The sequence below is a fragment of the Carettochelys insculpta genome, chromosome 3 (genome assembly GCF_033958435.1).
Source record: "Carettochelys insculpta isolate YL-2023 chromosome 3, ASM3395843v1, whole genome shotgun sequence".
In the NCBI taxonomy this organism is placed as follows: domain Eukaryota; kingdom Metazoa; phylum Chordata; order Testudines; family Carettochelyidae; genus Carettochelys; species Carettochelys insculpta.
Window position 1 is genome coordinate 200,573,938 of NC_134139.1, and position 58,734 is coordinate 200,632,671.

At 47.7% G+C, this 58,734-nt stretch overlaps 2 protein-coding genes across 2 annotated transcripts in view; both read right to left on the reverse strand.

Annotated features, from left to right (window-relative positions):
- The window catches only part of LOC142010617 (interleukin-17F-like), a 4,400-nt gene extending 2,645 nt beyond the window's left edge, over window positions 1–1,755 (reverse strand). The window contains exon 1 of the mRNA XM_074989014.1: window positions 1,729–1,755. Coding sequence (XP_074845115.1) covers window positions 1,729–1,755 — 27 coding nt within the window. The remainder of the gene's footprint in view (window positions 1–1,728) is intronic.
- A 27,046-nt stretch (window positions 1,756–28,801) lies between these two features.
- On the reverse strand, window positions 28,802–48,904 carry MCM3 (minichromosome maintenance complex component 3). The gene is made up of 17 exons (XM_074989015.1): window positions 48,640–48,904; window positions 46,585–46,697; window positions 43,844–44,052; window positions 42,854–42,984; window positions 41,731–41,969; window positions 41,154–41,262; window positions 40,668–40,821; window positions 40,438–40,569; window positions 39,515–39,723; window positions 37,975–38,149; window positions 36,031–36,157; window positions 35,364–35,514; window positions 34,542–34,682; window positions 33,797–33,894; window positions 33,191–33,285; window positions 32,242–32,317; window positions 28,802–30,719 (listed from the first exon to the last, which is right to left on the reverse strand). Exons 1-17 carry the CDS (start codon window positions 48,718–48,720, stop codon window positions 30,521–30,523), a joined length of 2,439 nt encoding a protein of 812 aa, XP_074845116.1. The 5' UTR covers window positions 48,721–48,904; the 3' UTR covers window positions 28,802–30,520.
- Window positions 48,905–58,734: the final 9,830 nt, after the last annotated feature.

Below are 58,734 nucleotides of genomic sequence, written 5' to 3' on the forward strand. Positions count from 1 at the left end.
TACAGTCATAAGTATGATGGAAAGTTTATTGCCTATAAGCAATTTCTTCCAACCAACCAGCAACAAGAAGACCTGTGGCACCTTATAGACTAACAGAGATGATTAAGTTGTTTAAACAAATGTGTTGCAATGGTAGAAAAAAAGATTGTGTGCCTGAAAATTGTAGGTACCAGCAATACTTTTATATATATCTATATATCTCTCTATATATACTTTAAAAGGAGGTACTTTATAAAAAAAGGTTGAGAAACACTGTGCTAGACATTCTGTTTTGCTTTGGCATGAAAGCTTAGACTGACACAGGCAGTATTGCATGAGTGCCACTGATAGTGCAAGCTGTGCAAGGAGAACACCCAAACATATTCCCATGGAAGACAGGCTACACCCCCCCACACACATATTCTTCAAAGTTACAGCCCACTAAGGGTGCACCACACCGTCATGGCAGGTGACAAGGATGAAACGTGCACATCAGCCCAATGGAGGGACAGTGCTTAACAGCTCTGTGTGAAGAGGTACCCGCCTCCCTGAAGCATCATGTAGCTAAATCAGGCTCCCACTGATGCCACAGGGTGTGCATCCCTTCTGAAAAATTAGTAGCTAAGAGCACTGAGCTGAGTGCCAGATCTCAGCTCTGACACTGACCTGCTTTGTGTCCTTGGAAAAATCACCACTTTCTTTCAGTGTCTCTTCTCCCCACCAGCATTTGTCTGCTTCGATTATAAACTGTTTGAGGCAGGGACTCAGAGACCTTGAGGTCAGTAGGGCGCATCCCAATCTAATCTGCACACTGCAAGCCATGGAATCTCACCCACCCATTGCTGGAACAGACCCCTAACCTCCAGCCGAGTTACTGAAGCTGTCAAACCATGGTTTAAAGGCTTCAAGTTACAGAGAATCCACCATTTACACTAGTTTAAACGTGTCAGTGACCCAAGCTCCATGATGCAAAGAAAGAGAAAAAAACATCCCTGGGTCTGTTCCAAAATTTCTTCATGGTTGCAAAGAGGGATCAATTAGACTCTCAGCATTCAAGCAAGAGCCCCCAGCCAGACACCAGGAAAAAATGAGAAGCCCTGTGACACTTCATAAACTAACAGATTTTTTGGAGCATAAGCTTTCGTGGGCAGAGACGTCAGCGGGTCTTTACCCACAAAAGCTTATTCTCCAAAAAATCTGTTAGCCTGTAAGGTGCCACAGGACTTCTCGTACCTTTTGTGGATACAGACTAACACAGCTACCTCTCTGATACCTGACACTGGGGAAAGAATTCTCTGCCGGAAGTCAGAGCCCTCCCCACGTAGTGTCCCAATACTGTTTCTGTCTATGTACTTGTACTGTGCCACTCCCAGTCAGGGGCAGGGGCATTACAACTAAATAACAAGGATGAACAGTCCAGTCCGCCTCAGAAGGGCTCCTCTCAGGCCAGGTTTGGGGTATTTTATTGAAACAGTGAAGAGCAGGTGCCTACCTGTGCTGTATTCCCTCTTTGGTGGTGAGTCCCCAGAGCTGCCACCCCAGCCTGTCTCACCAGCACTAGATCCACTTGTGAAAGCTTTAAAGAAAGCCCCAAACTCATACCATTGCTGATGGGCTTAATCCCCTTCCCTGTGAGTAGCTTCCCCTGCAGGCCAGAGGAGTTGTCCATATGCAGCTACAACATAAACAGGCCTTTGATTTCCAAGGGCGTGAAACACGGAGCAACTGCGGTTAAATGAAAATACTCACCAGCGAAGGGTGTCTTGCAAACGCCATGTCACGCTCTCTGCTGCCGCAGCGCTGGACTGTCTGACGCCGCCGGAGTGTGTCCTTCTCTAGCAGATCTTTCAACCCAAATATATCTATCAGACCAGCTACACCTCCTTCAGCCGCTGCCACCCTTTCCATTGCAGCAAAGAGGTGGCTTTCCTGTCCTCCCTTGTGCGGCTGGGTAAGGAGGAGCTGACATTTGACTTTTTCTATGCCACATCCTCAAGCTGCCACAAGGGGAGGAGGCAGAAAGGAAACTACATGTGAGGAACCACCACCCCAGCATCGGAACCCCAGATATAATCATGCAGATAAAGTGCTAGATAAGAGAGAAAATTACCCTACAGAGATCTGGAACTGTGCCATCCATTTTTGCCCTTGTGTTGTCAGCATTTTTCTGTCTTCGTATTACTCAGTTCTCCCTCTATGTGTAGGCACAAACACATATGTCGAGATACATAGATACCACATACAAAAATCTACATAAAAAAAATTAAGATGGCAAAGTCAAGCATTCGAAAGTTAGACTGTTAGTGTTGCTTTAATTCAGCACCCATGTATCTGTGCTTGCTGATATAGTGTTTAACTCTGTGAGTTAACAGTGTGCTTTTGTAGCCAAGGAGGCTAATGGCATATTGGAGTGCATTGGGAGGAACATTTCCAGCAGATCTAGAGAAGTTATTATCCTCCTCTGTTCGGCATTGGTCAGGCCACGTCTGGAGTATTGCGTCCAGTTCTGGGCTCCCCAGTATAGAAAGAACATGGATGCATGAGAGAGGGTCCAGCGGAGGGCAACCAAAATGATTAGGAGATTGTAGCACATGACCTACAAGGCGAGGCTGAGGGATCTAGCTTTATTTAGTTTGCAAAAGAGAAGAGCGAGTTGTGATTTGATAGAGGCCTTCAACTTCCTGAAGAGGGGTTCTAAAGAAAATAGAGAGAGCCTGTTCTCAGGAGTGATGGATGGCAGAACAAGGAGCAATGCTCTCAAGTTACGGTGCAGGAGGTCTAGGCTATATATTAGGAAAGACTATTTCACTAGGAGGGTGGTGAAGTGCTGGAATACATTACCTGCAGAGGTGGTGGCATCTCCATCCCTAGAGGTTTTTAAGTCCTGGCTGGGATGATTTAGTTAGAGTTGGTCCTGCTTGGTGACCTCCTGAGGTCTCTTCCAACCCTAGTATTCTATGATTCTATGATCACCTGCTGTTTCATTTACAGGTCCCTGGCCACGTTCTGTGGACAGTATGAACAGCAGGCTACAAGGAAAGAAAGGATGTTCTCTTATGGTTAAAGGCACCAGGGACTAGGTTCTATTACTGAGATTAGGGGAAAGTATTTTGTTTTGCCCAAAGTACAACATTCCTCTGAAAATCTCTAGGAGCCCTATATTTTGGATCCAGGCCTGAAAATTGGCAGGGGACAGTCTTTGTGTCAGAGGTGGGCCTTGTGGTGCTCCCAAGAGAATTCTCCTACATTTGCCTAAGTCTGAAAAACTCCAGTTCCCCAGGTACTCCATAGTGACTTCTCAGAGCAGAGCAGCTGAAGACACTGAAGAGAATGTTGGATTAGAGTACCTGGGAGTCTCTCTCTGCTCCTAGTAGTGCTGACCAGGGGCTGAACATGGTCCTTCCAGGTCACGGCTATGTGGGCCAAGCTGTACTTTGCCTGTAATGGCTGCTTCTGGCCAGGGGTCCCAGGCAGAACTGAGGGCAGGAAAATTGTGTCTCCTATGCTCTCTACCTCTGCTGGCACCAGGGCAGTGTGGAGGGGGACATCCCCCAGCCCAGTGCAGAGGGGACAATAGCTGGGCCTAGGAGGGGAATGTGTGTGAAGTAGATTGGGACAAGAAGCTGGGGTGGAAGAAATCTGGGACTGGTGGCTAATATGGGCGAGAGAAGGAGGCTGGGACTGGGAGTTGGGAGGACAATAGGACTGACCAGGCAAGAGACTGCGAATGGAAGCTGGAAATGGAAATGGGGGATACTGGGTGCTCGTGGGAAGAGGAGACTGAGCTTGGAGCACAAACCACTGCAGATGTTGGTACTGGGAACCAGTAGGGCGGGGAGAGAGAAGAGTGAGTAGGGACATCTGACAGTGAGAGAGAGTCCATAGGAAGACCCAGGACTGGCTGGGCAGAGCGACTGGGACAAGGTGCCAGAGGTACTGAGATTGGACAAGAAGCCTGAGTAGAGAGACTGGGAGTTGATGGGGAACATGGGTGGGGGGAGACTAGAGACCAAGGGGAAGAGATATTGGGAGAGCAAGGGATGGGGACTGGCTGGACAAGGGCACTGAATTGGGGAAAGAATGGAACTTGCTGGCCAAGGAACTTCTACAACCTTAATTCATCCCATTGGGCATAATTATGTTACAGTCTTTAGTTACATGGCCACATACTACTCTTTTCCCAGGACATCAGCCTCTTTTAGAGCCCAGGATGAACCTGCTCAGGAGATGAACCAAGACTGCTATTATTCTGAAACAATTGTAGTGTAGCCCTAGCCTTAGAGTGCTTTAATCAAGTCCCTATGCATGCAATATTTGTGGCTAATTTTGACCGTAATCTCTCATTTCAATTCCCCATCATCCCATGTGAAAAATATATTAATTTAGGTATGGGAAGCACTCCGACACTATTGTGAAAATCACCACAAAAAATCCCAGAAGGCTATTAGTAATTCTGTCTCCTGGGCATGGTTCACACTGGACAATGAGAAGAAATTGAAATACTGAAAGGCTCCTCATCCATCTGCACACTGAATGAGGCCGGAGTCTTTGGGGAAAAAATAGTATGTGATCACGTAATTAAAGTCTCTGTCATAACACACATGCACACCTGGACAATATTTAGCTAGCGCAAGCACCCTGAATTCTTGCATTTCCTAATTGATTTCTTGCTTAATTTGACAACCTTAAATAATACTGTTGTTGTGTTTTATCTTTGTATGTAATTTGTATCTATGAGATGCATGAATATTACCAAAAAAATTGTGTAATTGGCTCTACCCTGAACGGACCTCACATTCACTCCTAGCCAGCGCTCATTACTAAATGTGATCCTTAGTCTTTGAGATGATTACTCACAAGAGCTCCTCTTAGCATTGCTGTTCATGCTTTCCTTAGAACTGGCGTTGCTCAGGTCCGTAACTTAATTAAGTTGTTGGGGGCATATTTTGGGAGTAAAACATCCATGCTTCATTTACATGACTGTATTTCTCAAAAATAGTGTGAATTTTATGAAGTTAATTTTCATTTCAGATTCCTTTTAAAAAAGAAATTGTTAAAATTTGTCCATCTATTTTTAGTGACTTTTTAAATGGGGATTCCAGCAAGTGTATTTTTCTGTTCATCCCTATAAACACTTTTCATCTGAAAAAGTGGGTTTTACCCATGAAAGCTCATGACCTAATAAAGTTGTTAGTATCTAAAGTGCTCTGGACTACTTGTCTTTTCAGTCACTATATTTTAACAAAAAAGAGCTATAATCAGTTTGGTTTTCTGTAACATTTTCTTCAAGTTTTCAAACCTTAAGCATTGATTTAGCTGCCAAAAAGAGAATGACTCCAAATTGGTCTATTTTGTCTCTTTTCTGTAAAGTTTATTGAGAAGCAATCCTCTTCCAGGTTTGTCCTATTTTTCTGGCTAAGTTTGTTTCAGTCTCTTTCAACATTCACTCAGTTATGTCAATTCTGAGGACTCTTCTTGATTAGGTGATTTTTTTTTCAGAAAGAATGAATCTCCTCTTCAGCCTTAGGTGACAGCCAGCTGGCTTTTACCTCAAGCAGCAGAGGTCCCAAGTTCAGTTCTGCCTGTCAGCATTACACAAGCACCTCACCCTTTGGGCACAGGAACTCTCTAAACCTTTCTGTCTATCTAGATTGTGGTGTGCAAAGTAGGAGGATGTGAAATTTCCTAAGTGAGGCACAGTACGATTGGCTGCTGGGTCTCAGGGTTTGTCTACACATACAAGAAGATCAACCCTGACCTGGAGCTCAATTTCACGTGTCTGGTAAAGTCACACAAAATCGATCTCTCTTGGATCCACAGTCAACCCCTGTACTCCTGCTCTCGGGAACAGTAAGAGAGGTTGACGGGAGAAATACACCTGTTGACCTTCCTCACTGAGGACAGATCTTACAGTCGACTGCAGACACATTGATTCTAACTACGCAATTGCCGTAGCTAGCATTGCGTATCTGCAGTCAACTGTAAGGAATAGCGTAGACCAAGCCTCAGGATCATCCACGTAATTAAAAATGTTGAAATATGTTTCTGTTTTTATATATATGTATTCACATTTCTATACCAATTCATAAAGTTTTTACATTCTACAGACTTATTTTCTTACGCACCCCAAAAGGGGTTTGGTTTTTTTTTTCATGTGAACATAACCGAAATTTCAGTCGGTTTGGATTATATTAGACAGGTTGGGGGTCGGGAGGGGCTGCTAATTGCAGGGATGAAAAGTGGGGCCAGACATAAAAAGTTTGCTCACCCAATCTAGATGCTTATACAGCCTTCATTAACCACACATTTCATTATAGGCTTTCTCCTCACAATACCCCTGTGAAGTATTTGGGGGAATTAAGGTGCAGTAGAGACTAAGTCACTTACCCCAGGCTGTCTGTGTTGGAAATTGAATACACGTGGCCCATAGTGCATACCCCAGCCCTAACCACTCACTCATGCATCCTCATGCAGCTCATCAGGAGGCAGATTGGTAATAAGTGTCATCATGGGCTCAACACTGCGACCAGGGGGAGCATGGGGAGCCTCCCATGTTTGGGGCCATGTACAATGTTCCCTAGCAGAAATGCCCTGAACATGCTCTTTCACAATTGCTTTTCGTGGATTTTTCTGAGACAAGAAGACCAGGTTCTGCTTCACCCAACTGAAATGTCTAATCAAGAATTGCACAGATATTTTTCATAGAACTAGGACTGGGAAGCCAGTCATTGCACCCCATCCCCCTGCCCTCCCCATTAGGGGAAATACACCCTGATGGAAGGTGATCCTGAATTCTTGCTGACCTTCGTTCACCCTCGCTGAGACGTGAGTGACCATTTCTAGGAATGCAGGGAGAGTTCTCACTCTATGCCCATGCTGCCTTTGGCTTCTCTGATTCGATACCCAGGGTCAACTCAGCTCCATGATCTTTCACAGGACAAGATCTGTCCTCCAGGCTTTTTCACTTAGGCCAGATGCTGTAATGAGGCAGAGTGGTTGCCAACAGATTGGGATGGGGAGGAACTCCTCCTTGAGCCCTGCCCCACCCTCCCAGCCCTCCAGAAGTCAGGGAGTGGCACAGGAAGTATAAAATGCAGGCCCAGGAGTTCAGCTGGAGCCCAGCTGCTGGAGGAGCCAGATGGCTTCCCTGAGCTCTTGAGGTGGAACGTTGCTACAGACCTCTAGGACACTGAGGACTGGCCACGACCATAGAGGGACTCCAACCCAGAGGAGTTGCAGGCCCTGGAGGTGACCCCATTCCCCAATGATCCAGAAGATCTGCTACTAAATATGCCCAGAGGGGGACTTAGGAAGCAGCCCAGGAGCAGCTGACCCTGGTCTGGATGAAATAATGCCTGTAAATGAGTCAGCATGTTGTGGTCAAGATTCACACTGAGCCAGTGGCAACCTAAGCTATGTCTACAAGTGAAGCCTACTTCAAAGTAGCCTATTTCGACATAGCGACATCAAAATAGGCTATTTCGATGAATAACATCTACACGTCCTCCACGGCTGGCAACGTCGATGTTCAACATCGACGCTGCGCAGCACCACATGGAAATAGGCGCAGCGAGGGAACGTCTACACGCCAAAGTAGCACACATCGAAATAGGGATGCCAGGCACAGCTGCAGACAGGGTCACAGGGCGGACTAGCGCTTGCGGGGCAACAGCAAGCCGCTCCCTTAAAGGGCCCCTCCCAGACACACTCAGCCGGCACAGCACGCGGTCTGAGGAGCCACAGGCACACAGACCCCGGGCGACGCAGGCATGGACCCCCAGCAGCAGCAGCAGCAGCAGCAGCAGCAGCCAGAGGTCCACCCAGCCCTCCCTGCAGGAGCAGGGCTCGCCCTGATCCATGCCATGCGGGAGGCAGCTGAGCACCTCCTTGCCACACCGGAGGAGGAGCGGCCTGCAGGGGAGCTGGACTCAACCCCCAACCGTGCAGCACCCCGCCCGCCCCACCCCGGCCTCACACGCCGGCGCCTGTGGAGCTAACCCACCAGCACCGACTGGTGGGAGCGGCTGGTGCTTGAGGAGTGGGACGACGACCACTGGCTCAGGAACTTTAGGATGAGCCGGCAGACATTTATGGAGCTAAGCCAGTGGCTCACCCCCGCACTCAGGCAACAGGACACCGCCATGCGGCGTGCCCTCCCAGTGGAGAAATGGGTCGGCATCGCTGTCTGGAAGCTGGCCACTCCAGACAGCTACCGATCCGTGGGGCAGCAGTTGGGCGTCGGCAAGGCCACCGTCAGGGCTGTCCTCATGGAGGTAAGAGGACCCACGGCGGGGGGGAAGGGCGGGGGGCCCTGGCAGGGCAGGGCAGGGGAGGGCAGGGGGGCCCGGGCAGGGCAGGGCCACACACACCCTGCTCACCCCTCATTGGTGCTCTCCCATGTGCTTTCCCCACAGGTCGTGCGTGCCATCAACGCCCTGCTCCTCCACAGGCTTGTGAGGCTGGGGGACCCAGATGCCACCATCGCGGGCTTTGCCACGCTGGGCTTCCCCAATTGCTTTGGGGCTCTGGAAGGGACTCACATCCCCATCCGCGCCCCGCAACACAGTGGAGGATGCTACATAAATCGCAAGGGCTACCAATCAGTGGTCCTCCAGGCCTTGGTGGACAGCCAGGGCCATTTCCAGGATGTTTATGTGGGCTGGCCTGGCAGCACCCACGACACCCGGGTTTTCCAGAACTCGGGCCTGTGCCGCCAGCTGAAGGCAGGGACCTACATCCCCCAGCGGGAGATCCCTGTGGGGGACACCACCATGCCCCTATGCGTCATCGCAGATGCGGCATACCCCCTCCGGCCCTGGCTCATGCACCCTTACACGGGCCATCTCTCTGCCAGCCAGGAGCGCTTCAACCAGCGCCTGAACCACGCGTGCCAGGTGGTGGAGCGCTCATTTAGCCGCCTCAAAGGGCACTGGAGATGTCTCCTCACCCGCCTAGATGCGGGCCCCAACAACATACCCCTGATTGTGGGTGCCTGCTGCGCCCTACACAATCTGGTGGAGAGCAAGGGGGAGGCCTTTTTTCAGGGCTGGGCTGTGGAGGCCGGCAGGGCCGACGTGCAGCCACCCGCTGCCCCCAGTCGCCAGGTGGACCCCGAAGGGACCCGGGTCTGGGAGGCCCTGCGGGCCCACTTCGATGAGGCCACGGGGTGAACTCTGCCAGGCCCCCCCACTGCCCCCCTCTTCCTCCACAACACTCCCTGCCCCTACGCCCACACCACGGAGCACCCAACAGCACACCCCCCACACACACTTTTCCTGGACAAATAAAAGCACACACTTGTTGGTGAAATGAAACTGGTTTTCTTTGAACTGTTTTTTTAACTAATAACAACAAACTATATACAAGACCTTCTAACTAAACTATTATATAAGTGAATAATAAAAAAGTTTGCATATATTATATGTACAAAAAACAGAAAACCAGGGATTACAAGGAAGGGGAGAACTATTTACATGGGGCGGGGGGACGGGGCAAACGGGGGGCACAAATAAATAAGTCCCAAAACTATATACGGGGGGGGGGGCACGTCCTGGGCCCCACGCCCCTATAGTCCAGCACTGGGGGTGGGCGGCCGGGAGCCCCGCCTCGGCCGCAGCCCTGTCCGGGGCTGGCTGGGGGCCGGGCGGACCGGAAGATACGTCCGGCGAGTCTCAGCTGGCCCCAGGTGTCCCTCGGCTGTCCGGCCCTCGGTGGCGGGGCGACGGCGGACGGTGCGGCGACGAGCGGAGCAGCGGGTGGCACGGCGGGTGGAGCACTCAGGGTGGGAGCAGCGGCGGCCGGCGTGGCATGGGGGGCCAGGTAGTCCACGAGGCTGTTGAACATATCCATGTAGGCCCCCCATGCCTCTTGGCGCCAGGCCAGCACCCGCTCCTGGAGGTGGAGGCGGTGTTGCTCCACCAGCAGACGCTGCTCCGCGACCTCCAGCTGCCGACGATGGATGGCCAGCAGCTGGGGGTCCATCGCTGGCGTGTGGTGTTGCTGGGTCCTCCGTCTTGCCCGCCGTGGGGCTTGCCTGGAACGATGGCCCCGGAGGGGTTTCCGGGACCACTGACGCCTTGCTGGCGCTCTCCGGTCCTTCCGATGGTGCAGCTGCGGAACACAGGGGCGGGGAAGAAGAGTGGAGACAGGCGTTAGTGTGGGCCCCGAGCCGTGGCCCTTGTCCCCCCACCCCTGTGCTGCAGGTTCCCCATCCCCGTCCCCAGGAGATGCTGCTGTGATGGGGTTCACGGGTCCCCCTGCACTGCACCCCGTCCCCTGGCGGGAGTGACTCTCACTACACTCAGCAGGGTCTGACAGGAGAGGTTTCTTAGGCCACAGATGCCCAGTTTCTCCCAGGAGTGACAGTACAGCAGTCAGAGACAGTCCTTCCAACCCGTCCTGGGGAGAAAACCCCAAAGGGTGCCCGTCTGGGGTGTAGCTTTCCCCCTCCACAGGCTGGCTGCCTTCCAGCTCTCCCTTCCCCTAGCCTTTACCTGCGGGCCCCCCACCTCGCCCCATTCAAAGCCAGCTCAGCTCCTCCCTCCTCTTTGTTCAGAGCAGAGGTGTCACCTGCCAGCTGTAGCCCCAGGATCATCCTTTGCCCCTGGGAGCTATTCAGCTTGTTGCTCATATCTAGCCTGAGACTCGCATTTGCACTCCCCCCACTCCATCACATGCTGCTGCGGCTGCTGCTGCTGCTGCTGCTGCTGCTGCTGGGTGTCCCACCCCCTCCTCCCGGGGAACCCTAGAGGTTCCGCTCCCCCCAGCCCCGGGGATGGGGCATGGCACTGTCATGCTGGGGGTGGGGGGCAGGGGCTGATGCACTGCTGTGAGGGACATGGCCCTGCTGTCCTTGGGGCCATGGCCATCTGGGCATGTGGAGGGCCCTGGCCACATATCTATTACCCCCGCCCCTCAACCCTGGGGGTGTACACCAGGGGGGTACATACCTGTAGGTCCACTCCCACGGTCCGGGGACACCCGGGGGGCGGACGCCCGGCTGCTGCTCTGGGATGGGAGGAGGATGTGCAGCCCCGTCTCAGGAGAGGAGGAGTACCCCTCCTCCTCCTCCTCCTCCTGCTGCGATGCCCCGGGAGTGGGCTCCGGGGGGGGCCCCCGGGGTGCGGGGCTTACCTCCGGGGTGGACTCCGGCTCCGGGGCCTGCTGGGGCTCCTCAGCCGAGGTGTCAAGAGTGGCCGGAGGGGAGGAGGTGTGCTGGGGGGCCCAGGATGTCCCAGAGCTCCCTGTAAAAGGGGCAAGTGACGGGGGCGGCCCCAGATCGGCCGGCCGCATCCCGGGCCCAGACGTAACCCTGCCGCAGCTCTTTGACTTTACTCCGGACATGGTCCGGAGTGCGGGCAGGGTGACCCCGGGCAGCCAGGCCCTCGGCCAGCCGAGCAAACGCATCCGCGTTCCACCTCTTGCTCCCCATTACCTGGAGCACCTCCTCCTCGCTCCAGAGCCCCAGCAGGTCCCGCAGCTCGGCCTCCGTCCAGGAGGGACCCCGCTGCCGCTTGCCGGCCTGGCTGCCCTGGCTCCCCTTGGGTTGGGTCCCCTGGGGGCGCTGGGGGGGCTTCCGGGCGGCCATCGGTGCGCTGGGGGGTTCTTGGGGCTGCTAAAGAGCGTGCAGGCTGGCCGCGTGTTATTGCTGCTGCCTGCACGCTCTCTCAGCTTCCTGCACAGAAAGGGAGGGGGCGGGGACCTTTAAGGGGCCGCTCCACGCGGCCACCATTGAGCTGAGGGGCTGTAGAGAGCGTCTCTCAACCCCTCAGCTGATGGCCGCCATGGAGGACCCCACAATTTCGATGTTGCGGGACGCGCAACGACTACACGGTCCCTACTTCGATATTAAACGTCGAAGTAGGGCGCTATTCCTATCCCCTCATGGGGTTAGCGGCTTCGACGTCTCGCTGCCTAATGTCGATGTTAACATCGAAATAGCGCCCTACACGTGTAGCCGTGACGGGCACTCTTTCGAAGTTAGTGCCGCTACTTCGAAGTAGCGTGCACGTGTAGACACGGCTCTAGCGTGCGCCATTGTTAGGGCCCTGGGCAGGTGGAGCCTGGAGCAGGTGGAGCAGGTGGGTTCAAATCCCCCTGTGCCTCCACATTCCATGGGTGGCAGTTTTCCCCCTTCTCTAGGCAAATGCCTGCATTTGTTAGCTCTCCACCAGAGCTAGGAGACCCAACAGTTTGCTGCCCCACCCCGAGTTAGTCCTCTGCTTACTGACTGTTTGCTTGGCCTGATCATAGACCTGGGGGCAGCACTTGCAACAGCAGTCATAGGCTGATGCCCAGTGTGCTACACCCAAGTATGTAGTGAGAGCAGAGCAGCCGCCCACAGACCCAGAGGAAGTGGTGTCACACACGCCCAACCAAACTACAGACAGGTATTCAGATATTATTGTGTTGGGCCCATTATATGAGTGTAGAATATCTAATTCTTTTAGCAGGTACGTAACACTTCATATATCCAAAGCACTTTACTTCTATGTATTTAGTTTGTGGTAGCAACTAACGGATCCCAGCCCACTTTGCTGGCCACTAACCAAACACATAGCAAAGATGATCTCTGGCCTGAGGAGCTTACAATTTAAGTATTAGCAGAAAAACAAGAGGTGGATGAAACAAATAACTGGAGGAGCACCAAGTAACACTGAGACAATGACAAGTATCGCAGTACCACTCACAGATGAAACACTGCCCAGGTTATTGTAGAACACCACTGTGGGGGACAGGTAAGCATTATGGAAGTATTGTGCATGGGCAGAGCCAGGAAGCTGAACTGCCAGGTGTTGTGGATAGCTCCCTGTGTGGTTGCTCTACTCCAGAATAAAAGTCTCTTGATTCCAGAATAGTTGCTTTACTTGGCAGTGGCCTGATAATTCTGTAACAAAAGTGATTTTTACCTCGGAAGAGCATGTCCATGCCGAGCGCGATCCCAGAGTAGCTATTCTTGGCAATTTGCCTTCTAGGCAAGCCCTGAGACAGAGGGTGAAGTAGCTATCCCCAGTTCTGAAGCAGTGGATGAGAACATAGGACTTCCTCACTCAACATGGTGTTTACTCCTCCAGACCAAACTGCCTTTCTTGAAAGATCGGGAGCCAATTACAGAGTCGTATTTTTAAGGCCAGAATGACCCACTATGATCATCTAGTCTGACCTCCTGCAGAGCATCTAGTTGATCATCTTACAAATCCCTCCTTAAAACTCTCCTTTGTGGGCATGTGTAGTCCACTGCCCATCGTGTAGACCAATACTGTGTCAGCGTTTGATTGTGTCTCCATCTCTCGTCATATACAGATTTAACCTCTCTAATCCAGAACTCTCCTGTCTGGCCAGCTCCATAATCTAGCCAAGTTTCTCATGGTCCCATAAAGTTTTTTTTTTTTTTCACAGCCACCAGTCCTGGCTCACAGTGGTCTGTGCTGTTCTTTAGCTGTAATTTTCCCCTAAATGTCTTCTTAGATCCCCATTAGCAGTGGAAGTGTTGGTAATGAGCTAGAAAATATTGTCCTCCTGTTGTCTGGCAAATTCTCTCACCCGGCACCAGTCAGGTCCTGAAGGTGCCAAATGAGAGAGGTTCAACCTGTACTTAGATTGTCCGGTGTTGGGGGAAAGGGCTAACTTTTTTCTCTGTGCTTCTCCACTATTTAGCCTACTAGGGTCCCAGTTCCAGAGAACCTTACCCATCAACCCTTAGTGTCATTGCCATTTGTCATCATGATCTTTGGACCTGGAGACTTGTCTGCTAGGAATCGCGTTGAGACCAGCCACTCGTGTCTCATGGAGTTTTGATATTTGAGGTCACCTCAGCCACCAGCACACAGATTCTTCTTTTTGGATGATAGTAATTTGCTTGAATCATTTTCTCTTCTGACTGCTTCCTGTTTGCCAGTAATGGCCTCAACTGTCATCAGTCTCTACATCCACAGATGAACGTGACTACGAATGGAACGGGGAAGGCGACTGAGACAGACTTACTGATACACATTTACAGGTCAACAATTGACCTATTTTCTTTTATTTTTCCTAATTGACTGTTTGCGGTAAAGGGGACTTTGATGTATATGGGTTTAGCTTTTGCATATTTGTCACATTAAAAGGAAATAAGTATAGACAGCGCAACAGGGACATTTTTAAAGTTGCCTAACACTTTCCATTGTTGCCTCCTATTTTCGATTACATGGAACTTCGGCAAATATTAATTTCTCAAGCGGAAATGTTCCATGCTTGGTGTTAGCCGCAGGTTGATGTTTCATGACTTGCTAAGCAAAAAACGTTACACTCATTTTTGAGAAGGTGCACCAAAAAGAAGTGATTTTTTGATACTTAAAGCTCCAGCCACAGTTTGAAGAACTTTCATGTCGCAGGCTATAGGAACAGGAACTCCAGGTCTGGCTGGGATATAAGGCAGAGGTCAGAAAGGCGCCTTTTACTGCTATCTTGAGAATCAGCCCATATTTGACTGAGTTACAGCTAAGAAAAACCACCATTTACACAGTGGAATTCATTGCACCCTTTGGCTGAAGTTTTTATGGCTGTTTACAGAGTTAGATAAGCAAGACCCTTTGAATTTCCATTGGACTTGCATGTCAAACTCCCTTACTTGACTTGACTTAAACCCTTGCACTCCAGTTGGAGCATAGATCATCTACCAGTCTCCTCCACTTAACTCTGTCTCAGGACAAAACTTCTAGCTGACCCCAGGAGTACCCCAGTTGTTGTCGTTCAAGCTCAGAAGATCTTCTCCATGTTGTCCCAGGTCTTCCTCTTTTGTGTTTTCCTTGGAGGTTGCATTTGCAAGTTCCCTTAGATGGCTCTGAAAACTTCATCCTACCAGCTCATGGGCTCCACTGAGCCTCCTGTAGGGCTTTGAGACAACTGTATGCAATGACAGCTCTGAACAAGACATAGAGAGACCCTGGCTATTAAAATACCTTTTACTATAGAAGATACACTGGCCTAGGAGCTTGGACACTGAGAGTTGAAGACTTATCTAGTCCATTTACTGATCGTAATAATTTTCTGCTATTCACTACCTTTCATCCTGAGCAATGTAGGTACCATTTCCAGATGGGTAACTAAGAATGTCCAGTGAACAATTGAATTGCCGGCAGAGCTGAGAATAAAAACTAGGTATAGAATGTGGCAGACCCAAATTTCAGTCCCTCTTGGCCTATCTTTCAGAAGGACTATGCCAGGTATGTACTAGTCTCTGGGGACCGCTAACATGGACTAGCTCAACAGATTCACAAAGTATGCTGATCCCCACATGGTTAGATGAATGAGCATTAGTCATGCAAATCACAATAAAAAACAAACAGGACCAGGAGTTCTCAGTCCTTTGCTAAATATAACCTCCAAGAGCACATCTTCCTCCCAGAGCCAGGAGGCCTGAGGCTGTCCAGAAAAGAGTTTCATGTGACTGCATTTGTTTGTTTCTCCATTCTTCTTCAATTAAAAATACCTTGGAAAGTCCACTCAAAAAATCAGTTTCAAGCCCATCGAGGCTATAAAGCAGGCTGCTGACCCAAAATAAAAGCAGTCAGGGCCGCACACAAGGAATAAGCAAAAAGCAAAAACAACCCTCTCACTCACCTGCTCCCAAGTGAGAAGCAAAAAAAGTCCATCACTAAGGGCAGGTCTACACTAGACCTGAAAGTCGATCTTAGATACGTGATTCCAGCTATGAGAATTGTGTAGCTGGAATAGATATATTGAAAATCAATTTAACAGGCCATCCACACAGAGGGAGGTCAATGAGTGAAACTCTTTTGATGACCTCCCTTATTCCTTGCAAGAATGAGGAATACCAGGGTCGACTGTCGAGCCCTGATGGTTCGATTTAGAGTATCTCTTCTAGGCAAGCTAAATCAAACCTTGGAAGATCAACCCAGGATGATCTAGGGATGGTTTAGACAGTACTTGGTCCTGCCATGAGGGCAGGGGGCTGGACTCGATGGCCTCTCAAGGTCCCTTTCAGTCCTAGTAGTCTATGATTCTATGATCCCTGAATGAATTGATCTTCTGGTAAGTGTAGACATACCCTCAGACTCAAGTTGGGGTGGGAAGGCAACAAAGCTCAGGGCTTCTGGCCCATGGCACAAAGACTTGCTACAGGCTAGACCAAATTCAGCAGAGGGCCAGATCCCCACTCTTGCAATAAAGCAAATCACTCAAACCGACGAGATCCCAGCTTAAAGGCTGCCCATGCAACTTCCATTCTTCTGCATTGCGATATGGTCTTTAATCACCTGACCACACTCGATTTTCCCCCAGAAAGTGGCACTACAAAGCCAGGGATGTGCTGGCTATGGAAAAGCTTGTAGTCAGAAAGGGTGAGGAAAACAACCAATGTTTTGCACAAGGGCTGCCTGTTCCCAACACTATGGTCACAGGGCACCTGAAGATGCCTACCATAGTGGAGGACCTCTTTGACCAACACCACCTCCTGTAGCAAGGCTGAACAGCACTAGTCGAGGCAGTCCTATTTTCCTGCACGTGTGCTGCAGCAACGCTGAAGTATCAGCTGCTGGATGCCAGTGAAACTGGTAATTGGAAATCTCTCCAGGGTAGATACAGCCTTAGCTATCCATGTACCACAGTGACGGTCTTGTTTGGAAGTTATTTTGGCCTGAGAGTAGGGAAATTTGGGTTCAGTGCCTAGTTCTTACCCCAATACCTGATATGACTTTTAATCTCTCTGTACACTAGTTCCCCATCTATAAAATGGAGACAATAATACTTTCTTTGTCCTTCTTATCTATTTAGATCAGTGGTTCTCAGCCAGGGGTACGCACACCAGGAGGGTACACAGAGGTCTTCCGGGGGTACAGCAACGCAGCTAGCTATTTGTCGAGTTTTACAACAAGCTGCATAAAAAGCACGAGGGAAGTCACTACAAAGGTAAAGTTCCTACAGATAATGACTTGCTTATACAGCTCTATACTGTACACTGACGTGTGAGTGCACTGTTTATATTCCAATGGATTTCTAAGCATATGGTGCAAACGGGACAGTGGGCCATTGTTCGGGAATGCTGTGCTGTGGACCACGTTTGTATTTTCATATGTCATTTTGTAAGCGAGTAGCTTTTAAGTAGGGTGTGCACGGAGGCATCTGGTGTGGGGATTGCAGGGGGACACTGGCCATGTGCCCAGTGTTGACTGTAAGCTGCAGTTGCCCGGGAGAGATTCAGGTGCTGCCCAGCCGATTAGCAGGGTGCCCTCAGCCGTCCACAAATGTGCATCTATTGTTGGTGCACATCCACACATGCCTCGAGGCACATAACAAAATGTATTTCGTCCGTGGATGGAAAACATTAGAGGAAACACTTCATGTGCCCCTGCCCTGACTCCTGCTCACCCCTGCCACACCAGTCTCCCCGTCTCTGCCTATGCCCCTCTCCACCCCCCTGCTATGCTGTGCCCGCCTCTTGCTACAGAAGCGCTGCTTTCAGGGAGCGCAGGGGCACTCCCCACCTCTCAGCAGTGGCACAGCACCGATGGTGAGTGTGGGGTAAGGAGGCCCGCGCAGGGGAGTGCATATTGTCCTCTATGCACCTCTCATGCACTCCCTCTGGCTACATGAGACAAAAGAGCCTCCTGTAAGGGGTCTGGCGAGGGAGACTGACAGGGTACAGACTGGTAAGTTCTTTGGAACATGGAGTGGTTTATTTCCACCATGTGTGTGTACATACAGCATATAGCCCACTCAAGCACTTCTTTTACATATAGAAGCAATACTCCATATTATAGAACTGGAAGGGACCTGGAGGCACCATTGAGTCAAGCCCCCTGCCCTCACAGCAGGGCCTCTCACCTTTCTGATGGATTTTTATCCCCTTTAACCTGCCCTAGATCTTTAAAAGTCCCCACAAGGACTGAGCTCACAATGATCTGTTTACAATGCCAGTGCTCAAACCACCCAGCACTCAGAGCTATTTTCTTTTCCTTGATTCTGCTGCCCCACCTGTAACATACCTCACCCACAGACCAGGACTGCATCTACATCACTCCACCTGCCACTGCTTTTTCGTTGTTGCCTGAGACTGTTCAAAATAACAACATGAAGGGTTTGCTACAAGCTGTGCTAGTGAATAGACATGTGCACTCGCTTGACTGGCTTGCCATACTGAACAACGTGGAAAATCAGTTTAATCGAACTGCGAACCAATCAACAAAGGGTACATTCTGGCTAAGAAAGACATTGGCTAAGTAGTTTCAAACTTCTTCTTCTTGAACTTGCAAAGTTCCCACAGAAGCCTACAGCAAAACCTCTCCGTGGGCTCTTAAACATTCACTTCGTTGGTACAACAGTCAGGGATTCAGCCTCTGTGTCGTCAGAAGGAGCTATAGTAAAAGATGAGGTGGGATAGCTGGGTAGTGTGGCTAGAGCGCTCTCTAGGTTTGCAATGCAAACCACATCTTCGTGTATTATTGCTACAGGGTGGTTCCACACCCAGAGCTGCCATCAGATTCACACTTAGGGTAGAGGGAAGCACAGAGAGGTTAAGCTGAGGTCACATAGTGGCAGTCCCCATAACAGACCCAGGAATCCTGACTCCCCAGTCCCCTGCTCTAACCATGAGTGACAACACCTGACCAGCTCATTGGAAAATTCTCTTTTGGGGTGGAGGAGCCTCGAGATCCTGCTATGCAACCACAAGTCTTTTTTTAAAAAAATTAATGGTTCAAAACCAGAAGAACGTCACTCACCATTCAAAATGGTGTTGCCAGTTTTGACTGGTTACCCTAAGAACTGCAGGGCTGGCGTTTTCACAAATAAAAACACCTCCTTTTCAAAATGTTGCCATTTCAGAATTGTTCACAAGGCTTTTGGTAAAGCAGCAACACTATTCTTTTTAAATAAAAAATACATGAGTAACAAGTGTCATGATTAAAGTACATGTTGGGAGCAGTACAACAGCTATTTGGTACAGGCAGAGTTGCCTAGTGGACAAGCCTCTGGCCTGGGATTCAGAGATTTGGGTGTCTCTTCCCAGCTGCGCTGCTGAGTAGCATGGGTGAGTCAAACTGCTTGATTGTGCCTCAGTGTCCCAATCTGCAAAATGGGGGTGATGATACTGACTGCCTGCGTAAAGTGCTTTGAGATCTGTCAATGGACAGTGCTGTGCAAGAGCTAGGGGGCTATTGTTAATTGTCATCCTTATGCTCACTAAGTGCCTGGATCGATGGTGACTGTTCCTCCACTCCTAAAAACCTCAATGGAAGCGGTGGCTGCGTACGCTCCCCTCAGCACCTTGCAAAATCTAACCCACATGGAAGGGAGTTTTTCTCAGTCTGATTGTCATAGTCAGCATTACTGTCTGATTCCTTCCCTCTCGCACAGCTGCTAGCCAGACACCTTGGGGACAGTCCAGCCATGTCCTCACTGAATGGCTCTTTCTTGAAGGATGCAGCTCGGTTTTGCTCTCAGTGCACGAGCATATGGTGCTTTACTTTCAGACAAGGGCCTTCATACTATGGGGCCCTATGGAACTAAATCAACTTGCAGATCCTCTTTGCACCATGTTCAGCAGCAGAGGAGAGCTGGATTATGCAGTAGTATCTTGGTTCTTAGTATTTCTTAAAACACCCCAACAATTTCTAGTGCTCTGAATGCCTGTCCCCATCCACATCATTCGTGGGGCACTAGCTGGGGAGAAAAATTTTGGATTTTTCTGATCATTCTGGAATGTGCAAAACCATTGCAAAAACCGTGAAAGACACGTTCACCGGCTTTAGACCATGAAGATCTGCTCTTGTTGCTGCCAGCAGTGGCAAATCATTGGTGGAGCTGGATAGGTGAAAATCCTGAGTATGGACAGACAAGGCTACCGTAGGATCCAAAGAAATGCCCTCTAATTTCAAGCAAACGTAAACTTCATCAGTGGAAAATCACAGCTTTGCCTGTCCACCCTGTAGGTTTGCAGCGGCGCAGCTAACCTGGTGATTAAACCTCAAGGTAGATAAGGCCTTAGAAACTGTAAATGCTCTGACCAGAGCTCTAGGAGCCAGGCAGGGGTATGAGAGATGCAAGGCAGCATGGTGGTGAAAAGCCAAACCTTTCCTAGAGCCCCACCTGGTGTACTACCCTGGAACTGCATTATTACTCTTACTAGAACATATTAGCTGCGTCTACACGTGCACGCTACTTCGAAGTAGCGGCACTAACTTCGAAATAGCGCCCGTTGCGGCTACACGCGTCAGGCGCTATTTTGAAGTTAACTTCGACGTTAGGCGGCGAGACGTCGAAGTCGCTAACCTCATGAGGGCTACGTCTACACGTGCAGCCAACATCGAAATAGTTTATTTCGATGTTGCGACATCGAAATAGTCTATTTCGATGAATAACGTCTACACGTCCTCCAGGGCTGGCAACGTCGATGTTCAACTTCGACGTTGCTCAGCCCAACATCGAAATAGGCGCAGCGAGGGAACGTCTACACGTCAAAGTAGCACACATCGAAATAGGGATGCCAGGCACAGCTGCAGACAGGGTCACAGGGCAGACTCAACAGCCAGCCGCTCCCTTAAAGGGCCCCTCCCAGACACAGTTGCACTAAACAACACAAGATACACAGAGCTGACAACTGGTTGCAGACCCTGTGCCTGCAGCATAGATCCCCAGCTGCCGCAGAAGCAGCCAGAAGCCCTGGGCTAAGGGCTGCTGCCCACGGTGACCATAGAGCCCCGCAGGGGCTGGAGAGAGAGCATCTCTCAACCCCCCAGCTGATGGCCGCCATGGAAGACCCAGCAATTTCGACGTTTCACGACGCGGATCGTCTACACGGTCCCTACTTCGACGTTGAACGTCGAAGTAGGGCGCTATTCCTATCTCCTCATGAGGTTAGCGACTTCGACGTCTCGCCGCCTAACGTCGAAGTTAACTTTGAAATAGCGCCCGACGCATGTAGACGCGACGGGCGCTATTTCGAAGTTAGTGCCGCTACTTCGAAGTAGCGTGCACGTGTAGACGCAGCCGAGGGGATCGGAATAGCGCCCTACTTCGACGTTCAACATCGAAGTAGGGACCGTGTAGACGATCCGCGTCCCGCAACGTCGAAATTGCTGGGTCCTCCATGGCGGCCATCAGCTGGGGGGTTGAGAGATGCTCTCTCTCCAGCCCCTGCGGGGCTCTATGGTCACCGTGGGCAGCAGCCCTTAGCCCAGGGCTTCTGGCTGCTTCTGCGGCAGCTGGGGATCTATGCTGCAGGCACAGGGTCTGCAACCAGTTGTCAGCTCTGTGTATCTTGTGTTGTTTAGTGCAACTGTGTCTGGGAGGGGCCCTTTAAGGGAGCGGCTGGCTGTTGAGTCCGCCCTGTAACCCTGTCTGCAGCTGTGCCTGGCATCCCTATTTCGATGTGTGCTACTTTGACGTGTAGACGTTCCCTCGCTGCGCCTATTTCGATGTTGGGCTGAGCAACGTCGAAGTCGAACATCGACGTTGCCGGCCCTGGCGGACGTGTAGACGTTATTCATCGAAATAGACTCTTTCGATGTCGCAACATCAAAATAAGCTATTTCGATGTTGGCTGCACGTGTAGACGTATTAAGGGCTGAGACCATCTCAGCAGTAAGAACCAGGAAAACACAACAGGGGCAAGGGGGTAACGTTCCTACAAGAGGCGAGCCCTGAGGGGACAGGCCCACTGGTGGGAGGACAAAGGGGACAGTTGCCCCAGGGCGTGCCATCTCAGCGGGGCCCAGGGCTCTAGATGATGCTACTGTTATTTTAGCAATGGCCTGAGCTCCAGGCCCCTTTGGAGTGCTGCAGCAGTGCTGTCGCAATGCTCCACGTGACTTTGAAGGAAGCCGGGGCACAGAAGCACAATTTAAGTAGCGCTGAGTGCTAACTACCCTAGACCCTGGCCCTTCCGGGGCACAGATCCAGACCCCTCACGGACTCCTTGCCCAAGGGCCCACAGTGGCTGGCAGCACTCTGTGGGCAGGTGAAAGCTAGGTAGGAGCAGGAAGTCACTTAGGAAAAAGCTTCTGACAACAGGGTTATATGTTACTGCCACAGCTGTGTTCCGGGGAGGCGGGTAGACAAGAGTGAGGACACAAAGGCTGCTGTGTGAAAAGCCTTGGTCGATTCCGTAACAACCAGGCTAGCATTGTAGCTTAGTATATTTGAAGCCACTGGGCAAAAAACCCAATCCGATTCTGGGGCCGTGCCTCACTTTCCAGATGATGGGGGCTGGAAGCATTGCGCAAACAATTCTCTCTGGCCCCGGTAGTGCTCAGGTAGAAGTCGGCAACCAAAATATCAAGAAGAGCCATTTTTTTAAAAATTTGGTTAAAAACTCAGTACTTCAAGAGCCAGAATGCATGTGAATTATTCACGAGATGGTCCTCAATAAATAACATCAAAGCATACTTTTTGTAACTCCTCTTTTAAGAGCAGCACACACAGAATTATTTGTAATGCACTACATGCTCACTGCATGACATTCACTGTTTATCAAAAGTAATGTTTTTACTTTGCAATTATAGCATCAGGAGCCACAAAGAAGTCTTTCAAGAGCTGCATGCAGGTTGCAGACCCCTGTGCTAGGGCTACCAAATAGATCCAGCATTGAAATCACTTGTAGACATTCACTTTTCACAGCTTCAGGTGGGGATGGAATAGAGTTTTGATGCAGCACTTTTGTATTACAGTCCAACATAATCACATTGCCTCAGGATTCTGCCTCTTTAGCTTGGGCATGCTGCAGTGCCTAACCCAACTAGATCACAGCTCCACTTGTCCACATTCTAACCCTTGCTCTGACTCAGGTGTAGCATTCCCTATAAGCTGAGTGCTGTCCAGTTGATTAGCAAAGCACCCAGTCTCTTGCAGGGGGCAGCATATGTTTCTATTGCTGCTGCACATCACAAAATTTATTCCATCCACAGATTGGAAAAAAATTAGAGGGGACATTGCTCCATTGCATGGCTCAGAAAGGATCAAGGTAGGGTTGCCAATTTTCCCCACCATATGTGCTGGAGAACATTGCTGCAAATGGTTTCTGATCATAAGACAATGGCCCTATTACTATTGTTAAGTAAAGGAAAATTCCTTTCCCTGGGTGAGATCTCTAGTGGGGGAACTAGAAGGTTCCAGTCTCAGCTCTCTACCTGGGTGAGCATTGGTTTCATCTCCCCATCTGTTCTTGGCAAGCAGCCACCTCCCAGCAGTGGGAGGTGGCTGGTCAGAGTGGGAAGTGTGGGTGTGTTTGATGCTTTGGAAGCCCATTTGTATCAAAGCCTGGACAGAAAGTGAAGCTGTGTTGTTTCACATCCTTATCCACTGGGTCTGTCTGAAAAGATGAAGCTCACTTTGGGCCGAGACATTGGGTGGCTGGGTGCTGAGAACTGAACCCCACCTATAGCTGCAGTCAGAAACCCCAGGGCTAAATTACTTCAGATTAAAAGGTGTTTAATTGAATTGAGGGCATTCAGAAGTTGTCAGGATCCAGTCATGAGAGATGCGAGATGCCCCCATAAACAAATTGAGCATGAATAACTCAGAAACCTTATGAAAAATTAAATGTCAACATAATTACATTTTATTCCTGATGTTTTCATCAGGAACAACCAGCTACATAGGCATGTAGGACATCCGAGAATCAGCAAACCCGGGCTTTTGGTGCTATTGTACCCCACGTGCCTAGATATGGTTCACTGTCCCATGCAGTGGTACCTAGACCCCTTACACGGAGAAAAAATTAGACACCCCTCTAGCCTTAGCTGAGAGCCAGACAGCTTTTAGCTCAAACTGTAGAGGAACCTGCACTAAGTTCCAGAGCTCCCAGGCTTGAGCCTGCCTGTGGATGGTTACACATCTAGTTGGCTGTTATTTTCATTTGGTCCATCATTTGCAATCTTGGTTCCTGATGCAACTGACCTGCATTTCTGTCTGAGCAAGGGAAGGCATAGGGTTTGCCCTAAGAATACAGAGCAAGGCACTGCAAAGATGCAGCTGTAGTTTAAGCCTAAATGTAGGGCAGGGATGCTCCAATCCCAGCCCCAGTGGAAGAATGGCTTAAATTGCAAGAATCTTGGACTCAGATCTTTGACCCAAACTGGCAAAATGTTGCTGACTCAACCAAGTGTGCGCGCTTCTTGCGATAGGCATCAAAAACTTATTCAGCTTAATTAGGTTAAACTGTTTTCATGATAACACTGTATTTGCATATTACACAGCAGAGCTTCGGATTTTATCTGTAAACAGGCCCACTTTGAGCATGCTAGCCAAGAAAGTCAATGGAACTGTAAGCAGATTTGGGCAGCAAATGGATAATTACCACATGATAGGCCCTGGAATTAAAGGTTTCCAACTGGATGTCATCACAGCCATGCCGAAAAAAGGGACAAAGATGTTCCTGGACTGAATAGCAAGAATGACATCCCAGTGCTCAGGAACCATAGTGATGTTAAGATAGATTAGAGAAATGTATATATTTTTTGCTACTGTAAGCATTTGCATCTGGCAGAAACAGAGTGATGGGAGCTGGATAAGATTATTTGTTTGCAAAATCCTATCAGGGAGGCAAAAAAATTACTTTTTTTTTTTCTTTTTCAGAAACAAAATATTTCACAAAGCCACTAAGTTAGTTTTCTTTTGGCTATTAACTTTTCAAAAGTTTTTTCAAGTTAAAAAAGAAACACACAATCTAGCCTCTTAGGGTCTGAGTTTCATTTTTCATTATTAATTCTTATTTATATTGTTATTTGCACTACAGTAGCACCCCAGACACCAGCCATGAACTCTGAACCCACAGGGCTCGTAGGGATACAGTTATCCGGATATAAAAAGTGCTTTGGTGACATGACTTATTCTGTTTTGGTGTAAATTTGTTTGTGCTAGGGCTTTTACTATGTTGGTAAAAAATTATATCCCTGCCTAATATAGTGATCCTCATAGAACTTCTGTGCTGAGCAGCCCGAAATAACAAAGGAGTCAAATCCAGGGAAGGTGAAAATGGAAGTTAGCACTATCGCTAAGATTACAGTAAAGCTTTAGGTCTAGATTGTGCTGGAGTAATTATATCCACAAACCCACATTGTCTCACCAAAGCCAACAGGTCTACTTGTGTGAATAAATGCATCAAAGTGCATCAGGTGTCCATCACTATGCTGGTTTACATCTGGGATTGAGGCAAGAGATGATACATTCATTTAATACACCAGAAATAGCAATATGGGATCAAAGGCTATGGTTACACTACAGCGCTCTGTCAACAGAAGTCACTGTCAAAAGACTTCCTGTTAAAGCGTCCGGCCAACAGAGTGCAGCCACACACTAAAAACAGATTGAAAGAGCAATCCTCTCTGTCAATAGAGCAGCTGGACTGCCCGAGCCGTTCTCTCGACAAAACCAGCACCCAGAGCGTCCAAACTGCGTCTTTCGGGTGACAGAATGTGTTGACAGCAGCATTATGCCTCATGGCTGACACACAGAAGCAAAAGTGCTGAGTTTTGTCAACAAAACACATTCTGTGTGTATGCACCATGAGTTTGTTGGCAAAACTCTCTAGTGTAACCATAGCCAAAATGTTTTCCACCAGCGATGGCAAATATTTTTACAGCCAAGATCCAAAAGTTGCTTTATCACAGATTTCTGTCTAGAAAAGTGAAGCATTAGGCTAGTTCCACCATATTCCTCTTACCCTTCCAGGTTTTCTCTGTACGAGTTTCAAGTAGAATTGACTGAAAAACAAGTGTAATTTTTAGAAACTCCAGTCAGTTCAACAGCTGGCTGGAAAGCAGAGGGGGGGGAAACAGACAAGTTTTCATCACAGTAGTTTAACAATTCATCAGAAAAATCAACCTACGTAAAAGTTTTGGCCAACTCTCGCTGGATGTTGGGCATTTTTACTTTTGTAAGCTCAGTGCTTTGAAGCCTACTGGAGAAAAGACACATTTTAGTCAACTCTCTGCTGCCATCTGCTGGAGAACAAGGAGAATTGATTGAGTTAGGCTGTACCTAATTTAAATGCCAAATAGTAACAGAGAGAAAGCCAACAGTAACAGAGCGGAAGCCATACTAGTCTACACACTATCAAAACAAAAAGCAGTCAAGTAGCACTTTAAAGACTAGCCAAATAGTTTATTAGGTGAGCTTTCGTGGGACAGACCCACTTCTTCAGACCATAGCCAAACCAGAACAGACTCAATATTTAAGGCACAGAGAACCAAAAACAGCAAGCAAGGAGGACAAATCAGAAAAAGATAATCAAGCTGGGCAAACCAGAGAGTGGAGGGGTGGGGAGAGGTCAAGAATTAGATTTAAGCCAAGTATGCAGACGAACCCCCATAGTGACTCAGAAAGTTCCCGTCCTGGTTTAAACCATATGTTGATGTGCCGAATTTGAATATAAAAGCCAGCTCGGCTGCTTCCCTTTGAAGAACAGTGACGAAAATTCTTTTTCAGTAACACACATACCTTTAGGTCATTAACAGAATGCCCCATTCCATTAAAATGTTGACTAACTGGTTTGTGGATCTGGAGTGTTTTGGTGTCTGTTTTGTGCCCATTAACCCTTTGTCTAAGGGAGTTAGAAGTCTGTCCAATAGAAATAGAATAGAGAGAAAGCCGTGCTAGTCTATATATTCAAATTCGACACAGTAACACATGGTTTGAACTGGAATGGGAATTTTCTAGGTCACTATAGGGGCTCATTTGCATATTTGGCTGTCTAATTCTTGACTGCCCCCCACCCCCTTCTCCCCCTCTACTCTGATTTGCTCACCTTTTTCTGAGTTGTCCACCTTGATTACTATTTTTGGTTCTCTGTGCTTTAAATATTGAGTCTGTTCTGGTATGGCTATGGTCTGAAGAAGTGGGCTGTCCCACGAAAGCTAACCTAATCAATTACGTTGCTAGTCTTCAAAGTGCTACTTGACTGCTTTTTCTTTTTTTTTTTAAATACCAAAGGGTTGTCTGCTCTGCCTTATTTACATATCAACTAGTCTTTGCTGTCACCTGCTGGAGAGTGAACACAAACCAGTACCTCATTAATACCTCTGTCAAGTGTCTGTGTTAACATGAGGAAATATGGGTATTATGCTGTGCAATCTAGGAAGAAATTGGTTCCCTCCCAGATAGTTGCCTTCCCTCTTATTTGTTGACAATGAAACTGAACAAGGGTGTGACCAAAAAATCCACAGAAATCCCATTTAAACAGTAATCAGCAGGGGGCTGGAAATCCATAGCAAGGAAAGAACAGCATGAGGTCATCCTTACTTTGGGGACAAACTCATCATTTTGGGAAGAGATAAGGAGAGAAAAAGTCGTTTTGGCTTCATCTTTGAGCTAAAACTAGATCTCTAGAAAGCTGAGAAAGATGGGTCCTTCAACCAAAGATGGATTGAAGTCTCCGGAACAGAATACAAATGAAAAACCTACATAAGCAAGATCTTTCACCAGGAAAAGCAAGTGAAGCTTGCAGCTTGTTCTGTGCAAAATCCTAGCTGAGGGAAAGTCAGCCAGGGCTGGGAAGAAGGAAGATTGGTGAGAAAAATCTTGAACAAAGCCTGTAGTGTGCTAGTTTAAGTTAGATGAATTTTTACATGTTTGCAGCCATCCCTACTTTTATTTCTTTTAGATGGCATCACTTAAATTTATCCTGCAATAAGCTTGTTTTACAATAAATGAAGTCAGTGCTGTACTTACATACATCTTTACTCCAGATAAACTGATGGGCTTCTCTCTTTTCCAAAGAGCAAACTAACTCTAATCTCCCTGGAAGGTCCAGGAGTGGGCTGGGTATTGCAGAGAACGTGGTTTTGGAAAAGTTCAGGTTGGGGCATGTGTTGGGGGAGGTAACTGTGCCAACTGGTCAACCAAGGCTCTGCAACTTGTGGTATTACAGTCAGGCTCCTGGATCCAAAGCATCAGACCAAGACTTCCCAATACATAGAGGAAATGCATGCTGGTTGTTGACTGCAGGCATGCCAAATAGAAAGCCACAGCAGCAAAGTCTGAAGGCACTTAAGGGTTACAGGGTAAGAGGTGAGAACTCTTCACCAGTTAGAACTGGCTGCCAGAACACAGCAATACCCCTACTAGTCTCTCACTATCTGTGGGCCCAAATAGAACAGTAATTTGCAATTTAAATACAGTATTTGATCAGTTCCACTCCTGAGGTGAAATCCTGGCCTCACTGAAATTAATGGCAGGAGATCCCTGCAAATACTGGCTTTCCTTTCACCCAATGTTTGGTCTGATTTCATTTGTTATAGTTTAACAGTTTAATGCAGCTAGCTTGCTGTTATCTTACCCATATATTTGCTGTGTGTCAGAGCACCTAGGGTTTTACTTTAACCTATTGTTTTAAACTAGTTAAGGTACTAGTTCACATGAAGATGTTTGAATCTGGCCCATCGAGGATTGAACTACTATTCATATGAAACATAATAGTGCCATTCATGTATCAAATGCTAAATGAAATAGTGCTTCATTCATCAGTTTCCAAAAGTGATTGGACAGAGTAATATTTGAGGCCAAGAGGAGCCATCTCAATGATACCTGTCTCAACAGTTCATAGCAGTAAAGACACTAAAAATGCACCCATCCCAAAACATTTCATGGTTGCTGATCTCATTACTAGCAGTGCAAAAGCTTTCAAGCCCTGCTGCAAACACTTGCTTTGATACCCCATGCAGGCAACATTCTAAGCCATTGCTCCATACAAAGTGTTCCATCCAATGTGCCCAGAAGCTAAACACACTGGGTGCAGAGCTTCCCAACAGAGCCAAGTTACATGCCCTCTGCTGAGTAAAGTCCAGATCCAAGGAACATCTGCTGAAACATGAAGGCACCACACTGCAGACATGACTGACATTTTTATTACAAGCATAAGTAGTGCAGCATCCTCATCACTGAACGGAACTGCAACATCAGTTACACAAAGCAAAAACACATTAGCTGTACATAGAGAATGACTTTCCACAGCTGCTACTGCTCAGAGCCCTTTACAGAGAAACACTAGCATAATGCTGTTCATCTTTGCACCAACACCATGATGCAGGCAGGCACTGGTGCCACAAGAAAGTTACTCAAGACAGGTTCCATCGTACACAAGTTACCAGACACACTAGAACTTGGGGTTTGGCATCTTCTGGGACTAGATTGGTGTATAAGCCTGTTACACCATATAGTCCAGGTGCCCAAATTTTCAGTTTTACAGTTCACTGACCAAAAGGGAGTTTGTAGCACTTTGCATTCTTGTCAGTTTTCCCCTGGAGAGCAGTGACAGAATGGGTGCTACTTCAGCTGATATCTCTGGATAAAGTTTTCAGAAGTGCCTAAGTCCCATTAAGTCAAGTGGAACTTAGTGCTTGAATCCCTTTGAAAATTAATGGGACTTATGCTCAAAAACATCTAAACCAATTTAAGCAACCTTTGCTTTGTCCACCTATTAGACATGGCTTTCAACTTATGTATCTTGTTCTACTCATTCTACAGTGGAATGATCATTGATCGTGGGTGAGAACTCTGGACAGAGATCTGGAACTAAAGGTATTCCTTAAACTCTGCAGCCTTGAATTCCCAGGTGTGTAGAATCCTGATTTTTTGAAACTTATTGCCAACTCAGCAGTTCCTAAGCCTCACCAATCTGGCTTTGCAATTGATATGGGGCTGTGAAATTCGCTTGTCCTTGGCTTCTCCCTCCCACCATCCAACTCTAGTATTGCATGACAGGAAGACCCATTAAATCACATGTGCCAAGCCAAACCTACCTACTCCTGGGTGTGTCAATTGAGACAATTACAGAATCATTGTTGAAAATGCTCTATCATAGCTGAGGTTGAGTTTTCAGCATAAATACGCAGGGGGGAAAAGTAGTAGTTATCTTGACTCAAACTGAGCAAATACAGGTCTGGAATCACTAGAGATTATGCAACCCTATATCATTTTGACAGTTACCTTCCTGACTAAGAGCACATTAATATCCACTTAAAAGTTTTAGAAATATGAGGATTTATAAAAACAGTCACCAAATGGTGAATTTGTGCATGGCTATCGTAAAAAGTAAAAATTACTCTTTAGGCAGACATTTAAAAACTGAGGTGGGGTTTAAAAGGACCCCTTCCAAATCAGAAATCTGGGCTGTGTATAGCAAGAACTTAGATCCTGAGTACTCCTGACAGTTCTAAAAAATCCCCCATCAACCTTACCCATTGTGTCCTGAATGAAGATCTGTACAGGTTACATACAGTTGAGACAGACCAAAAGCACATTTAGAAAACAAGTAATTTATACTCAAGGGCTTTTTGCTACTCAAAAACAAAATGGCCCAATGGTTCTGAAATCAAACTAGCCATAACAGACTCGGGATCCCCAGGCGTTTAGGAACCAACTTCTTTATTCCTTCCTCAACTCCATCGGACAGTAAATAGAGCCACAGCTACTGAGTTTGGCAATTCTAGCTCAAGCTACAATTGGCAGAAAATTCGTTTCTGCCAAGTACAACATTCAGGATTGGTCTGGGGTCCCAACGGAGAAGAGTTTCCAATATAAATTCATAAGAATGCTCCCACCCTAAAGCTCAGATTAAAAAGATAATGTCATCAGACATCATGATCTGGTTGTCATCTTGCATGCGTGCCAATGCCACCTTGACTTCAGCTGTTGAAAAGGGGTCAGGTCTGTCCCGGTTGATGGACTCCATCAGGCTCTTCAGACCCACAGACTGTGCATGGGCAGCTCTGAACACCTCCAGGAGGCCAGTCTTGAATGCTTTCAATCTAATCAAACAAGAGGAAAGGCAATTAAAACCAGAGGCTAGACTCAAATAATTCTTCATTCCCAGCCACTAGCTCTTCCCTAAAGCTGCAGCTCCCATTACGAGACTGAAGATTGAGGACCCTAGCAACTGCAACCTACCTTGGGAACTTAAGGGTTTTAACCAGCTTGTCTGACTGTCACATAAGTCATGGTCAATGGTAACAGCTATCCGAGAGTGACTTACAAGCAGTAGGATTCCAAAGTGTTTTACAATGAACTAGATGGAATTGCTGTACCCAACCTGGAAATGTCATTGAGGACAAGTGGCAAAGCATACTACATCACATCTGCAGATGGTACTTAACCCAATTCAGAATCTGGTCAGCTAATGGGGGTTACAGTCACACCCACACATCTCTTATGACAGCTATTGCAACCCCACCCTCAGTACTAAATGGCTGGTGCAGGATTGCGTTCCACTCCCCGAGAGAAAATCCCCACACCTCCTCCATGAACTAAAAACAATGAAGGCAAGTCAAAGACTAAACTTCCCAGAGAAAAATCATCTTCAGGGTGGTTTGCATATATTGGTTCAAACTGGATTTGCCAGAGCAGAAGCAAGAAAGATTAATTCCACGTTCATTTAAACCATGTGGGTTTAAATAAACGCAAAGCTTCGGCAAAGACAGCTCTTTGCACAGGGTTGGAAAGGCAAGGAGCGAGGAAGCCCTAAAACCATCAATTAGAAAGAAGTGTGACTGATTGCAATTTTTTTTAATCATCCCTAGATTTAACCCAAAATGGGGCTATGGATGCACACTGTAGCAGTTAACTTCCAACTCAGGCAACTCTGGCACTCACAAAAACCTCTGCACTCTGGGTATATCTGAGCACAGGACACCACATGCATTTTGTTGGCACTTAGAACTGAAGGCTCAAGGGAGACTTGTAAGTTTGGAGCAGAGGTCTCCTTTTTCTCTTTATTCCAAGGACTAAAGTCTTCCAATATACAGGCTGCTCCCCCTGCTGGAGGCAAGTCCCACGAAGATGGAATACCCTATCCTAATTTCCATATGCAGTGTAAGCTGCTTTCTTCAGCACACACACTAAAAAGCCTCACTATAGTGTGAGCAGGGCAAAGAATCTTTTACTGTCAGGTGACTGGCTCAAATCCATCCCAGCTACCTACCATCAAGAATGCCAGGAATTGCTACCACGAAGGTGGCTATTCTTGAGTCAGGGGCTAGTTAAGTGTCAGCATCAAAGATAGCCTTTCTACATGCCCTTCAGCAAGTGGGAGGCTATATTATCCCTCACCCCCAGCAGGGAAAGAAACACAGAGTGGGCCAGGTCACACTATCCCCATTTTGCACAGTCTGCAGGGCTGTGGTACTGGCTCACTATTTTATTTAGAAGGAAGAGGGGCAAACCTCCCAGGATTTCCATAGCTGTTTCTGAGTAAGTTTATTTGATTCTAAGCCACAAAGATCCAACCACCACCCCATCATACCCCTCAAATGGCTTCTTCAGCCAGCCACTCACCTTGAGTCAGCCAACTCAGTCTTTTTGCTTCCTCCCGTCTCTGCAGGTTCAGGGGTCTTTGGGGTATGTGCCTGGACTGGAGTCAGAAAGCAAAGATGAAACAGTTGGAAACTAAAAGTTACATGTCATCCCTCCAAAGTCTGCCTGCACACAAGATACAATAGCACATGCAGCAACAACCAAGAGACTAGTCCCACCTTTTAGCCTCTGTCTGTACAGAATCCAGTAGAGTGTGGCTGCAACTAACTTGTTTCCCTCACAATGATATTAGTCTTACTGTTAATTCAGTTTTGAGTAGAAAAGAACCCTGACTGGACCCTGGGCTGCTACCATAATTAATATCCATTCTCTCACAAATGCTATGGAAGTGGGAATGTGACACTGATACAGCATTGTTCCCTATGCTACCCTGGTACTCAGTCTGGATTTAAGGAGTCACTAGCATTCACCATCATGGCCAAGAAACTGAAGATTTGATCTATGCACGCTCTTTGGGATAGGAGCAGGGCTTTCAATGGCTGGACAGTGCCAAAAGGTGCCTTGAAAATGGGCCCTTGTAAAGCACCATGTGAATTCAGAGAGCAATAGCGATGTGTAGCAAAAGTTTACCATGGTTGTTAATAGCAATAACTGCTCTATCCTGGACCTGTTTTCCAAGAGAAGTGGTGGGTACCCACTGTCTACAACACCTGGACAGACTCTAAGGACCAATCCCATACTGGAGCTTGGATGTCTTGCTCTCACCTTACAGGGTCTAAGAGACACTCAGTTCATTTGTTGACCAGAAAGCTGGGTCACCAGCCAGCTGTGAACACAGATGCCATCCAGGGAACTCTTCCACAGCATGCCCTAGTCCAGTGCCCTTCAACATCAGCATCCGGCAGGGACAGCCACATATAGCCCCTTGTGCACACGAGAGTCAGGAAGAGAGGGAAAGCAAGTCATTCACCTTCTGGCATTTCCTCTTCTGCGTCGCTGAAGTCATAAGGGTCATAGGACTCCCCATCCTTGGCTTCCTGGTCCCCAGGGCGAGCCTGCTTCCTCCTGCTGGGCAACAGAAGGTTACTGCCACCCGTCACCACTGCAGGCAACACATCTCCCATGCTCCAGAGCAGATACTGCATACCTCTAACCAGCAGGTGAGGGTACAGCTGAGCCACCTGCAGATTGCTGGGTGAACTCAGTGCTTCTCTTTAAACACTGAAAGGAGACACTTGGGTTGGTTCTGATAACAAACAAGGAGCAGCCCTGAGACTGGCCAAATCAAAGTGCTAAAAGAGATCATATTCCATCCCTGAAAAAAAACTTGGTCACATTTCCTAAAATGCTTTCATGAAGTTTTCCCCTCTGCCCCCAAGTCTCAGACACAATCCACGTATACAGACAGCTGGTGAAATGCCATCAAACCAACAGCCTCTGGAGGTTCAGCTTTAATAAACTTTGATCTCTCCAAGAAAAATCTATTCCTGACATTTTGTCTACACAGACATCCATTTCAGTCTCTTTCACCCAGTAAGGTTTGCCATTACCACAAATCCCTAGTTCCTCAACGCACCGTTTTTTCTTTCTCTCCACACCCTCTTGTTCCTCCTCCTCTTCAGTCTCTGAATCATCATCTGTCTGCTTCTTGCGTTTTTTCTTCTTTTCCAGCACCTGCAAAGGTAAGCAAACAACCCAACCCAGACAGGTTAATGGGAGAGTCAACAAATCAGGCATTTGATACATTTTCAGTTTCCACAAGAGAAGTCACAGCAGATGTTGCTTAAGTGTACGTCTTGGGTTGTTGAGTCTATCATCCTCATTTCAGGCAAGGAAACAGACACAGACCTTAAGTCATTTGCCCACAGTAGGCAGCAGGACTAGAAATAGAATCCAGGAGCCCTGACATCCAAATAACTATGATACTTTTTCCTAAGAAACCTCCTGCAGCCTCCAAGCCCCAGGACCCAGGATTAAGTGAACTTGTCAAAAAGCAAAATTCCCAAATTCTGCCCTTCCCAGATCATGACCACCACCAACCACCACAACTAAGTGGCTTGCTTCTTAGATCACACAGAGGAGCCCACTGCATCTCAGGCCTTGAAGATCATTCTGCGAGCTGAAGTCTGTACCCTGCTCTACAGCTGCCAAACCCCAGTGCTCAGCTTGTATTCCAGCAAGCCAGCTCTGCATGAGAGACATGCCAAGAAAAGTCACATCTTGTAAGTTCCAACATCGATTTGCTCCTTTAATTTAACCCTTTGCCACCCAGAACCCTGTGTGGTTTCTACTATCTACAGGTACCCCTGCTGTGCTCTCACCTTTTTGAAGTAGGCAAACTGCACCAGCTCGACAGCAGCTTCTGCATCCTGCAAGTCGATCGTTTTGTTCATCCTGGCCTTTGCGTGGGCTGTGGAAAGCCTGATCAGCGTCTCCAGTGTACGGGCTGTGACAGGAGAGGTCTGGGAAGGGAGAGCAGAAAACAGCCCACTGACTGGGGAATCAAATCATGACTCCATGTTGCAGCAAGGCCCACTTGTTATGGTCCGTGCTGGACAGCTGCAGTCAGAGTCCCACCACAGACCAAACAAGGAGACGCACTCAAGACATGCACCTACTGACATCAGGACGCAAATGAAGCCTGTGGAAGCCTCTTAAATTTGTGCAAGTGAAGCTTCTTAAATTTGAGGCACAGTGCCAGCCATGGAGCAGGAATAGTGTGTACATGGTATGCTACAGCCTCAGCAACCTAGCATAACTAGGCCAGAGTGAGCCTTCACCTGAGGCTCAGCATGTGCCTTTGGAGAAAGGCCCAAGTAAAACTAAGTGCATGTGATTTCCACCTCCATCACCCCATCTCAGCAGGGGATTAGCATGGGAAATGTGCTGCTACGGAATGCACTGCAGGGCCAGGAAAGAGATGCTACCCAAAGCCAACTTTGGGACATGGAAAATACGCTAACATTTTGGGCCTGAGAGACTGAGATTTTGGGTACCTCACAGAGGCCATCTCTGAGCCAGGTGTGTGACTCAGTTTCCTTGGCCCATGGGAGCTAGGGAAGGTAAAAAGATGGAGCTGACCTGTTCTGGTCTCTTTCGTGCTCTGATTCTGGCTCCCCCCAACCCCAGAAAGATTTGCTCACCCTAGCAACGTCAGAGCTCATCTGGTCTTGGCTGCGGAGGCGTGAGTACTCCTCTGCTATGTAATTTGCCGACTCTTGGGTCAACACTGGCTTGATGTTCTTGGCTACGTGGATGTATTTTCTCATGAACTCCATGCTAACTATCTTCTCTCTGGTGGAGACACAAACACATACACAAGTTATGTTATGGGGCCAGGAGACTCCATTTTTACCATACTGCCTTCTTCCAAAAGGAATTCTCCCCAGATAAGTACAACACACAAAGAACATGCACATTCAGACATGGGACATACAGGCTTGGGATGCAGCCACATACAATGTTCTCAGTGACCCTCTTACAGACTTGTATTATGGGCCAGGAACTGGGTGAAGTATGCCAAACCCCAAGCTGGGCACCTGTCAGCAGTAGGCTAGAGATCCTTCTGCATAAATGACTGCTACAAGTGACATTTCTCCCCTCCCCACACCTCCAACCCTGGCAAGACCGCAAAAGGCATTTAGTCATGCCAAAGCCCCAGAAGTTTACAAGTCGGTTGTACCATGAACCTCTCTGATGATAAAAGCCAGGATCATAGCAACTGGCGCCAGGCTCAGCCTTCTGCATTGTGAGCAACATGGCAGCCTGCTAGGACTGAACTGCTAAGGGGACAGATAAGGACACACTCACTTGTGCCTCTTTGGGCCATGGAGAAGGTTGTCATGCTTCTCATACACTTGTAGCTCCTGCTCCTCCTCCTGCACCACATTAGGATCATCCGTAGCCAGGATCTCTACTGCACTGCCCAAGGGCATGGCTGGGAAACACATTAAGAGAACAGCATTAACTCTCCCTCCAAGCCTGAGCCCTTGAGAGGCTAGCACCCAGCTTGGCTAAGGCAGATACCACCCCAAAAACCCCTTCAGCTGGTGAGCACCAAGGTGAGACAGCCAAGGATTAGCGTGGTAACAGGGCATGTATAATGAGGCAAAATGAGACATGACTGAACAAAGGGAATTCTAGGCCAGCTATAAGGGGAATCCATTCCCTGTGTACTCTGACTATCTTTTAGGGGACATGGGCGGGTGGTTGAGGGAGGTAGAAAGGCAATGTCCCTCTCCCTCTCCCTCTCTGACAAGTCAGATTAGTATGTCTCTAACAGGTCCCTCCACATTCTCAGTAGCCCAAGCCTGCTGTTTTGTCTGCTGCTGATTCTCATCCACCACCTACACCAGGACTGTGCAAATAACCAGGCATGTAACCAGCTATGAGAGGCAGAGAGCTAGATTGCGCAATGAATGGCCAATGCACTTCACTGAGAGAGATGAGAGTCAAGCCTCTCAGGGCACTGGAATTAAAAGAAGTGACCCCAGAAGACAAGTGAGTCTCATGTACTCTGCAGCCAGTATGAAGACAGGTGCAACATGAAGTCTAAAGGAATGGGAGTGGTAAATGGAGATCCTGAGGTCTTGGGTAAGGGAAAAGAAATACGGCGAGTGGCAGATGGACAAAGCGATAGGCTTTCACAGAAGCACAGCAATACTGGATTGGAACAAAGATACACCTAGCCCAATATTCCCTCTTCCAACACTGGCCAATGCCAGATGCTTCAGAGGAAATGAACAGAACAGGACAGTTAAAGTGATTAAGTGTTAAGTCCTGGTTTTGGAAGTCAAAGGGTTTGGGACACAAAGCACGAGGCTGCATCCTAGATCTTACTTTGATAGCAGCCAAAGATACACTTAGCCTCCACAAAGCTATCCAACTCTTATGGACCCAGTTATACTTTTGGTGCTCACAACATCCTCATACAATGGAGTTCCACAGGCTGAGTGCACAGTTTGTAAAGAAGTACTTTCTTGTATTTGTTTTAAACCTGTTGAGTGACCTCTGGCTCCTGTGTTATATGAAGCAGTAATTAACACTTCACTTGCTTTCTCCACAAACCATTATTATACACCCCTCTATCATGTCCCCCACTTTAGCTGCCTTCCCCCACCCCCACAACTAGAAAAGCTCAGCCTTTCTAACCACTGCTCCTACAGAAGCTTTTCATAACCTTTTTTGCTACCTGTCTCTGAACCTTTTTCAATGTCAATATTTCTTGATTAACTGGCGCAACCGTATTCAAGGCACAGGTGCAATGTGGATGTACACAGCAGCAGTATGATTTTCTGTCTTATCTACGCCAGGGCTTCCTAAATTTCACTGCACCGTGACCCTCATCTGACAAAAATTACTACATACCTTAGGAGTGGGGGACTGAAGCCAAAATACACCTCAGCCCTGCTGCACTGGTGGAGGAGCCAAAAATCTGAGCCCCACTACTCTTGGTGGGGAGGCCAAACTCCAAGGGTTTCAGCTCCAGGCACAGAACCTGTACCCTAAGCCTTGCTACCCAGGGCTGAAGCATTCAGACAAGGCAATGGGGCTTGTGCTTCAGTGTCAGTCTCCATCAAGTCTAAACGCCAACCCTAGAGACCCCATTAAAATAGGGTAGTGACCCTTAGTTTGAGAATCGCTGTGATTTGTAATACTGTTTGCTTTTTTGACTGCCAGTGCACACTCAGCAGAGGTCTTCACAAAAGATAGATACGGAGGTCAGGGTGAGGAGGAGGAGAAGATTGAACTCACCATCCCCATCCTGCTCTCCTGGTCCTCGGTACCGGTGCATTCGCAGGACATGGTCTGAGATCTCCCTGTCATGCTCTGGATCCATCTGATCCAAGACAATGAAGAGCAGATCAAATCGGGAGAGCAACGAGTCCTGAAGACCAATGTTCTCCATGGGAGTTTTGTACTGATCATACTGCAGAGGGTGAAAAGGTGAGTTACTAAGACCCAAAACTATCACAAGCACTTGGACGTTTTGGCTGTTCAAAAGACTGGGAGAACCCTCCAGGCACAAGCTTTGAGAACAAAGATTCTAACACACCATCCTGATCTGAATGCTGCCCCTTGAAACCAAACCCAGAAGCATCTACCAGCTCCACTGTGCACTGCTGCCCTGATTACAAAGGGTACTGGTACATATTACACACTGCCTCCCCCAGAGCTGACACCAAGCCAGACAATTTCAAGATGCAATCTGAAAACTAGATGCTGTTTTACTGCTCAGATGAACAGCTCTTAGGCTGAGCTCTAGAGCAGCATGTCACAAACAGATATGGTCACTGATCACTTCCAAGCTTGGAATATATTGATGGAACACACATGCTGATCTGGGGTAAGTGGGGTTTCATGCTAAAAAAAAGCCGCACGTAATGCTCAAAAGTTGATTTAAAAAAAAAGGTAGTTTTTTCAAATGTCTTACTTTATGAAGACCAATAAATAAGAGAAACATCATCTGAATGAACAACTAGTGTTCTTCTGATAATCCAAGGGTTGCTAACCATCTTAAGTATAAAAATTAAATGTTAAGTACAAATCCAAAACAAAGCATCAATATAACAGCTGAAAGGAGGACAGTTAGTGTTGTTCTTTCATACAAACATAGAAAGGACAATATGGTTTGAAAAAAAGACTGTCCTTGCTTAAAGCTTAGAAAATGTTTTTATGAAAAAGAAATGCAAAACAAATTAGGGATGGAAAAATATTTTTAAATTTTGTGATTTTATACATTTGTTATTTTTACAGAAAATAAAATTAACATTGACAGTAATGGGAAGAGTGTGTTTGCATCTGTTTTGGCACATCACATAACTATACTATTATGAATGCATTATAAATATTAATATACCTACAATCTAAGTACTATTGAAATATCTTAGTGGGTTTTTTTTCGCATCGAAATTTTTTCGCAGAACACCTATTCACATTGTGTGGAACTGTTTGGGAAATGTTACTCAAAAGAATGGGTTACAGGCCACCTTCAGTCTCCAGCTCACTAACCTCATCAGAGAGCCACAGGACAAGAAGGCAGAGTGTGTGACCAGCATGAACATTAGGATAGACTTTTGGCATGTGCACAAGAGCCTTCTCAGGACCCAGTTGTTTGGATCAAGGGTTTTTAATCACATAGGATTTCCATTGTGGCCTCTTGCTCACCCTGTCCCTCGGAAGACCAGAGGATCCTCTCCTGGCACATGGTTCTGGTTACCTCCAATTCACATTAACTACTAGGAGACAAGCTGATCCAGAGAACCCCTCAATTGCCAGGCTCACCCCCACTCACCCTGCCATAGACAGGATTGGCCGCAGCCAGCACACTGCAGCGTGCATTGAGCCTGGCGTGGATGCCTGCCTTGGCGATGGTCACACGACCCTGCTCCATCACCTCATGGATGGCTGTGCGGTCGATGTCTGACATCTTGTCAAACTCATCAATGCAGACCACACCCCGGTCAGCCAGAACCATGGCTCCCGCTTCCAAGCGGCGTTCACCTGGCAGTTAGAACAGGGAGGAGTCCAGGATTACATATGAGACAACATCCCCAGGCCCTCCCTTTTGTTTTGCAATTCAAAGATTCAACAGGTCCCCAGTCTCTGAAGCTCAACCCCAAACCCCAGTGGCTGAAGAGTATGTGAAAACCTAGCTTCAGTGATAGCTCTGCCTATTTCTCCCCGGTAGAAAAAAAGTGGTGGGGAAGACACAAGGAAGGTCAAGTGAGATGAAGCTTTGATATTAACAGGGATGGCAGGATCTTGGGGTGGGATGGGACCTTAGGTGGCAAATAACCATATCCCATTCAAAGAACTAGCTAGCATTAGTTCTCACACATTTCCAACAGCAGACAGGTCAAGAACATCTGTCCGGTGACTTAGAAACATGGCACAACCTGCTGCCTAGTGGGATCCCAGCACACCGGACCAGGGAGAACTGACAGCCATCTGCTTAGCTGCCTGGCCAGGCTCAGCCCAGAGTGCATGCAGCATAAGATGCAACCCAACAGATATCCACAAAACAATGCTTGGCATCAAAAAGGAGATTTCCCCATCACACAGAAGTTTCCAGCAAGAGCAACTAAAGGTTCTGTGATGGCAGAAAGACAAAGGCTGACATAGCATCACATCTTACAAAGCCATTCCCATTATTTCCTTCCTCCCTGCATCCTTTGCCAGCAGAGCATTCCAGCTATAACCCAGGCTGCTCCTTACCAGTGTCTTGGTCTGTGGTGACAGCAGCAGTCAGACCAACCCCAGAAGAGCCCCTGCCAGTGGTCGGGATGGCCCGGGGGGCTGTGGAGAGCACATACCGCAACAGCTGAGACTTGGCAACGGAAGGATCTCCTGAAAAGGATGAGTCCAAGTGATTATGGAGCACCCAATCACACAGCTTTGCCCTCCCATCACCACAGCATCCCCAATGCCACTCCCCTCCAACCCACCTATCAGCAGAATGTTGATGTCTCCTCGGATGCGACTGCCATTCTCCAGGACCTTCTCCACCCCTCCGAGCAGCATGCAGAGAATTGCCTTCTTGATATACTCATGTCCGTGGATGCTGGGGGCCAGAGACTTTGAGAGCTGGTCAAAGATATCCTAAGGCAAAGGAAACAAGGTGCAGCACATTTAAAAAAAATATCAGCCACATCTTAAAAGGGATGCAAATTAGATAGTTCAGGCTTTGATAGATTGAGTGAGCTTCAGATCAATGGAAAGAGGCGATTTCATTGGCAACAATTTCACATTGGAACATTCTCTGCAGGATAGAAGCAAAGGATACGTGAGGTACAGCTATGTAAAGGAGGGTAAAGTGCTGGAAAACATACAGAGCAAGCCTGCAGTGAACCCTGGAACTGGGCTAGGTGAACAGCATTTATGTCCTAATGAACAATTTTCCACAGGGTGCGTGTGAAAATAAAGCTTAATACCTTTGAGCGACTCTTGCTAAATCTTTTGATCTTGGCTACATCAGAGGCAGAGTACAGAGGTCGAACCTCTTTGCTCATCTGCTTCACATGGCAGGCGATCAGAATGGTTCTGAAAGGGAGAGGGAACTTGGTCAAGTCTAGAGTACAGAAACCCTGCACAACCATCCAAGGACCTCCAGGTTACAGCCATCATCCACAGCCTCCCTCCATAACAGTCAACTCCTTAAGTCTTAGAGACTGGACAGCTCAGAAAAAAAAAAAGAAAAAAAAAAAAGCACAAGCACTGATGTCTGCATATTTGCTTGATTAAGTGAGCAATAACCACCACATCCCTATCATTTCTTTGGTCACTGCCATCCACAGTCACTAGAAATGAGACCTTGCTCGAGATTCAGAGAGTTTGATGCAGTGTTCTGGTCTAATTATAACAGCATGCTGCTGTTCGACAACTATTACATCCCACCCCACAGGTGGCTGCATTTCAGTTGCAAGTGAACAGATCCTCTTGTAAAAGGTACAAAGCATTCAGGATGAAAACAGCAGTATGAACTTAAGGCAATTGCACTGTGCTCCTCACCTGAATGTCCCTGATGTGTAGCCCCCCTTCTTCCCAGGCAAACAGCGGTAAGTTCCAATGACCTGAATTCGATCCCCAGGCTTCACCCTATCCACCAAGTCATCATCAAGAACAATGTCCACAGAGCGAGGAAGCTGCCCAGCTGGGGCCTTCTCAGGCATCTCCTGGATGGTGATGGTTTGATGGTCTTTGTAGACGGAGAGGCCAAACTCTGTCTCCAGGGGATTGTTCTCTTCGTCCTGGATAAGTGACATAGTAATGAGACTGCTCATTCACAGGAGCATGGTAGGGGAGTCTATGGGTGCAGATGGGGTCCCCCAAACTGGACAGTGGGAAACGAGGCTGGAACTTCCCTTGCGGTACCAATGAGACAGGACTGTGCTGAAAGGGGCTTGTTTACTGAGGCTGCTGGGTACAGAGACCTTGTGGTTCACCCAGGCTCTCCCACTCACAGACTAATAGCCTGTACAGCCTAATGCGAGTTCCTTCAGACTACCCAAGCTCTCGTGTAAACTAAGAGGTCATGGAACCATCTGGTGGCTACCGCAGACAAGCACTCACAGACCACCTGCAAAGGAGGAATTACATGAGCAAGACCTTCAGGTGAGAAAAAAATCTTATTTGGTCTCTGGCAGCCCAATTATTCACTATGTTCTCCAGAGACCAAGTGATCACTCTGTCTAATAGACCACCTTGATCCAATCTAAGAAATGCTTCCATCTGATCAGGAGCCGACGTTTGAATTCCCAGCACAGACCACAAAATAATTCATAAGATGCCTCCTTTGTGTTGCTGCCTTTGGGACTGATACAGCATTACATGACGCTCTCAGTTTCTTGGGAGGGCATTTGACTGGCCACTAAAAGAGGCTCCAAATGCTTCAGCACCTGTATCATAGCAGGGCCTATACACTGACTGCTGCTTTAATCAACATGCCTCCACAGATAAGCCCGTAAAGAGGTTGCTCTCTCCTGACAGCTATATTGGATGAGTGCAGTGTACTTCACTGGACTGGGACTCAACATCTACACCCGCTCTGCCACAGACCTACTGTATGGTCTTGAGCAACTAAATTCCCTCCCAAGGCTTCCGGCGATATTTGATACGGCCACCATTTACTCACCTTAGTGGGGTAGATGGAGCTGGATGGAAAAGCTTCAAGAGTCGTCATGTCTGTGTAGCGACGTTCAATGGTCTTCTTGGTAGCAGGGCAGTAATGGACGCTACGGACAACCTTTGGACGTATCAGAGAGCCTGCATTTAAGTGTATTTGGTGGGAGGAAAAAAGTCAGGAGGGAAGAAAGAAGAAACTCCGTAGAACTGGCCCACTCCTGTTCACCATGACTCCAGCAATGGGGTTTCTACCCTTCTACTGGGAGCTCATTCCACAGTGTAACGGGTCTCGGGGCATGCTCCCTGACAACAAGCCTAAGCTTCTTGGCTACATTTCACTCCATGACTCCTCGTTATATCCTAGAGCAGTGCCCCTCAACCAGCATCCCATGGCACACCAGTGTTCCACACAGCAACGCTTAGTGAGCCTCAGAGATGTGCAGAAGGAGTGCCATCCAGCACTCTGTGCAGGTGCCCCACTGATTGGTGGGACAAGCACATGGTGGCAGTGGCTCTGGTAAGTCGCCGGTATCGAGTTAGAGTGGAGGGGTGGGGAGTGATTTATATACTGGGTGTGCCATGAAATTTTAACGAGTGCTGGAGTGCTAAAGGCTGCTGAGCACTGCCCTACAACAGTGGTTCTCAAAAACTTTAGCAATCTGAGGACACCCATTTTAATGCAAAGCTTTTCAGGGGCCCTTCAGCCCACACCTTTTCTCCCACCCTTTCACCCAGCTATGGCAGGAGGTTGGGTTGCAGGGAAAGGAGGGGAGGGCTCTGGCTGTAGGCTATGGGGTGGTTTGGGGGAGGCAGCTTTAGGAGCAAAGGTGGGAGCTGTGGTGCCGTTGCTGGAGTTCTGGGGTGTTCACAGATCCCATTTAAGAAACACCATCCTAGACCATCCTAACGATCCCTGACATTCCCACCCACCTCGCATCTGCAGATGGCTATCAACCCCACATATGCACTCAGAGGGCACATCTCAGTGTCCCATACTCACATTTTGTCACAATGCCCTCCACACAGACCATGCAGCCCAGAAAACAGGATGTCAGTGTCCGGGGCGTTACATGCTTCGAACCAAAGCTGCCCTCTAGCCCAATGTAGAACTCCTCATACTGCTTAGAGTATGTGGCATCGATGGATGCTACAAAGTCCCTCAGGGCTCGCTGAAAGGCAACCAGCTCCTCAAAGGCATTGCTCAGGAGCCTAGAGCAAAGGGCAGAAGGACTCAGATCAGTTCAGCTGCTAGGAGTGGACCCAGCCAGCACATCTGCAGCAAGTTACAGAATGGCAATTCCTAGTGCTTTTGCAGAATAATAGCAGAGCTGGGCAAACACCAGCAGATGTTTCCCCACTGCCCAAATGAAAATTCACTTCAGTCAAGAAATGAATGTACTGGGGCATTCCTACCCAGGTTACGCACCTACCCCTACTGTAAGTCTACTTAGGAACTAAAGTGATTAATGCACTTCTGAAGTCCCACTAGGTACCTTTCTGTAGGTGTTGAATTAGTTTTAAGCATCAATATTTAAAGAAAACATTTAACTGACTTTCCACATGCATTGTATTGTATGAAATCAGTCAAACTGAATGCATTTGTTAGGGCATCCAGATGGCCCATGCGTTCTTCTGAATATGAAACTATTTTGGTGCTCAGCATGTGGTTAAAGTCCCCATTCGTTGATAGGACAGGTACAACAGTAACATCCGATTCTATAAACAAAAGAGTCATGTAGCACTTTAAAGACTAAAAAAATAATTAGGTGATGAGCCTTCATGGGGCAGACCCACTTCTTCAGATCTGAAAATAGTGCTACAAATGAACTGGCATGACAGACATATAACAGAGAAATAGAAAAAAATTAAATGAAAAACTAACAAGTCAGCTGTAGAGGGTGAAGGGTAAGGATGAGGGAAAGAAAATTACTTACTCCAAGCATCTATTAAGTTAAAATGATTTGCCTGAGATCTGATTCCATAGTAGATGTTTTCACCAACCTGCTCTAACTTTTGATCCGGTATCTTCATCTTCACTGCCGAAAATGTATTTGTATAGCAAGACAACTGCAGCACATTAGCTCTCTTGCTATAAACTCCTACTGGAGAGACAAGGCTCTAACTTCTACTACAATGTAGCTAGCCAAGCTCAAGCCTGGGTGGGAAGTATAGTGTTACCATCCTCAAAGTATATCACAATAAAAGCTACCTGGGCTTCATCTCCTATGATTTTACATCAAGATGACTAATTCATTGTCTTTATCTTGCTGTTTAAAAACCCACCACACACAAATACACACCCTTGTGACAATGAAGATATTACCAGGTGCAAACAAGAAACTTTTGCAAGTCTGCTAGTGCAATTTTTTGGATGGACCGCACCATTTTGATACTGACAAAAACATTACTGTAGAGGCTGTAGTACCAGCATAAGTGCTTTGGCTGATATATCTTATTTGGCACAGGGACCCTCTATCAGGCAGGGGTCAAACAAACATTTTATCAGGCCCCACTTTTTGTCCCTGAAATTAGCAGGACTCCTCCAGCCTGTTCAATGCCCCAGAAGTGACCAGCGGTCTCCCGTAAGTTATGCACTGCACTCCCCTGGCAATGGAGGGAGCTGGCAGAGGCTGATTTAGCAGTGCCCCATTATGAAATTTAAGTCCCCTGAAGGGGTGCACCCGGGCTGTAAATTGTGCGTTTTGTGCAGCTGCTCAAGAGAGCTTCAAATGCCACCCAGCTGATTAGCAGAGCCCACAGCTAGATTTGAGTTTCTACAGGTGGCACACATTCGCACATGCTTTAGTGCACAGAAAAAAAAACTTTATTCTGTACATGGGTGGGGAAAAAAATCTGTTCAAAGATGGAAAAGATTAGAGGGAATTTTGCTAACCACCAATGCTTAATTTGTGCCAGGACTGAGCCTCAACACCTTTAGCCCAGACCAGAAGCCACTAAAAAGCAAAAGAACACACAACAGTAACCAGCCTCACCTGCCTGAGGAAACACACTTTCTCTAAACTTTTCTGCCGCTGCTCAGCCTGGCTCAGAACCTCTGCCTCCCTCCCCCAGCAGGGCATCCCTGGTCATTAGTGCTGTAACTAACATCATGAAACCCTGCTCTGAACAGTGGTAACCAGCCACCCCTTCACTACCCTGGCCTCTGCCTGCCCTACCCCATCAGCTGTGCTGTGCACCACAGAACCCAGGCCCAGCAGCCAGAGCCCTGAGGAGTGGCTTCCCTTCCTCTTACCCAGACTCAGCCTGTGCTGACTCCCTGGAGAGTACTCTGCCCTCATAGCTGCTGCACCACCACCAGATTGGAGCCTCCCAAACCACAAGGGAGGCCAAGGGCTTAAACACTGCTATGTGGTAGTGGGGGGCTGATCACACTGCACCCGCCCCACCAGAATTTCACACACACCCCCAACTTTGCACACCTCTGCCATAATGTACAGCAACAAAGCACTTTAGATGCCAGTGTAAACTGCATGAGCAGGATTTGCTGGTGTAAGTGCACTGACAAACTTTCTCCAGCACACTGGGCCTTAGGGAGACAGTAATACCTTCACCCACTGGCCTGCCTCCAAAGTTCACCAACAGGTCAACAACCATATAGGCTCTCCCCTCATGTTTTTCACAAAAGCTACAGACATTCAGAAAGATGCATGCTTTGCAGTAGCCAAGTTGGAAGTATCCTGCTACCCATTCTTGTTGAATTCCTTCTCAGGCTACTCTTACCGGTTGGCTCTCTTCTCATTCTTTCTCCGTAAGTCATTGATGCTGACAATCAGACGATATTGATTGTCACTGATCATATCCCGGACTTTGCTCTGGTAAATCCCCTGATCTTCCTGAAACATGACATGGGAAGAAAATTCCATTTTACAAAATTAAGAGGTTAACAGGCAGCCCATTTGACTTTAGTGGCTCAGGAAGCCGCCCCCCTGCCCCCCATATTATTCATGTTGAAGCATCTTTGTTGCAAGGAAAGGTCAGATAAAGAGATGCACTCTCAATATCAGCCTGGAGATGCTGATTTCAGCTTGAAGAGCCACAGGGCAAGTTTACACTACAGGTGGAGATCTAAGTTACACTACCTCAGCTCTGTGTCCAGCACATCTGAAGTTAATGCACTTACCGTGACATCCTTGCTGTGGTGCCTTGACAGGAGACACTATTGATTCCCTTTGCTTTTCTTGTTGAGATGGAGTAACAGAATTGATGGGAGAGTTATATGTGGTCAATGTATTGTACCTATACTAGACTCAAAATAGATACCTGCTGGATCACCGTCCCATGGGTATGACCAGTAGTGAAGATAAGCCCTTATTCCCCCCATTCCTGTGTTGGCTAACTATACAGAGTGCAGCCAAGGCAGTAAGAGTACAAGCATGTGTTTGGGATGTCCAATATGCTGCAGCCACCATAACTACCTTCTATTTTTATTATGCTAGCTCAAACAGAGCAAGTAAAAGTATCAGTTCTAGCTAGGAATCACGGTCCCATCTTTAAGTACAGATTTCAATCCTTTTGAGTAGCCTTGACTTTCATAGAGGTAGCTCAAGTTATAACTTCAGTGTTATTAGCTCTGCACCTTCCCACACAATCTCTGGCTCAGGTAAGCGATGATTTAAGCTTGACCTAGCTAACCTTTTGTGAAGGGGGTGTGAAAGCTCAATAACTACTGAAGCTCAAACTAGAAGTGCAATGGGGATGCAAAAACATAATTTATCACCAGCTAATCCAATCACTCTGTGTAACTCAAGTGTTACCATCACTGAGACAGCAAGACCACCTCCCCCCATGGGTAGGAATAGCTCAGTGGTTTGAGCACTGGCCTGCTAAACCCAGGATTGTGAGCTCAATCTTTGAGGGGGTCGTTTAAGGATCTGGGGCAAATAGATTAAGAGGGGGATAGTGCTTGGCCCTGCCAAGAGGGCAGGGAACTGGACTAGATGACCTCTCAAGGTCCCTTCCAGTTCTATGAGATGCGTACCTCCAAATATTTATTTATTTTATATCAAGTGAGTTAACACTTTAAACTAGCCCAACCTCTGCATGTAAACAAGCTCTTAAACATTATTGCTTCTTTAAAAAGTACATCTACATTGCAAAACAGGCACTGTTCCTGGCTCAGGTTTACCTAACATGTTAAAGCTGGGAAGACCCCACAACTCAGTCTGAGCTTAGACTACTCCGACTCGCAGCTCGTAAGAGAGCCTGGGCTCACCTGGACAGCCAACAAGAACAGAAAGCTGAGCGGCCCGACTTCCGCGCTGGCCTAAGCGCTTAGCTAAGGCGAGTTACAACGTCTCGGACAGGCAGGCGCGTACAGGAGAGAGAGCCCCTCCCAACTGCACGGCTGCCCCTCCGCCGTTCACCGGTCTTCCCTCGATTCCCTGGTACCGCCAGGGGCCGGGCGAGCACACCCCGAAAGGTGCCCCGGGCGGCTCACCCCCGCCGCCCCCAGGACGAAGGGACTCTTTTAAGATGGATCAATGCGTGCTGGAGGTCGGGGGGGTGCAGCCCCGCCTCGCAGGGCCGGGACCTCCGCGGGAGCGCAAGGGGGAGCGAGGCGGATCTCACCCCATACAGACCGGGGAAAGAAATGGGGAGGGCGCGGGAGGCCGGAGAGTCCCTAGCTCGTCCCCCGCCCCCCAGCTCGTCCCCCTCCTCCTCGCCCCGCGTCTCAGCAGGTTGCTCGGCGGTGCCTGAGGCGCCATTGGCCTGGCCCGGCCCGGCCCAGCTGCACTCAGAGCCCCTCTACCCCCTGCAGCCAGGGCGCCGCCTCACCTCATCGTCCAGGAAGTCGAGGTAGTCGCGCTGCGCCTCGCGCAGCTCCGCGTCCTCCAGCCCCGCCGGGGGAGCCGCCATGCCGGCTGCGCTGAGAGAGACAGACAGGGCCCAGCGCCCTCACGATCCCGCTGGCTCCGCCCCTGGCGCCAAAACCCGAGGCATTTTCCCGCCACCGAAAAGGTCACATAGGTTCCCCCGCTCTGCCTTCTCCCATTGGTCAGGCTCTGATTGTGCCGGGAAGCGGCCAGCCAATGCTAGAGCACAGGCGCAGGGCGGGTGGGGTGGGGTGGGGGAAGGAGTGTCATGTAAAAAGAGGGGATTGGATCACAGCTCCAGCCAATCACAGGCGAGGGCTTGGGGGCGTGGCGAAGCAGGGAGCTGGCTCTGCTCTGCTGAAGGCGGTCCACCCTAGAGCATGCTGGGATATGTAGTTCCTACGAGCTGCTTTGGGAGTCGTCGAGAGCATTGCATGCTGGGAGGGGTATGCCTTCCAGTACCCTGCTGGGATGCGTAGTTTTTACAGCTGCTTTGTGGTGGCAGATTTAGAGTCGTTCTGAAGCATACTAAGTCAGGCATTTAAAGCAGCAGCCACTACCACTGTAACACCATGCAGAGCTATTGGGTCCATAGGACAAAGTGGGAAACAGCTCCAAGCCCCATGCTTTGGTTGCCCTCCACCACTGGACATGTGTAACCCACACACCCTACTGGGTGTGCTTTGCTGTCCCACATAGTGGCCCCTAGACCACTTACACAGGGAAAGATTGAGTCCCCTCTGCAGCTTCAGCTAAGAAGCAACGTGGCTGTTACCTCTGACTGTACAGGCTCTTGCATTAAGCTCCTAGAGGTCTCCAGGTTTAGTCGACCTCAGGGCAGTCACACATGCAGGGGGCAGGAAGGGGCTGGTGCCTGCAGCAGGGGTTCATCCCACCTTTTTTTTTTTTGGCCTTGGCTCCCCAGCCTGCCCCCCCTGCCCCATTTGCTCAATCGCGGTTTCCTGTTCTTCCTGCTGCTGGCGTTGCCTGCTGGCTGCTGCAACACCCAATCGCCACTTGCACCACTCCAGCACCCTGCACAAGGCAGCCCACCCTGGTCTGCCCCGGCCCCTGTCCTTCCAGGCTTCCACCTTGGAAGGATAGCCCCTTCCCTCTTGTGGCAGTGAAAGCTTCCACCAGCCTAGGGGACCCCTCCTCATACAAGTTAGAACTAGCAGACAGTCTCCATTAATGTCCCACACCCATAAGCTAAAACTGGTGTCCCCCAGTGCCTCACATCTCCCAGCTCCACTGCCCTTTCTCCCCCTCCGAGCACTGGGTGCAGGGTCCTTGCCTAGGGAGAAGTCCTTATCACTCACTGCCTCAGGATCCTCCTTGCCTGTTTCAGTTCTCCAGCAGCAGGCTCCAGCCTTGGGGCTCCCCTTCCCACAGTTCCAGGACCTAGGGTCCCACAACTCCACCACCACCCACCAGGACTGGCAAATTATGGAAGAACAGAAGAGAGTTTCCACCAGTTCCCACTATTTTATGAACATTACCACTCAATCTTGTTAAGTGCTCTACAATCTAAATGCTCTAATTGCTTGGAAATCTACCGCCTGGGCATGCAGAGTAGCACAAGCGATCCAAATTTGGCATCATTTGACCAAATCTGAGTTACAGACTGCTCCCAAAACCTATTTCCTTCTGTTAAGCACAGCAAGGTCTTGTGTCTGGATGAAACACAGACAGATGATGTGAAATCTCTCCACTGTCAGTTAACATAATTAAGTATGAGTCGATCACAACCTATTCGGACAAAAGGAGTTTTGCAATAGATGGCTGCAGGGTTCTACAATGGGTGTGTCCTGGGTGGCAATTTCATTTTGATGATAATGTAATCAATTCTGGGGGATGGTGAAATAGATTTGTGAATGCTTCCTAGGCAAGGACCAGTATTAAGAGGCAGAGGTGACTAGTGCGGGGCGGAGGCAGACACTTGCCACGTGCCCCTGGCCTCTCACCATCCATGCCCCACCTACTCCTGCATGTCTGTCCTCCTCCTGCCTCTGTTCCATCCCTCCCCTGCTCTGCCCTGGCTAGCCTCTTTCTGCAGAAGGGCCACCCCCAGGAGCAACACGGTCCCAGAGCAGCATGAGCTAGGAACGTGGAAGTGGTGCGTTGCTGACAGTGAGGCAGTAGGGGTGTGTGTGACACCCTGTGCAACCCACCTATCACTTCTGATCTGAGGAGTGGAGAAATTACAGGGAGAACAGTGTGGGGAGATAAATGGGGGTGGGCAGCAGGGGAAGGGAGAAAGTTCAGGTGTTCATCTGAGTGTAATGTCAATAGACCCAGGTTGCTGGCCCCAGGGATAGAACCTGATAGCATAGGACCTAAAGCCCTGCACTTTACCATGTGAGTTAAAGGCCAGCTGGCTGTCAGACCAGGCTGTAGAGCAGAGACTTCACTCACCCCAGATGAGGTCTCAGTACCTCTGGGTACTACATGAGAAAGACATAACACCACCCAGGTCTTCCAGTGCATCATGAACCTCTGTAACTCCTTGTGCCTGCACGCTGCTGTTCCTCCAGGCTCCAGTGCACCCCAGCTCCGCACTACAACACACTCACAGCCCCAGCTGGCACCCAAAGATATATGGAGAAAAAACAGCTTAAATGCAGAAAAAAGGTGGAAAAGAAAGAAGAGAGAAGAAACAGAAAAGACACTGAAAGTTTCACTGGAAAAGCTTAAAAGTGTTTCAGCTAGTGAGGAAACTGGTGAAGTAGTGGAGTCCAGCAATTGTGCCAAAGCTGAGGAACATGCACAGGCTGTTAAAATAGAAAAATCTCATGCTATTTTCTCTGAAGAAGAAATGTATGAAAACAGTGATCTGTCAAATTGGCCAGATTTCCTCAACAGCAAGACAAGAGAAAGGGTCTATGAAAATAACTGGTAATGACTATATTTTTTCCAAAGAATGATGACAATTGTTACTTTTCAGATGACTGCTACACATGGAGTTTGCCAAACGGAAAAAGGGCTGAAAGAAATCGGCTGGTGCACTCGAAGAAACCTGATGCCACTTTTTATTTCCACTGCACATTGTACAGCTCAAAAATGGCAGGGAAATTAGTAAACGAAGACTGCAATGACGGGAAACATCTCAATGACACATCAATGATAAACTGGGATCTTGTGAATTATGCAATGAGCATATGGTAAACTCGAGAACAAGAATTGAAATGCAGAGAAGATTGCCTTCACGCTGAGAGAAATCAACGAGGAGAAGAAGCACTGGCAATCGACATTGACACATGTTATAGCCGTTGTGCAATATCCAGCAGAGCGTAACTTAGCATTTCATGGCATAAACGTGAGGCTTTATGAACATAATAATGGCAGCTTTCTGGAATTAAGTGAAATGATACCTAAATCTGAACCTATAATGCAAGAACCTGTCAGATGCATCAAAAATAAAGCAATCCATGACCATTACCTTGGGCCTCGTATTCAAAATGAGCGAAGCTCAGCAATGGCATTGCAGGCAAAGAAAAAAATTCTTAAAACTGTGGAGATTGCAAAATACTTTGCAGTTATTCTTGACTGCATCCCTGATCTGAGGCACCAGGGACAGATATCCCTTGTGCTGTTTTATGTTGACATGATTTTTGAAGACATTGAAGTAAGGGAACATTTTACTGACTTTCTTTCCAGTTTAAGACAAAGTGGACAAGGACTGTCGGGTTCTCTGATAGCAGCACTGGATTGACTTAGCCTCTCTTTTAGTGCTTGTAGGGATCAAAGGTATGACAACGGGGCAAATACAAATGGCCAGAAACAAAGCATACAAGCTTGCATCCTTCAACTCACCCATTCACTCCATGTGGCTACCACAAATTAAATCTTGTATTGGGAGATATGGCAAAATGTAATTCTAAAGCTATGATATTTTGGAGTTGTACAGAGAGTTTACAATCAGTGTTCCCACTATTTTTCTCCATCCATGTGTGGAATAAATTTTATCTCTCCAGGGCAGCCACCCAAGTGCTAAGCTTACAGAAAATACCATTTACAATATATTTGTAGTATCAACTAACAGATGGCAAATACTGAGGCTACGTCTAAATAAGAGGGATTTGTTGGCAGAAGCTTCTGTCAGAAGATATCAATCTTGCAAGAATATTTCTGTCAACAGATCACTGCCAGACTGCAAAGTGGATTGAAAGAGCGATCCACTCTGTTGGCAAAGAGTGGCCAGACTGCCCGGCCACTCTATCAGCAAAATGGCCACCGGACCCACAGCAGACATGGTTGCATAGCACCCCAAAGGCCTTTTCCATCAACAGAATGCCCCGTGGAACAGCCAGACTAGCGTTGTGTTGACAGATCTCAGTCGACAGAGGAATTCTTCCTCAGCCGTGTCTACACTAGAGAGTTTTGCCGACAGAAGGGGCCTTCTGTTGACATAACTCAGGGAGCGACTTCTACATGCATAATGCCGTCTGTTGACAGTCTTGGCAGAACTCTGCATTTGCCTTGACAGTGTTATCCCTCAGAAATTTAAGTAATAACACTTCTCTCGACAGAGTAGCCACTTCTGTTGAGAGAGAGGGCTTCCAGTTGCCAGGTGGCCCTGCTTGCAGAAACAACAAGAAATCCTGTGGCACCTTAGAGACTAACAGATATTTTGGAGCGTAAGCTTTCGTGGGCAAAGACCTGCTTCGTCAGATGCATGAGTGGGCAGGGGGGATTTCAGAGGAGGATTTAAAGAAGGGGTCTCAGTCTGACAGATGCTTCTAGTGCAGACTTAGCCATGGGGAGCAGGGTATGGCTGTTGACAAAAGCACTGCATTCTGTAGACTTATTGTTGAGAGAACATGCTTGGGAATCTGGATGCTGCCTGGGTTTTGTCGCCAAATCCCTCTAGACATAGCCTGAGAGTGCTTCCTCCTTCTCTAATGCCAAAGCCATTGTCAGACACTAGGTGGGAGTGTTGAGTGGAGAATGGAAAATGAACTCACTACCTGAAAAGTATCAGAGGGGTAGCTGTGTTAGTCTGGATCTGTAACAGCAACGAAGGGTCCTGTGGCACCTTACAGACTGACAGAAAAGTTTTGAGCATGAGCTTTCGTGAGCACAGACTAAGTGAGTCTGTACTCACGAAAGCCCATGCTCAAAACTTTTCTGTTAGTCTATAAGGTGCCACAGGACCCTTCGTTGCTGTTACCTTAGAAGTGTTATCAGGGATGCCTTGCTTGAAGCTGCTGAGAAGTGTGAGGACTCATATGCTAAAAGTGAGACTGAGTCCTTGGCCAGCTACTGACTTGAAAAGTTTGAATTTCTGCTTGCAATGGTGGCGTGTCACCATGCTCACCATAAACACTGTGGCTACAGTTCCACTACAGAGCTCTGTTGACAAAAGTCACTGTCAGAAGAGATTTCCTGACAAAACTTCTGTCGACAGAGGGTGGCCACACACAAAAGCCAATCAGAAGAGCGCTCAGCTCTGTTGACAGAGTGGCTGGACTGCCCAGCTGCTCTCACAATGAGAAAAGGTACTGGGAAGCACAGCAGACAGGGCTGCCCATTGTTGTGGATGCCCTCTTAGTCAAGAGAAGCTCCCCCCAGAGCATCCACACTGCTCTTTTGTTGATAGAATCTGTCAACAGCAGTGTTATGCTGCTGGCTGAGAGGCAAAACGCTGGCAGCAAAGTGCCAAGTTTTGTCAACAAACTGTCGACAAAATGCATTTTGTATGTGGATGTTTCATCAGTTTTATTGACAAAACCCAGGTTTTGCTGGCAAAACTCACAGTGTAACCATAGCCTGTAAGCAAGATGCTTCAATCCAGGGAAATGCAGTTTGATGTGATCATCACACACATCCAAGCACTAATGGACGTCCTGCAAAAAAAAAAAAAAAAAAAGGCAAAAAAGGAATTACCATGGCCAAGAAAAGAGCAACAGAAATTGCATCTGAAATGGATGTTGTACCTAAACTCAGAGAACGAGGTGTGTAACAATAGAGAGGGGAGGAGGAACTGGCAAAGTCGCTCGAGAAGGTATTTGAAACCAATTACTTTCTTATCTTTGTGGTTCAGGCTCTCATGTCACTGACCACACAATTTGAATAACTCCAAAGGTATGCCTGCAATTTCAGTTTCCTGGTTGATGTTAAGAACCTCAGTGAAATGACAGAAGATGCTATGAGAAAGTGATGCCTGGATCAGAGCACTACATTGTCTGATGGAGAATCTCACAATATCGATAGTGCAGACCTTTTCTCAGAGCTTTGGGTGATAATAAGAATTCATCCCAGAAGGAACCGGTTTCTTAAATCACTTCGGCTACATCTACACTAGCCCCAAACTTCGAAATGGCCATGCAAATGGCCGTTTTGAAGTTTACTAATGAAGCGCTGAAATGCTTATTCAGCGCTTCATTAGCATGCGGGTGGCCGCGGCACTTCGAAATTGACGCGCCTTGCCACTGCGCGGCTCGTCCCGACGGGGCTCCTTTTTGAAAGGACCCCGCCTACTTCGAAGTCCCCTTATTCCCATGAGCTCATGGGAATAAGGGGACTTCGAAGTAGGCAGGGTCCTTTAGAAAAGGAGCCCCATTGGGATGAGCCACGCGGCAGCAAGGCGCATCAATTTCGAAGTGGCACGGCCGCCCACATGCTAATGAAGCGCTGAATGTGCATTTCATTGCTTCATTAGTAAACTTCAAAATGGCCATTTGCATGGCCATTTCGAAGTTTGGGGCTAATATAGACATGGCCTTGATGATGCATTCCCAAACACAGCAACAACACCCAGGATTTGCTGACAATCTCAGTCACAATGGCTTCAGAGGAGAAAAGGTTTTCCACATTAAAATTTATTAAGAACTACCTACTAGACCAGTATGTCTCAAGAGAGACTGGGTGGACTTGACATTCTGTCCCTTGGGAAGGAACTGCATCAAATGTGGATTGCCATGATAGCAGAGTTTGCTGCAAGGAAGCCCGGGAAGGTGACTTTCAAAATGTAAGTGGTGTGATACTAATTATGATCAGCGAGGGTTTTTTAATTATATGAACTTCTTTATAATTATAAAAAATAGCTACAGTATAACAACATTATAATGATACAGCTGGGCATTATCACTATTTATTCAGCAGACAACAGCTGCTTTTGAAGTTCACTATAACCAGATTTCAACTGCATAAAAAATGTTACGAAGAGGCACATCCAGGTGTCTTGCCCTGGCCCCACACGCACCCCTCAATGGAGACCTTGGCCAGGAGTGAGCTCCTCAAACTTATGAGATCAGTAATAATAATAAACGAAAAGGGTTTACAGCTACACCCTTAGGCTAGAAAATTACAAGTTATTAATGTGGAAAGAGAGCATCTTACACCCCCATGGCTGTGTCTACACTAGCCCAAAACTTTGAAATGGCCATGCAAATGGCCATTTCGAACTTTACTAATGAAGAGCTGAAATACATATTCAGCGCCTCATTAGAATGCCGGCAGCCGTGGCACTTCGAAATTGATGCGGCTCGCAGCTGCACGGCTCATCCAGACAGGGCTCCTTTTCAAAAGGACCCTGCCAACTTTGAAATCCCCTTATTTCTTACAGCAGATAGGAGCCAGGAGCTCGGGCGTTCAGACAAACTCCAGTTATTACATAGCTCATGATAAAGTCACATGTGTTGGCAATGCTGAGGTGATGTAGGTCCTGATTTTGAGATTTCTGTGCACTGAAGACAATGGGAATTGCAGATCCCAACACCTGGCACCAGCAGGCCACTATTTTTTTCTATATTTGAATTTCCTTGACTGTTATATATCAGCTGCCTGTGGAATCTCTTTTTAACAAACAGCTTGTTTCACTGAAATTAAAAAGAGATGCAAAAGAAAAAAAACATGCAAGACTGTCCTTTCATTAGGTTTGTATTTATTACACCTAGCACAAAGGTGACCCAGTACTTCACTGGGGCTTCTAGACCCTACTATCACGTAAAGTGTTGATGGCAACTATAATGGTACCATATTAAATGCCATCTACGATATCAGAGAGACAAGGTGGGTGAAGTGACCTCTTTTATTATTTTTTAATATCTTGTTAATTCAACTGCCTTGTCTCTCTAATATTTTGAGACCAGCATGGCTATAACTACATTGCAAATACTGCCACATATTGTTTGAAATATTTAACTGAGACACTCTGCTTCCCCAGGCCTAAAGAAGTGATCATTGTGGCTTAAAAGCATGTACAGGTTGACACTCTCTAATCTGGGACGCTCTCGTTATCCATTATCATGCCAGCATTATCCATAATCTGGCACGATTTTAGTTAGCCAGATGACCAATTAACATGGATGTGGCCAAATTTTTCATGGAGGTGCCAAGTATTTTTTTTTTTTTTTTTTTTTGTTTCCAGCCACTAGTCCTGGCTCTCAGTGTTCTGTGCCATTATTTAGCCGTAATTTGCCCCAAACATCTTCTAAGAGCCCAGTAAGCAGCGGAAGTGTTGATAATGTTGCTGCACAATATTGACCTCCTGTGGTCCGGAAAATTCTCTAGTTTGGCACCAGTTGGGTCCCAAGGGTGCCAGACTAGAGGGGTTCAACCTGTAGTTTCCACCACAGACATTAGTTCAATAAAGGATATCAACTCACCCATCTTGTCTCTCTCACAGGAAGGATATTATCAGCTGTGTAAAATGCTACATCAAAATCTTTAGTCATGCCTCTCTAGTTCCACTAGGGGAGGCAGCTGCAAAATGACCGCAATTACTAACTCTTCTCTGGAGCTGGATAACCAGTAGATGTCCTGTTTCCTCTTTACTGGTATCTGGTTGTTTGAAGTGACTCTACACCACATTCTCCAGGAAGTATGTGTAAAGTGCTACCAGGTCAGGATGGTAGCTCACTGCAACTGACTGTATACAATGTGAGAATTACAGAGAACTGTGCCCCATGGACCAGGTTCTGGTCTCTGCTATGAGTGCTTTGCATGTTTCCGATGGCATGAAGCAAATAGGAACCATCCCTAGTGAAGCTGGAGATTCCCTTAAAAAAGGACATTTTGGGGTGGCATCAGCCCAGCATAGCCAACTCTGTCCAACCTGCCCTCAACAAGGAAACACGATGGAGGCGTAAGGAAGTATGCCCAAAGCACAATGCACTCCTGGAATCCTGGGGTACCAGAACAGCCTCAGAAGGTTGGTCGTTCCAGCTGCTGCCAATTACAGGCCTATTGAGAAATTGAGAGTGAGGCTGATCCAATTTGTGCTTGAAGGTCAGATTAACTCTTGGCAGCCTCCAAAATCAGAGCTGATGGAAAGGCTGCAGAATGTCACCTATTCCCCCTGCTGGGATGCACCAGTCAGGGCTCAGGTTCACCTGCAGATTCAGTGCCATTTCTTTATTTTCCCTGTGAAGCACCAGACACACTTATCGTCCTGTGTACCATGGAGAGGAAAAGCCAAAGCAGAAGCATCAGAAGCAGAAGAAGAAAGGTTTAAGGACTTTAAGGAGGTTGAAAGTCCTGAGAACAGGATCAAACCTTATATTTTCATAGCTGAGAAACAAAAGAGCTTGTTGGGTTTGGTGCAGGATGGAAATATCCAGGAATATGCTGGTTAATGTGTACGTAGACAATAACCACAGCCACCGGAATGAACCCAGGAGTGCAGTAAACACAGGTGGCAGGCGTTGGCTAGACAAGCCAATCATATGCCTGCAGTTTGGCTTACAGATTCAGCCATCCTAACAGGTCACCAGAGGACACTTGGAGCTATTTAAAAATGTTATAAGGACATGACATTTAATATCAGCTGTAGGGCAACTTTCCTCCCTTTGTAATGCAGGGTGTGTATTGTCTATTCTATAATAGACAACACAGATCAGGGGTTCTCAGGACAAATTTTTGGTAGCCTCTGGGTGCAGCCACCAACTCTATCTAGTGGCTGGTCTCCCACAATTTCCCAAAATACTTAATTAGTTTTAGGAAAAATAAATACATGTGCACATATGTATATGTCCAAATCATTGTAATTTATGTACTGCTAGCTAGTAGTCTGCTGTGAAAAATGATATTAACAAACACACAAATATCATCGTTC

Bases quoted from the DNA above. Each gene is read 5' to 3' on its own strand.
- MCM3 (XM_074989015.1), bottom strand. From the start codon at position 48,720: ATGGCGGCTCCCCCGGCGGGGCTGGAGGACGCGGAGCTGCGCGAGGCG. The intron at 40,822-41,153 runs GTATTAAGCTTT...CCTTTGCCTTAG, and splicing joins TTAGCAAGAGTCGCTCAAAG to GATATCTTTGACCAGCTCTC. The intron at 35,515-36,030 runs GTGAGTGTGTCC...TGTCTCCACCAG, and splicing joins CATGGCCCAAAGAGGCACAA to AGAGAAGATAGTTAGCATGG.